We start from the raw sequence: 72089 nt of genomic DNA, 5'->3' as shown, positions 1-72089 counted from the left end.
GACTGGCGACCAGTCCAGGTTGTACCCTGCCTCTTGTCCAAAGTTGGCTGGGATAGGCTCCAGCATACCCCCACGACCCTAATGAGGACAAGCGGCATAATAATCATGCTTGCGGACCGATCCCAGCGGCAGTTTGCGGCCGTAATTATTTCATTTATTATGGTTACGTGACAGCAAACGCGATGACGTCACTCACGATGAGCCACTGAAATAGTTTGTTTACTTGCCGAGTGAATGGGAAGCACGGCTTGCTCAAAAGTAAGAAAGAAAACCAAACATTTCAAAGTGAATGGACGGACCAATATATGTTAATTCTTCCAGAATCCAGTGCCAAACTGCTGTGCCTAATTTGCTCTGAAATGGTAGCGCTGGTCAAAACTACAAATGTGACGCGATAACTAACGCGATTACACAACGTAGATCATTCGAGGGGAAGTGTCCAAGTCGAAGTCTGATGTGAGAGCACTGAAAATAGCATAGCTCAGAGCTCAGTATGAATATCAACGAGAGTCATAACACATTCATTCATAGCACAAAAATGTGCAAATGAGTGTTCACTAAGGATTGTATGGCTATTGGAGCAAAACCACAAATACTTCAGTGACGGGAGCGTTGTGGAGTGTTTCAGCTGCAGAGACCCTACTCAAAGGTTAACAAAAAAAGGAACTGTGTGACAAATTCAGGCAAACAGCTACAATAGCAAGAAAATCTACAACTTTAAGATAATGTACTATTGCAGATTTTCTGTGAAAGACACATTTTTATTATTTAATATTATTTTTGAAATAGCAGGCTTATCTTAGGCATTTTTGTGTATAAGTTGAATATTTTGTACATGCCAATTGAGGTGCATGGTTAACTTCCAAATTATTTGAGTATCCATGTATGTTTTTAGGTTTGTGTGCATCAGTGGTGTTAGTAGAGCAGTGTGATCGCTTCATTGCCAAAGCAGTGTTTTTTCGTGCGTGTTCGTGTACTACCTCTCTTCGCCTCATCCTGTCAGTCACTGTGTTCGTTATGCAGTCTCGCTCCAGATCTTGGATGCCTTCTTTTTTAAGCGTCCAAGCATACATCCATCGGTTGATGGCAAGAGTAACAAATGTCACAACTCCAAGCAGAGTGTCTGTTGATGGAAATGGTGAGAAATGTCGTCACTCTGCAGTGGGACAGAGTTGAATCCCCATGCTTGACCCTGACCTGTGCGGTGCTGGAAGCCACTCTGATCCAGGCAATGTTTTGTGCATGCGGACCTTGCAGCAATGTGTTGACCAAGTGTGTTTCCCAGAGATGTTTTTCAACCTGGCCAGAGCTAGTGGCTGTGTTTGACTGGGTGGGTGGAACGCTGGCAGTGGACGCTGTCACCGCTGGTTGCGCTGGTGTCGTCATGAGTTCCACGACAGGACCATACACCTGTCCTTTAAGCACATGCCCAGACCCGGAACTGTTTCCCATCCTTATGACAGAAACAGCGCACACGCGTACACCCGCTATACGGCTAAAACGTAGTCGTCACTACGAGTCTTGAATTCGGGCAGAATCAAAGTTAAACGCAGCCGCTACGCCGTGGGCTTTTTTCTCACGCGGTCAATACTTAATGACCCATGCGGTCTCTACCCCCCTGCTGGTTCCTTGGTTCTTTTTCTTTTTTTCTTTTTCACCGCTCAGTGGCCTACGGTACTCATGCAACGATCAAGACTCTCATTCTGTTTATTTTTCTCTCGCTGCGGCCCACTCTACATTGCTCAAGATGTGGCGGCTGTATTTTGCTCAAATGGGATGATCAAGATTTTTCATTCTGTTATTGTCTCTCATCACAACTTACACAATCAAGCCTGTCCTCTATCTTGTATTGCATGGAAAAACAAAACTTGTGACAATTTTCCTAATCAAACTTTTACTTTTACAATGTTAATGTACTCTTAAGAAATTAATATTTATTGCTTCTGATACAGTGTACTCACATTATTATGCCATATATTATCATTGCATGGTCTCAAAATAATGTTGACAATAATATCGTTTATCTGCAATAATTTGTAGGACTTTGTGAATTATCATCCAGCAAAATTTGTTATCGTGACAGGCCTAATATTTAATGTCACTTTTACCTTCATTCAAGACTTGATTGTTGACAAAGACGGCAACGATGAGCAGCGAGAGAGGAGGAGAAGAGAGATCTACATGAACCCCGCTTTTGTGTTTTGCCATGACTTATTTCTGGAATTCAATAGTGTTTTCTCACCTTCTTTATCAAAATTCTGGCACTTGCAACTTTCTTTGGCCCCATTGTGGGTTTTTCTGCAGCAGAAACCTGTGGCGTAAATTTGTTAGTTAGCAAAGAACTACAGACGGGCAATGGAGCGGACATCCAGGTCCGGTTTTCTGTTTGTTAGCAAGCTAACATGGTGCTAACAGGGATGTTTTGTGATAAAAAATACTAGGGCTGTCAAAAATAGCACGTTAATGGCGATAACTAATCTATGTAATTAATTATGTTAAAATATTTGGCGTAATGAACACACTTCTCGATTTGGACAGCAGATGGAAGCGTAGACAGTCTGTCACTTTTTTTAAAACTTTCTTCTGACCTGAGCACATCAACAGCAGTGCAATTCCAACACTATATATCTATCGGCAATTCACAAACATACTGTATCTCTTGTCCTCCTCAGAACGACACTTCCTCATTGACATGAGACACCGCGAGATACATTCAAGAACACTCCGAAAATCGGAATAATATCATTATTATTGCATGTATGCGTGGTCTAAATAAACAGAAAGACAAAGAAAAACAATACAAATACGTGCACATTCTTATCACTCACTAACGGAACTCTTCCTGCGGAAGTACAATTTGATGCATTTAAGTATGCTCAGAAATCCCAGAAAATACATCTACACTCAAAATATGTGATTCAACTTAAATTACTTGGTGTCTTTCAAAACAACTCTTCATGGCTTGTAATAGCATGGTTAAAGTGTGTATCAAATGTTGCGCTACCATTAGAGACTAGTGTTAGGCAAATAGATTTACAGAGATTTTCATGTGTGTTATCTTTTAGCATGAGTAAAATTTTCACTTCATTTGGAGCTGTTAATACATACATATATATATATATATATATATGTATATATATATATCAGAAAAGCTGAAAATGTACGGAAACCGAGGCAAAATTTTGGCATACATTTTTTACATTAACCAAAAAATACTTGAACTGAAGCGTACACTAACCGAGGTTTCACTGTGTCCAATATACTATTATATTTATATTATATATTATAATAATTATTTCTGTATTTGATTCGTATTATTATTATTATCATTTTAAGCAAGTAATGGTAATAGTTTAGTTTATTTTGAGCGTGCTTAATAAAGTTACAATGTAGACACTAGCACCATTCACTTCCTGTGTACAAAAGTAGAAACAGCTATTGTACAAGACTTTGGTAACAAAAACATGGGGTTAAAAGTGAACACATTTTCTTACTAAAGTAAGACAACTAATGTATTTAGCAAGGGTGATGAATACATTGCACAACTGGGCTTTTGTGGACCTGTTTCCTAAAGACATAATGGGTCATAGAATGTTGTGTTGGTTTGTTTGGTGAGGAAATCATTGAACTCAGCACTGAAGCAATCATAATGCACGATATACATAATATGCTTATTGCCACAGTTAAGGTCATTAAGCGTTTTATGGCCTCGTCTGCCGCTTGTGCTTAATTGTTAATCAATGCATTGACTGATTGAATTTATATCTTGTCATTACAATTTCTAGACCACTGCCGTTTTTATTCGCTCTGCGCCCTGCGACCAATTGAATTTTACAGCCGAAATAAAAATCCGCTGTGATCTGTTGAGAACTACGTCACAACAGGAGTCAACGTGTTATATGTTTTAACGCTTGGCTCTACTCATGAGGCCAATTAAGGCAGCCTTGTGCATGTGTTGTACTTTACCGTGCATCTGTACAATAATAGCACCCTTGGGGGGGAAGTGAGGTGTGTGAGGGTCTTAATGACGCAACGAATGCAATCTTCATTGGAGACGATAGCTGAATTACAATAGCTTTGAAGGTGCATTCATGTAAACAAATCAATGTGATGGAGGTTTCAAGGAGCAAACGTAATTAACGCCAAAATGACAGCGATAAGATTCTCAGGTGTAATTACAAGCACTGGAACTGTAAATCCGATACTTGCTTACCGTACAATCCCTCTTATCATACAGTACCTCAAACATAGACAGCTTTTCCATATCTGAAACACCTTAGAACCATTGGGTATTGTTGGCATTAAGCAACTCAGGATGCTACATTCAATAAAGCGTTAATAGATGTACACTTCTAACGGACTGAAGATTCGGCAAAGATACATTCAACTCTGTGTGTATGCAGTAAATAACGATAGTTCATAGGGATGCAACATTGTGGTTCTAATTTTGTGGCTCCAATATACCAACCACAGTTTTCCAAAAATATATTAGTAAATCTCGTTTTTTCATGGTTGGATACAAACTATTAATAAAAATATATATGCATATTTAAGCAAATTTACAATAAACGCTCAGATCTTCATCCACTGCGCAAGCGTCGCAGCCGTCTTGTTTAGGTACGTATTCCAGAGCGGATGAAGATGCGAGCGTCGTGGCCATCTTATCACATGCACAAGAATGGACCGGCAATGGCACGCAGTGAAACGACGAAAGGAGAAAAGTAACGCCGAGCAATTTGTGAGGTCTGATTATTTCTGAAGAGGCATTTTTGTGATGCAAATGTATTACTCTTTTGAACACATATTGTTTTGAGAAGCCAAGGCCTTTACTTAAGTGGCGCCAGCAACTAACCGGAACTATGTTCCTTATCACCAAGATCCGACCAGAACTGGGCTCACGGGACCAAATGGGGGTAAGTCACTGTCAATGTACTACACTGCTGATGGGGATGTCCTACAGCTTCATGTCAAAAAATCGAAACTACCCCGTTAATGTTTGGTGAAACATACATGCGTCAGACTTGATTGCTGGAACAACAGGCTTTTATTGCAGGTTTGAATTATCTCACAACAGGCACACTAATAATAACATAATAATCATAATCATAATAATGATTTGAACCCCTGATGTCTCTTCCTGTTCTCCACACATTCGGAATACATTTATGGCAACACATACGAGCACAAGTTGTATTTATCTTGAATGGCTTATTTTTTCTAATTATTGTTAGTTTGGTTTATTTCAAACATGCATACAAGGTTACATCGGAGTATATCTTATATTTACAGTTCCACAATTCAACATGTCTGAAAAGAAGTTGGAAGAAGCAGAGCTATCACTAAGGACTTTGTTCACTTCCTGTATTCAATATACATGATTCACAAATAGCCAGGGACATCAGGCCCTCAGGTGAAACCTCAGGATTAAGCCAAAGCGCACCATGACCTCCGCAGGCAAACCTGGCCACACCTCCCCAACCCTCGAATGCACACGTTCAACCCCCAACGCCCCAACACCACCCGTACAACCTGACGTCCTCCAACAAGGAGCCGAGCAGCAAAACCCACAACGATGTGCGATGCATGCACGGACTGACAAGTCAGATGGTTCAGTTAGAATTGGTATTTACACAGTCGTCTCCATCATGCCACACACTTCTCAACATCATGAGGCCAGGATGACATCCACCAGTGCATCAAACATCACTATGCCCATCTCCACATTGCAAGGTGCCAACATATTGCTCCCAGAGGGAAACAGCCACAAGCCCAGAGCGGTACAGAACGCCACCAGCCCTTCGCCAGAGAACAGCATGTGCCCATCCAGAACCCAGAGAAAGACAAATCAAGCCCGAACCCAAATTATATCTACTGTATTGGGTAATATGAGTGTAAAGGTGACTATATAGGTGTTATTTCATGTCTGAAGGGCTCTAATAATGTTAAAACCCGAATTTAGAAGGTTTTAAACAGGTTTTCTATGCTCTAAGGAAGAAAATATTCCATTTATAAAGAAGGAATCCGACTTCGCAAAAATTCGCTCATCACGGTCGAGTCTGAAACCAATTAACCACGATAAACAAGGGTTCACCGTATTCACGATTCAGTAAGTACCTTGGTTTTAAGGTCATGGTTCAGTTCATTTGTACAGTGAGGGCTTTAATGAATTTTAAAATGAAACATTAAAAGCAAACTGCTGGCAAATTCTTAAATAAAAAAAACAAACTTCCTTATTTCTTAAGTGTAGCATTCCAGCTTGTAGTCCTTTTCCCAATCTCTACCGAACAGTGCCGGCACACTGCTTTTGTCTTGTGGACTTGGCTTTGGCCGTATTTTAATGACAATGTTTTTTGACTCAGTGCAAGCTATAGACTGATGCTTTATTTGCGTTTTCAGACCACACTCCGGGCGACTACAGGAAACATGGCAGTTAACTGAATCGAGGCATTCATTGTAGCTTTTACATGGTTCATACAGTCATAGAATAAATTATTAGACCACCTTGAACTTTAGACCGCTTCAGATTCTTGTTCATTTTAATGCTAAACTAAAAGTACATTTGTTTGGACAAATATAATGACAACAAAAGTATCTCATAAGAGTTACATATATGAGCTGATATCTAGCCATTTCCATGGTTTTCCTGATAATAACGACAATCACTTAAGCACTTATGTGAATAGATATGGGATTGTACTGCCAATGGAACATTGATGAGACATTTCTTTACATTACAGTATCTTAGCTTGCAGCCATAGATCCTTGCAGTCTGACATAACGTAGTGAAACAAAGTTGTCCTACCATTCCGTGTGTAAGTGGTACGCTTTTAGCTTCTTACTTTGTCTTTCTTCCCCATCAGTTTCAAACCTATTCTTAAGTTTACAATAAATACATTGGCGGTTAACCAGTTAGCTCGGTAGATTCCTATTGTTAAAGCGGCGGCTGTTTTTTGTGTAATTCCCGTAGCCTGCGCAATGTGGTGTAAACAAAGCTAACAGCATGGTCGGAGGGTTTTGCCATGCGAGCGACTCCCATGACGTTCAAGATACTACAACAAGGAAGTTTCCCAACGCTAACGGTGAATTATTATGTCTTACTATTGCTTGCCGTGTCTACTATATTAGGTAATACCAGTATAAAAGTGACTATAGGGTGTTATTTAATGCCTACAGGGTTCTAATAATGTTAAAACATGTTTTTAGGTCATAAACAGGTTTTCTATGCTCGATTGAATCCTACTTCACGGAAATTCAACTATCGCCGCCAGGGCATGAACCAATTAACCGCGATAAACAAGGGGCAAAACTTAAACTAAGAACAAATTGTTCTTAGCTCACATGGCCAGTCCCTGTGTACCGCAGTACGGCAGCCTTTTAGGATCAAAATTTGCACCTGCAATAACTTTGTAACTTATCAGTTAGGTAAAGAGTTAATATTTGGGGTATAACAATTTGTTTTAATTATGATTCAATTCGTATCACGATATGATTCAAAGACGATATTGGTTCATTTTAAACGATACGATCCAAATTGATTCAGTAACGTTTTAGCCTAAAATTCAACCAGTCTACCTGTGAAATAAATACCTGGATACTGGACAGTGCAGGTGAAGTTTCGTAGATTCCAGTTGTTTTTTGTTAGGGAATCAGGTATAAATTAATTACAAATAAACAAACAAGTAAATAACTATTAATGGAAAATGCTTTCACATTTTATTTGAATAAAGTGCAACCAACACTTCAGGTTGAATTAACAATGAACAGATTAAATTAGATCAAGTCTGTGATTAATTCTATCTGATAAAACATGACTTAAAGTTTAATTTGATACCTCATTCACTTCTCTACCCCAAGTATTCAAGAAGTTAGAGCAAATTTCATACCGGGTAATAGTGCCTTTGTTTCCCGTTGCTCTAATATTGAGTCAAAATCTGTGATCGACCCACAGACCTTGGCAAGTACAACCGTACTACAAAATATATGCTGCTCAAAAAAATAGAGGGAACACTTAATCAATCAGAATGTCAGTCACACTTTGTGAAATCAAACTTTAGGTACCAACACAGACTGACAATTAATTTCACATGCTGTTGTGCAAATGGAATAGACAACAGGTGGACAGCAAGACACCACCAACAATAACAATAACAATAATAATAATAAATATTATTTCCTTTGATAATTTCTGCAGTCAGAACATTCAACTATGTAAAGAACAAAACATTTCATTCATTCAGATCTACAGTAGGATGTGTTATTTTAGTGTTTTTTTGAGTAGTTTATAATAACTTCTAAAGTAACTAAAATAACTAACTAAAGTCAACAGAGTAGCCATTTACATGTTTTTGATAATCAAAAAGTCCAGGGAAGAAAATCAAGTGTCAAGTGTCACACGCCACACTACAAATTGCATGTACACAGTAATTCCGGGGCAAAATTAACATATTTCGTACCATCAGATTTGAATGAAATTTCATCTGCGGATAGATAAATTTATACCCTACATACCTTTTATCTTGTCCTGAAGCTCCGATCCATGAGTTTGAAAGGCTTAAAGTTGGAAGCGCTGGTTTGCTACTGGTATGGTACTGGTATTTTTCTTTCACCTCATGTTTGGTGTCAAATGCTGATACTATGTGGGAATGCATAAAGGTACGTTTTGATGACTTATTGAGTGCTAATGTGCACATTTGTCTCAAGTTATTTCATGCTAGCGCACTGCCTTTTACCACACACGTTAAACAGCGATGTCATAATCTTTCTGGATGGGGCTTACATTGGTGCATTATTTTAAGCTTGAAATTGACATGGATTGATCAGAAGTGTATATTTATTGTTTATTATTCAGCCACGTGTCTATGTGTGTAAATGATCTATAAGACTTTATTATTTAATATTATTATTATTTTTTTTAGTTGGTGATTCATGCAAACATCCACTGATGCAAACACGGAAATAATTTGTCAGCGTTGTTCACTGTATATAAAGTATAAATCCAGTATAAAGTGTGCCGGTGACATCACAGGCAGACTGAATTGAAATGTAGCGTCCGAGGTGTAGGGCATCTAGAGTCACTCTTTAAAAGACAAAAACTCGGCTCCATTTATTCAACTGCACATGTGCCAACCACACTGTAGCCCTTGGTAACTACAACAGCTGCCTTTACATGATGTCGTCTGTGTGTCCCACTCAACAGGCATGGCTAATCAACTTATGCCAAATCAAACAAGTAACGTTGATAAAAGTGCTAAAAAAACACACATTCATATAAAGCCTGCTGTGCTTAAATCCAATGCTTTATTTCATAGTATTGATTCAATCGACTGATTACCTGTAAACCAATGTTAGATCGATATACTGTATGTCATCCGGAATGGCAAGTTGCTGAACACAGATCGATGTAGTTGGATCATAGGAATAGAAATCGATACACCGATGTAGTGGATGAATCCTTACACCCCTAGTGGATCAACTCAGATATGAACAAGTGTGAAAGCACGGTTAGTTTTCATGTTGTTCCAAGTTTCATGTCCGTTTTAAACTTTTAACCAATTCATCCTCATTGCTAATCCGTAAACGGAGTCTCCATGCTTGTTTGTCGGTGACGGTTTTCTAGTTAGTCTTTGACATTTGCAGCATCGATTGGGTTCCCAGGGACCGACGTTGTCTTAGGTGACAGGCGCCCAGGTGCCAAAGAAGCTTACACACAAGCAAAGAAATATTCCGCTGTCTTGTTTTTTGTCCCCTCAAGCAGACGTCAGGTTACCTGAGGGGCTTTTATCAGCTTCTAATAGGCATGTCATTTTAAGGTAATAAATCTGACAGCTACTTCAGGCAGAGTATGCGGCACTTCAGTAAAGCCATTGGTCTGTTTTCTTCATAACAAACGACTTAGAAGCTACAGGGCGGATTTTTCGCTCTTTTGTCGTTTTTTTTCCTGCTGACTTCACATGCCAAATCTGTGTTGTGGATTGAGAAGGATTGTGCATCAGTGTCTTAGGAAAGCAAGGGTTCATACTTCTTTTGCAAATCCGAGAGATATACTCCTTCGTTCTCCCGTATGCTGCTCAGGTCACCCGTGATGGCTTTCTGGCGCTGTGCAGATGGGAGAAATTCACTGTGGTTTACGTGACAAAATGTGCCACAAGTTTCCTTACTGTACCCAAAATGAACCGAACTGTGACCTCAAAACCAAGGTATGTACCAAACCAATTATGGCGTACCCCACACACACCCCAAGCCAGTGGGGCTGAAAAAAAAAATGCAAGGAAGCATGTTCTAAATTCTTAAAAAGATGTCTTATCCCACTTGCTCTTTGCAGGCTTATCTCCAATGAAAGCGAGGGGATTTAGGTGTACTTGCATAAACACATATACATATACCTTTATGCATTTATTCTCTCACAGCGAGGAATAAAAGTGCTGTGAACTTGAACATCCACTTCAAACCATCAATGTATTTCAAACATAAAAAGCCACAGTCAAATTCTTAATTATTTAGCATTGTTGGGCATTTTTCATGAATTTTCCACCACTAGGACTCAATTAAAAAGGGAACTTGAGGGTTTCATTCAAACGGTTCCCTTGAAATATCATATTAACCTTTGTAGAAATCAGTTTTACAAAGTAAGCAAGTTCTACACTGGACTATTGATTTGCTGCTTGAAGTTTGGAAACAACGGGCACATCTAAAAACGTGTTCACTTATTCAGAGCCATTGCTAGTTTGATACTCCATTTGCTAGATTTTCTCTTTCTTGTTTTAGTTTGATCCACAGAAAAATCGTATTCCTCTTGTATTCCAATTGTATTAACAAGAGGAGCCAGTTGAGGTGGCCAGGCATCTCGTCCGGATGGCACCTGGACTTCCCCCTGATGAGGTGTTCCGGGCAAGCCCGGCCGGGAGGAAGCCATGGGGAAGACCTAGGACACGCTGGAGGGATTATGTCTCACAGCTGGAACTGGAAGAGGTGGCCGGAGACTGAGAAGTCTGGACTTTCCTACTTGATTATTGCCCACGTGACCCGGACCCGAATAAGGGGAAGAAAATGGATGAATTACACTCTACTTTTTAAATCTAAAAACTACTACTAACTTCCGGTGTATAAGCTGCTACTTTTTTTCTTCAACTGAACCATGCGGCTTATACAGCGGTGCGGCTAATTTATGGCTAAATTCTAATCTCTTGGCATCTCCTTTACTTCAGAATTGCTACTAATTGTTTAAATACTGTGCTGCTTGCGAGTCAGTGAGGAAAGGTAGCTCTTTTTTTGGCAGGAGCCAATCACGAGCTATCAGTGCACTCACTACAAGCTTGTCAACCCATTGGAAGTCATAGGAGGTCATTATATAAAACAGTACAACAACATAATAGTCTGACAAAGGGCGTGATCTTAGGAAGAACACTTTACTAACAACACTAAATTCATCACACAGCGACTTAACACTCAAAAGGTGTACCTGACAAATATACAAACGTGCCAATATGAGTTTGAAATTAAAAAAAAAAAACTCTTAAAGTTTTCCCATAATCCATTGCATCTGAACAACGCATTCATTGGGGCGCTGCAATTACATCATTCTGCCTCTGGGTCCTCTGGTTCCCTCTGGTGTACGAATGCAGCATTGCAGCGCCATGCACCATTTTCTATGCTGCTTGTCCTCCAATGAACTGCTCTTCTAGCAGTAAGTAAGTAAGTAAGTACGGGTAGATGTTAAAATAGCTGCTGTTTGTTATTTTAAACTCATATTGGTACTTGTAATGCAATGTATGTAGGTACCTTTTGAGTGTTAAGTTGCTGTGTGATGAGTTTAATGTTTGTAAGATGACAAAACAATTCAGCGTTATAACAGATGACAAAATGAGTTGGAAATTCAACATTACGAATATACCACATAAAGTGGCAAGAGATACTTCAATACTGAATAAAGCAAAATTTGTTCTGGAAGAAAAATCTCTCCATACTCTCCGTTGTTGGTTGTCTGGTTTTCCCATATCTAACTTATTGTGTGGAGCAATGGGGAAATAGCTATAAAAGTTTACTTCACTCACTAACTGTGCTACAAAAAGGTCAGTTAGGATAATCCATAATGCCGCTTATACAGAACATACCAACCCTTTACTGTAAAAATCACAAATATTAAAATTTGCTGATCTTGTAAACCTTCAAACAGCTAAAATAATGCATGAAGCAAACAATAACCTGTTACCCAAAAACATTATATTGAGTAAAGAATTCAAACTATGCACTAAAATGAGCAATCTCAAGGAACAGTACAAGCAGTTGATTACAAAATACAAGGAATAGGAGTCCTGAACTACTGTGTATATAGAATGCTAACCACTCACACTTACCACTAACTCTTCATTCAAGTATTACATTGTTTGTACTAGGGATGAGCGGGTACACCACTATCTGTATTTGTATCTGTATCTGTTCAACCATCTAAATTATCTGTATTCTTATCTGTGCTTGGAGTGGGTAAAGCATAAAATCGGAAGTGGGTTTGGTTTAATCGGAAATGGGCGGGGCTTATATCATAAACAGGGAAATAATCTGTCAGCCTTGTTCACTGCACTTTTCTCAAAAACACCGCGTTCAGTACTACAAGCAAAGTTTTCCAACTGACTTTATATCACCAGGCAAATTAGAAGCAAGCAGACAAAAAAAAAAAAAAAACACCTGCAGTGACCGACACAACACGGTTTACAGCTCTGTCTTGTGAAATGCCCCACGTACTCCTCTCTCTGACTGTAGGGAGTCTGTCTAGGGAGGGGCAGTCGCTGTGTGTGACTGGCCAATCACAGCATGAAGAGTGAATATATAAGTAGTTACCCAATGTGGATTTTCCTTCATCACGATTACGGATGATGACGAGCTGTACTCGTTTCATGCTCGTACTCAGCAAAAATGCATTATCCGTAATGGATTCTCGTCTAAAACGAGTATCCGGCTCATCCCTAGTCTGTACTCACTCAACAATAAACTCTGTTTATGTTAATGATTAACTTTTAATTATAATTATATATTTATTATTATTTATTATCAATATTACATAAGGTATCAATATATCACAACCCTGAACCCCAATTGTAACGCATTGTGATACTGCCTAATCAATTTTCCTATGGTATTTCAATTTGGTTTCTAATTCAAAATTGGTAAATGGAACATGTTGAATACAGGAAGTGCACAAACAAATGTATTAGCAATTGATGTGAAACAGAAAGGGGGTAGGATTAAATAAGCTTTGCTTCTTCCTACTCCTTTTTGGACATGTAGAACATGTGAATTGTACTACGTGATGTATTCCAGTGCAACCTGTATGCATGTTAACTAACTAACCAGTTTAAGAATCTTAAAAAAGAGCATTTTGCTTAATTCTTACTGTGTAATAAGAACATTTTACTTAACTCTAGCTATGTGATTAAGAACAACTTGCTTTTTTATAATTATTTCATTTTATTTCATTTTTTTTGCTTGAAATAACAACATTTGTCAATTTTTTTACATAATTTTGACATGTTTAAAATATGGCTGTTTTTCAGTTTGTTGAGGATTTTGTCGCGATGTGTGCAGAGCCTCACATCTCATTAGACAAGCTAGCCAAGCTACATTTGTTTCTGTTTCTGTTTCTGTCTCTTTTAGTCACTGACACAAAAAGCACACGCTCTATGGTGGTAAAATAAGTGTGAAAAGGACCCCATATGCATGGAGGTTCTTCGCTGAGGCTGAATCAGTGGACAACATTGCTCCCCTTCCGTCAGGCGATGGCTGGTAGGTACCGTGATGCTGTTAGCCTGGAAAGTAAGCTTGATTTGGAGCAAATTAGCTGAGCTAACCTTTTGCACCACCGTTGTTTTAGTTTTAGTAGCAGTACAATAGTAGTAGAAGTGGTAGAAGTAGTAGCAGCAGTAGTGATGCTGGCAGCGCACAACATTGACAAGTTTCATGCTCTGAGGAGCAAAAGCAACACATTTTCACTTTTTAATGCAAAATGCAAATCATTCAATAACTTGTACTTTAATAAGCAGACACTGCATGGATGCTTAACAGTTACAAAACGATGCATTGCACTTTTCCTTCATTCTTCATTTAGTCCAGGAGTGTCCAAAGTGCGGTTGGAGGGCTATTGGCACTCTTTGGCTGCTTTTTTATTGGTGCTCAACAGATGGTACAAATATAATTAACCAAAAAAAACAAACAGCAAAAATTGAGAAAATAGAGCTAGATAGAGCTAAATAGAGCTTTGTACAAAGAAAAAGCTTGAATGTTGACAATGTTAACAAATTAGACAAAGTTCCATCTTACATACTGTACATTTTGTATGTTGAACCTTTTTACAATATATATATATATATAAAAAAAACAAACATACAAATATGAAAGTGGTCCTCACATCGTTTATCTTTTCAGTATGCGGCCCTCTGCGGAAGAAAACCCCAAGTAATCCCTCGTTTATCATGGTTAATTGTTTCCAGACCTGCCCAGGATAAAAGCAGGATTTCTTATTTATAAATCAAATATTTTTGTTGTTAGAGCACAGAAAACCTATTTATGATCTTCTAAATATGTTTTTTTACATTAGAGCCCTCTAGACATGAACTAACGCCCCTATAGTTATCTTTACACTCGTATTACCTAATATAGTAAGCAGACAAGAAGTGACGTCGGGTATTCAGAGTTGAGTTGGATTGAGTGTGGATTATTAGGGATCATTCTTACTGTTGTGAGGTAATTCAAAGCTGCAATAAAAAGCCTGTTGTTGTTCCTGTGTGTATCTCACCGAACATCAAAGTAACATTACTGTCACCTAGTGACCAGTGTAGAATTATTTGAATGCATCTTCTGAAGTCTTATATTTGTATTGTAGTTCATTCAACCATTTTTATGCTTGAAAATGTGCTTCAATATGCTTCAATATGCATATGTTTTGATAAACTGTGGTGACAGAATAGCTGCAAAATTGGAACCGCGACGTGACGAGGGACGACTGTACACTGTAACTCTGCACTTGTCCAATGTAATATATGGCATATATTGCATATAACAACGTAACATTAAGGAGTGGGACAGGAGGACACAAACGTTAGCCACACTAGCATAGCTATGTGAGATAAGTCACATTGTTAACAGCAGCATGCAAGGTTAGCCTATTCGCTGAATGATCAAAATCCTACGTCTAGCTGACTGGACAGTTGGCAAAGCCCCAGGCCTGTTTTTAAAATTTTCATCAACATTGTGCTTTGTGAAATGGTGGACGCATACACAACTCGCTAGAGGCGTGTCAGAGGTGGTTTCATGTCAATGAAGAAGGAACATTTTCCTTCATGATGCCATGAAAAGCTGCAAAATCAAAAGTGATCATTTGAGTGCCTCTTCTCTCAAAAGTGGACCAAACAAGTGAGTGGGATGATGTAATTTTCTCTCGTTTGGTGCTCATAAACAGGCTTTTGGGACACATTACTGTTAGCTGTTAGAACATCATTAAAAAGTCACTTTTGCATAATAATACATATAATATCGTAGCAAGAAAACCAGCAGTGACAGCATCATTACACACTCTTTGCCGAATACGAGCATGCGAGCATAACGAGTACAACTCATCATTATCCATAATCGTGATGAAAGAAAATCCTCATTATATATTCACTCTTCACGCTTTGTGATTGGCCAGTCACACACCTCGACCGCCCCTCCCGAGACAGACTGTGCAGGCTGGAGCCACAGAGGAGTTGATCGGTGCCTCATTCACGTACACAATGCAATTGGTCATTTGAACGAGGTGTGTTGCGTTTAGGTTTTCTCAGCTCCCCTCTAATTCGGTTTGTATCTAAAATTACTTGGTAAACTTGTTTCGTAAAGTACGCGGTGCATTTGACAAGACAGCGCTGTACAGGCTTGTGTTGCGTCAGTCACTTATGCAACTCAATCGGGGTAGCATGACCGCTTTTTTCCTTGAAATGTATTTTTGTCTTATTCCATGAAGTCATCATAAGACGTGCTACCTACAATATAAGAATTTTGTTAATTTTCAGTTGGCAGTACACGCACAGTGGTAACAGTGACATGCATTGACTGGCCACAACATTAGGTACACCCGTTCTCCGATGGTTTTGGTCCTATTTATCTGGAAGGTCATTTTCTGTCACTATGGGCCACTTTCATTCAAAAGTGGCTAGTCCTGATTGTGGTGTGCCTCAAGGCTCCATTTTGGGCCCAGCCTTGTTTGCCTTTGGGGTCAATTATTTCAAAATACAATGTTACATTCCATTGTTTTGCAGATGATCTGCAAATCTATCTGCCTTTGAAATCAGGTACAGACTCCTTTTCTGCTCTATTGAACTGTCTTAAGGATATTAAGCAGTGGATGTCTTTCAACTTCCTTAAGCTTATTGAGAAAAAAACAACAAATTCTTATTTTTGGCAATCGAGCTCTTGCTGATGTTGACAGTGCACTTAACCCATTATCTTCATATTGTCAGCCATATGTAAGAAACCTTGGTGTGGTTAGCATGTTGTTCATTTATTTATTACTTGCCGCTTGTACTACTGTAATTCCTTGTTTTGTGGTTTGGATCAGTCATCCATGCATCGTCTCCAGCTCGTTGAAAACGCAGCTGCCCGCCTGTTAACTGGCACCAAGAGACGGGAACACATAACCCCAATCCTGGCCTCTTTACACGAGCTACCTGTTTTTTGCAGGATACAGTTCAAAATTCTTCTCTTGGTTTTTAAATCGCTGAATGGTCGGGCTCCCTCATACTTATCTGACTTACTGACCGTTTATGTTCCCGCTAGAACTATGAGGTCTAGCTCCCAGCTCCTTTTAACCACTCCCAGATCTCATCTTAAACCTCGGGGTGATAGAGCCTTCTCTGTCGCTGGTCCGAGACTTTGGAATGGCTTGCCCCTAAACATTAGATCTGCACAGTCCCTGGAGCATTTTAAATCTTTATTTAAGTCTTACTTTTATGGACTGGCTTTTAAACACATGTTAACCTGGGCATTGTTTTTACTGTTTTTTATTGTTTTTTTTTATTGTTTTTACTATTTTATTTGTGTCATTAATTTGGTCCATTGTTTTTACCTTTCGGTTGTACAATCGATTATTAGCTGTGTTGTGTAGTTTTGTGTTTTATTGGCTGCTGTAAGGCACTTCGGACAGTTAACTGTTGGAAATGTGCTGTATAAATACATTTGACCGTGACCTTGACCTGCACAGTACAAGAGCTGCATCAAACATTCTGCCTGGATGGCTGTCATACTGCATTATGTACACGAGCGTGCTAAAATATTACACCCCTCTCAATACGTTGCAGTATGTACGTCGCAATCTTAAACTTGTTTTTCGTAACGTATGCGGTGCATTTCACAAGTCAGCTGTGTGTCAGTCACTTGCTTATAATTTTGCTGGTGATATAAAGTGGGAATATTGCTTGTAGAACTGAGCGCGGTGCTTTTGAGAATAATACAATGAACAAGGCTGACAGATTATTTCCCGCTGTCAATAGATGTTTGCATGAATGAACAACTTCACACAGATCATTAAAAAATAATTAAATAATAAAGTCATACAGATCACTTACACACATACACAGTACATATATGGCTGAATAATAAACAATAAATATAGCAACTTCTGATCAATCCATGTCAATTTCAGACTTAAAATAATGTACCGATTTAAGCCCCACCCATTTCCAACTAAACCTCGCCAACTTCCGGTTTATGCCACACCCACTCCAAGTACACACACAGATACAGATACAGGTATTGGTGTACTCTCTCATCCCTACTAATGAACCTCTACATGCACACGTGACAGATCTACTGTGACTTTCCCTCCTCATTCTGGTGCAAATTCATCTTCATCATGTCCCATCTTGTCTTCTGGAATTTGACAGTTTTTCTGTTGTAATATTTCAGTTGTTGAGTATTTTCCTTCACCACAGAAAAGAATTCTGCACTCCTCCCATGCTTGTCAAAAACTATACCTCACTGTAGCAGCAATCTAAATTATGACACACAACAAAACAAAATCAATACTTTACTGTGTGTTGTGTGTGTGTGTGTGTGTGTGTGTGTGTGTGTGTGTGTGTGTGTGTGTGTGTGTATGGTGGCAGCACAGAAAATAAATTACTATTCTGTACAAGATACAATTTATAGCCTCCAGTGCTGGATGTGGTTTGTAGTAATATTACCTTCTTATTGTGGGACATTTGTGTTGTTGCTCACAGGACATTAGATGCTGCAGGAATTGAAATGACTAAGAGTCGATGAGGGGGCCACACACTCACGGTGTCTTCACTATTAATTTGGGCTGTCCACTATGGTGCATTGTCCTCAAGAAACCCCAAGTTGTCCTTGAGCAACTTAGTGGAAAACATTTGTATTGCATGCAATAGGTGCTCTGCACACGGTGCTATGGTGTTGTGGAGCAGTGGTCCACAACCTTTTTAAGCCCATGGACGGCCGAGTGGAGGGCAGTGACGTGCAGTCAGGGGAGGCAGAGCCCCAACAGTCATGATGAAAATTCCAAAAAATTTATACATTTTGATACGTCCATTGAAGTAGCCGCATGGTGGTTAACATGTTGGCCACACAGTCAGGAGATCGACAGGATCGGGGTTCAAATCTGTGTGGAGTTTGCATGTCCTCCCTGTGCGTGCATGGGTTTTCTTCGGGTACTCTAGTTTCCTCCCGCATTCCAAAAACATGCTTTTAGGTTAGGTTAGTTGTTAGGTTAGTTATGAATGTGCGTGTGAATAGTTGTTTGTGTATATGTCCCCTACGATTGACTGGCGACCAGTCCAGGGTGTACCCCACCTCTCGCCCAAAGTTAGCTGGGATATAGGCTCCAGCATACTCGGACGCTATTGAGGATAAGCGACATACAAGATTGATGGATGGATGGTGCATTGAATTGTATTATAAATGTATTTTGTCTTTGATTCCAACATTTTCTTTAAAAAAATCACAAATTTGCACATTTCCTATCAAATAAGATGAGGCTGTCGTGAGCATCTCTTCCCGGCTTAGTGCACAAGCCCAGCCTACTGTCTGAGTGCACTCGATGAGTTGGATCATGGTGCCTGCCAGGTTCTGGTTGTCAGGATGTCCCCAATAATATAAAACGTTTATTATCCACCATGACTTTCTACAGCCTCTGTAACGTTACTTTAATGTAAGTGTGACATCATTATTCGTGCTAATTGGACAATAAAATTTGCTTCATCTTGAAGGGATGGGGATGTGCGTGAGCTGGAAGGTGCTTGTCACTGCCGTCCTTCCATAGAGAGGAAAAGCCAGTGTGTGTGTGTGTGTGTTGGGGTGGGGTGTGGTGGGCGGGGGTGTGTGGTGCTGACCAGCACTGGTGAGCAGCAAGATGTTTTTATGCTCTGCTAAATGAATGAAGGAATTTGATTTCCAGGATGGATTATATACCCAAGCTCACCAGGAGGTGATCGCACTTTTACAGCAAAGTATCAGAGCTTTTGCTGGAGAAGGATAGGGTGCATGTACTGTACTTCACATACAGAACACAAATGTTCTGCAGTTAATAACAAATAAATAAATAAATAAATGGGACCTGTTTGAAAACATTTTAACTAAAGTGAAATATAGTCCTCTTTTTCTTGTTATCCTCTTTATGAGCAACCTGTATTAAAACTTTTTTTTTTTAAAAGGAGTCAGTGTCTTACCAGCCATGAGCCACACCGTACATCACTGGTGGGGGGGTTGTGTACCAGATAACCCCCATTCTATAAAAACGATAAAACCAAGACAAAGCAAAGCATCAGATTAAAACACAGAACACCGAATGAATAATGAGTCACCGCCGGTGCGAGTCTGTAGTCTTCAATGCCACTGTGGAAAGTAGTCGATAGTTCCTTCTAATAAGAATCCAAAATGACAGAACAATGAACTTCTGCTCTTTTTGGACATGTATTGTGCAAGTGACATGTGGTTTACTTCACTGTAACGTTGTTAAGCATGTTCAAAATAAACTAAACCACTACAATGACAGTCCCTTAAAACTAGAGGTGCTCTGATAGATTGGCCACCAATCAGTATCGGCCGATTTCCGTGAAAAAACACGGTATCGGCATATGCCGATACTTGCTTCTAAACGCCAATCCCCTTCGTCGATCAGCCCTGCCCCCATTGCTGCAGCCAGCCTTTAGTGACCATCTGCTGCCCACTTTCCCTTCACAAAGCCAAAGCAAGCATGTCTGCCGTGTGGGACTTCCTGTCATTGTGTGAGTGATTTCAATTTTGCACCCTCCTTAAAATGCTTTCGTTTGGTGCGGCATTTGGGGGGTGTGGTGAGTTTTCACAGTTCGCGATGTGATTGTCGGTCGGGCGGCGGCTAATTAGCCAAAACACGGGACACGTGCCCGTGATAGCCCGAACAGTGGTTGGATTTGTCGGACTGGATGGCCGGACGTCGGCAGCGGTGGAGGAAACCGGGTTTGGCGACTGCCTGAGGCCATGCTGAATGCTCTTGCATCCAAAGTCTCTTTAAAGAAGGAAATTTCACCAGTGATTTTGCAAGTCAAACATGTCTAAATTTTATGATTCTCCTTTCATATCATAAAGCACCAGAGAGCCCTCCACGAGCACAAGGTGCCTGCAAACCTGCTTTCATTCAGGTTTTCAGTTAATAATGTGAGAATACGAGAAAGAAATGCGCTCTAAAATACAAAATGTGAGTTGTGGATACGAGCATTTTGTTCATGTTCTGGTAAAACAAGCATATTCGCTTTGTTTAAGTTGAAGTAAGCTAGGAAATTAAATGTTTTTTATGTGTTTTATTAAAAAATGTACACTTAACCTATGTGATTGGTATCGGTATCAGCTGATTTCACTCATGGATGATCGGTACCGGTATTGGCAGCATAAAAACCTGATCGGAGCATCCCGATTTAAAACCCTAACCCAAACATGAAAACCTTAACGCTACCTAAAAACCCAAACCCTACTTTAAAAACGAATCCTAACCCTAACGTAAAACCCCAAACCTACCTTAAAACCCTAACTTCAAACCCTAACTAACTGATGGTGAACTATAAACCAAGTGTAGACCTTCGTCGACTGTGAAAGCGTGACGTCAACTTGAGAAGTACTTCAAGGTAATGACGAGAAGGATTCAATGACACTTGCCGGTCTTCAGCATGAAAGCGGCAGATTAACATGACGTTTATCCCGGCACGACAGCCACGCGATCAAGGAACATGGGCGACCGCCAAAAGTCCCTCTCATCTCCATCCCTGCCTGGAAACAACGTCTCCCCCCACACCCTCGCCCCTTCCATCCTGGGGCCCACCTGTCAGTGCAGCATTGGACAGAGAGTCGCACTGCAGAGGATCACAAACGCAGCACAGACCACACTGCCGAGAGGAGGAAGAGCCCTCTGACCAAAACGCAGTGCTCATGATTCATTCATTACATCGTTACCACTTTGCAGAGTGTCAACAGCTTGTCTTTGAAGTGATAATCATAACACTGAGGGTGTCCTTGAATTTCCTCTCCCCATTAAAATGCTTAATGGAAGATGATTTCTATAATTCAGCAAGGAGGAGTTCTCTCAGTCTCCTGTTAGCCAAAGCATGTCTAATAAATCTTTGGGGAAAAGAGGCAGAAATAATATGAGAAGCTGACGATACTGTAGCTAGGGGACGTATGTTTTCACAGCTATGATAGCAAATAATTAGCAGAGGGTAGATAGGCCGAGTTCTTTTTTACAATGGAGAGAGATGGAAAACTATATTTATTTCTTTTCAAACTGTGTGAGAAATGGGATCATAAACTTTGCTGGGAAGACAAGAATTTAATAGATAGACGGATACATAACCTTTCATTGTGTCCAGCCTAAGGCACACCTATGCAATAATCGTGCTGTGTAATCATCGTCATGATCTGCCACAGTTGTGAGGTGGATTGATTATCTCAGCAAAGGAGAAATGCTCACTAACGCAGATATACTGTAGACAGATTTGTGAACAACATTTGAGAGAAAAAGGCCTTTTCTGTACATTCAGATCATGCAAAATGAGAGCAAAAACAAAAGTGCTATATTTGTATTCAGTGTAGATAGATTGATGTAACTACTGCCATCATTTGTGATGAGTTTTGTTTTCTTGTCTTCCATTTATCCTCATTTCAGCAACTTGAAACCCGAACCCTACCTTAAAACTCGGATGTTACTTTAAATCCCTAACCCTAATTTCAACCCTTTCCATTACCTTAAAGCCCAAACCCTACTTTAATACACTAACTTGAAAGTGTAACCCTGACTTGAAAACCAAACCCTACCATAGAACCCAAAACCTAGCTTCAAAAAACCAGAACAAACCCTAACTTAAAACTCTAACACTACCTTAAAACTCTAACCCAACCCTAAATCTTTACTCTACCTTAAAATCCAAGCCCTCCCTTAAACACTTGAAAACTTGAAACCATAACCCAGAAAAACATCACTGTTACAAACAATATAGTTTGCGAATTCAATGTGTTTTATGCACTCAATTGATGTTTAAAAATTGCCTTTGAAATACATGCAACAAACCTATCAGTGAGGTTGCTTACTTATTGTCCGAATCAATATTCAATACCGTGCGCAGTTATAATGGAAGCAAACAAAATGCATGAGAGCTTTGAGGGGGTAATATTGTTTTTACATTGAGGTGTGTGGGTGAATATTCGCTCAAAGTTGATTGTTGGGTTTTCATACTCGTTTATTTGGGGCCTACGGATCAGCTCAGGCTTTTTGAGAAACAGTTGTGTGCTATTTATTAGATGAAATGCATTGCCAAGGCCATAAAAGAGTGCTCTTAAGAGGGGGAGGGGGCTAAGCACTCCAAATGTTCAGTGTAATGATAATCAAACAAAGGCTAAATGAAAAGAGAGTCATGTAACCAAATGTTGTTCAGTGCAGATAAAAACCTTTTTAAAGCAGCAGAGCTGAATAGTGTGCATAATAATAATAATAATAGTAATAATAATAATAATAGGATGATCAACTCTGGTTTAAAACCCATCATCACATCAAGGGAAGCTTTTAATAAGCCCTTTGCTTTAAGTTCAACTCTGATGCAATGGACTGTGTTGTTCATTATATGATTAAAAGCACACTGGTATACAGTCCAGAGCTGTGATAGCATTCCCCACTGTAAACATAATCCTAATGTTGTAAGACCGGCATATGGTGATGGCTTTATAGCATACTTAGCAGTCTCAGCAGGGGGGTAGTCAATGCATGGGATGATCTTACTATGCTTTGTTTTCATTTTTCACTTCTTGTCTAAAATGTGTACATCCTTGTTTTTTTTTATTATTTGCCCCAAAGGACATATTTTGTTTAGAGGAAAAGGCTTCTTGAGACGTCATCTGTACTTCTGTGAAGAAGGTGTCGGACGTTTCGCTCCTCATCCGAAGAGCTTCGTCAGCGAACTAATAAGTGCTGGTAGCTTAGGCCTTAAATACAGTAAGAGTGGGCGGAATTGGTGTGCCAACACCCTCCTCCTATTGGTTCGTTACACTAAGCCTGGGCGGAGTAGTGGTATAATCCTATCCTGTTATTAACACCTCCGATAAAAGGGAAGTGTCGCTCCCTGAATAGGGTATGAACGACTCTGATACTGGCTTGTTAGCATCTATTGTTCTGGCTCGGACCTGCCTTCACCTCATTTGCAAGACTAAGAGCTGTGGGTTTTGGTCTCAGTAACCTGCTGAACACAGGGTCCAAATTAAACCTCAAACCACCATTCCGATTCAATGATGGGTTCTGTTGTTTGACAAAAATAGCTTCCTTTACTCCTCTTTCAAACCATCTGTTTTCTTTGGCCAAAATCTTTACCTCGCTGTCCTGAAAAGAGTGATTGGTAGCTTTCAGGTGTAGATGTACTGCTGATTGAGGACCACTAGCATTGTCCCTGCGATGTTGATAAAGCCTTTTTTGGAGCATTTGCTTAGTTTCCCCAATGTAGTGCTCTTTGCATTCCTCATCTTTACAGTGGATGGAATAGACCACATTGCTCTGTTTCTGGTTTGGAGCCTTGTCTTTAGGATGCACTAATTTTTGTCTCAGGGTATTTACTGGTTTGAAATAGGTAGGAATTTTGTGTTGCCATAAGATCCTCTGGAGTTTTTCGGAGACCCCCGCTACATAAGGGACTACCACTCCTCTCCTTTTTGCTTCTGTGGGCTTTTGGGTTTTGGGTTTTGGGTTTCTTTCCCAAAGAAGAGAGTAGGGAAAGAAACAACAAGCCAGTATCAGAGTCGTTCATACCCTATTCAGGGAGCGACACTTCCCTTTTATCGGAGGTGTTAATAACAGGATAGGATTATACCACTACTCCGCCCAGGCTTAGTGTAACGAACCAATAGGAGGAGGGTGTTGGCACACCAATTCCGCCCACTCTTACTGTATTTAAGGCCTAAGCTACCAGCACTTATTAGTTCGCTGACGAAGCTCTTCGGATGAGGAGCGAAACGTCCGACACCTTCTTCACAGAAGTACAGATGACGTCTCAAGAAGCCTTTTCCTCGATGGACAACTCCTGTACGACTGAGAGCCTACACAGACATATTTTGTTTAGTTTAGCTTGATTAAAGATTCCCTAGCTAACTCGCCATACGTATACATATTTAGCCGTATACATATTTAGCCGCTCTGCCATAGGCAAACATATCTTATTGTAACCCTCCACCAGTTAAACCAGCAGCCTAATGCCATCATCGATGAAATCATTCATTCCAAAAGACCCCATTCATGTTTATGTTGAGATTTTATTTTTTTTTTGCAATTGCCGTTATAGTTTTTCAAAATTATTATTACAATTTTCGCAGGCGTGGTGCAAGTAAATGAAAAACATAATTAGGAAGGTTTTTTATTTAAACATTTGGAGTATTTTGTAATTGTAATGCAAATATATTTGTGTGATTTTTGTGAATCTTTTCAAAAGTAGTGAAGTATAGTTGTGTTGTATTTTCCAGGTGTGGCTAAATTTGTCTTTATTGCAAATAAGTACATTAAATAGATCAAAAGAAAGCATTTTTTTAACCAAAAACCGAAATGTTTCCATTTGTGAATGATGAAGTCCCTTTTTTTTAGTCCTAGTGATTAGTGTGTGTATTTTAGTATGTGTATCCCGCATTATTAGAAAACAATGTATTATTTTTTTTGTTAATGTTTTGTATTTACTGTGCATTAGATTAGATTAGATTTTGTTTCTTAATGTGGCTAAAATGAGCTATTTTTCATTAAAGGTATTATATTTGATAGCTAAACAATAAATAAATATTATTATTCATTTTTTTCATATTTATTTTTTGTAAAAAAGAAAAAAAAAGTTTCAGAAATAATTTAGATAAATTTTTTCCCCCCACATTCCCCATTTGGTTCTAGTTGAGTTGAGTGGCGGGCAGTGTATTTGGTACCTGTATCCACAGTGGCCATTTAACTGACTGAATCCACCTCTTAATACCACGACTATCCATCCATCCATCCATTTTCTATACCGCTTCTCCTCATTAGGGTCGCAGGGGCATGCTGGAGCCTATCCCAGCTGACTTCGGGCGACAGGCAGGGTACACCCTGGACTGGTCGCCAGCCAATCGCAGGGCACATATAGACAAACAACCATTCACACTCCCATTCATACCTATGGACAATTTAGAGCCACGACTATTACATCACAATTATATAAACTATCAATAACATACAAAAAACGCAATATAACATGGCTTGCCGCAACCACACCAAAATAACATCAGCAAAACCTAGCTGTTCTCTCAACAAGCATCTGTCCTCTTCAACCCGCACCTACACACACACACACACACACACACACACACACACACACACACACACACACACAGGACTCAGCCTGTCACGTTCATATTTGGAAATCACAAACACTAATTCGATACATAACTTCCAGGCCACTACAATAGCATTATTACTAAAGCAAGACACCCAGTTAACCCTTTATCTTCTAACACATAATCACCAATACGCCTGACTTACATTTCTGCTCGTAACTTCGAGCATGATGTAACTTCCACCTATGATCGGCCGTGCCTGTAAATTTGGCGCTTGGCCAAATGTAACAAGTGTAAAAGTACTTGTTAGTACAAACTGGTGATAAAGAGTTCAGACAACTCCAAACCTCTCCACTACAACATCATCTGGAGCAATTCAGGATCAGCATTTATCTAACATGCCAAAAACATAAAACTTTTAAAGAAAATACTCTACTCTACTCACCAGAGAAGTGTATTTCTCCTCCTACATCAGCCATTGTGGGCGTAACTTGGCTTGTCAGCTTGCGTGCTCTGCTCATCCAATCAGATGACAGTATTACTGTGGGACAGCACTCCTGACTCTGAAGACCCTGGCAGATTAGATGCTGAAATCATCGAATATACACTTCTGGAAGCAGTGCAGCTAAGATACACACCAACAAATGAAAATAATAGACTGTTGGGAATAAATACATAGTCTTTGAAAGAATACTAGAATTTAAACTGTAAATGTAGGCCAGGGCTCTCGCCCAATACAGCTGGGATAGGGTCCAGCATACCCGCAACCCTAGTGAGGACATCTGATATAAAAAATGGATGTAGGATGGATGGATGTAGGTCAGTGCTTCTGCGAGTGTTAAGGCCAGCAGAGTAGACCTTGCTGGCCCCTTGTCACCAACAACGGCAACATATCCATGACACATTTGGGATCTCTGATGTTTCACATTTTATCCACTGGCAAATCGCCATGTTTCAAACATGACGTGCATGTACGGTACATGTTCGTTTGCTAAGACTTGATCGATGATTCTGCCTCACATCCAACATTTGGAAGTCAAATCCCCTGTTAAGTCGTCACACGTTTAAAAGGTATTTGCGCGCTCATATGAGACACTGCACGTGGCAAAGTGTGCATCCTCAGCCAGACACACCAGCGCGTATGGTCGCTCCCAACAGCTGTTTCCAGCAGCCTGGGGAGGGTGCATGTCAAGTAGGATGCCTTCTGCTGTCACAAGCTCCGCAAGGTGTTTATTAAAAAATGTTAATGCCATCAACGCTGTGCGTTCACGTCCAGGCTCGGCCGCCGTGACGAACGTTTGGCAGGAGCCAACTGTTTCCACTTGCCCGGGAGAGTGGAGGTGCGTGCTGTGTTTTCACGCCCTGCAGGAGCTGTTAGTGGGCAAAACACCACTGCTCATCGGGCCACGAAGGGCTTATTTCACTGCATCTTAAGCTCTGGGAAATATCCACTTGGCATTGTAAATGAATCTGAATGAATCTACGGGTGAGTTCATGCTTGTCATTTTTGGTTCGATTAAAACATACTAGAGTCTGTTTGCTCTGTTAGTATGTTTTTTTTTTTGTGAACACAGTCCAGCACCAAAAAGGGGGGCCGAAACCACCTGAGACATGGGTCAATCAAGTGTGATCGCCGACAACGGGTGTGATGTCACCAAAGCGTAACCAGGCAATGCATAGGAACACCCAACAGGAAGCTGAATGAAAATCATCAAAAAATAAGAGTTAAATATAACACCCAAAAGCATAAACATAGTAGTTAAACACACCTGGCACTGTCCCTGATACTGTCTCTTTGCATCACATCTCTGGGCACCTTTTTGACGTCTTAATAACATAATAACATAACGTAAACCTCGTTTTACATAAATTCCACTGAACGTAAAGAATTTATGTAAAGTTTTTGCTTCGTATTACAGAAGAAATTCCATATAACATAAAGCGTCAAGTCAGTGCAAGTCTCTTTTTTTTCAATCAACTTTATTTATGCCTCAAGTCGGTGCAAGTTCAGACTAACACTTGGTGACGCCTTCTGACGCTTCACGCTCTCATTGGCTGATTTTCGGGGTCACCGCCTCCGCTCTCATCTCATTGGCTGATTATCGGGGCACCGCCTACACTCTCATGTCATTGGCTGTGTTATACAGCACATACGTGAGTTTGTGTGAGAGACAGGCTTGTCCCTTCAACCTCCTTCCTCTTCGTAGTCGCCCTTAAACTAACTTAAACAATTAAGTTAAGTTACAAATTAAAATTTTGCACACAGCATTATCGTGTAGTGCGTGTGCGTTTGTCTGTGAGACCAGCTGACTCTTAGACTCTTTGAGTCGCGTTTTGACACAGGCTAGTCCTCCTCCTCCTTCCTGCCTCCACTTGTGCTCCTGATCAAGACATCTCGTGAACAGTAGGATTGTTTTTGTTTTTCAGTTTTATTCATTTACAGTAATCTTATTTATTACCTTATTTTATATTGGAATGTTACTGTACTATGTTTATGCTAACGTTTTCTTATATTTTCCCACCATATTTGGTGGACTTTGAATATTTTGAAGTGCCAAAGGGGTGAGTTTGGGAAGATCTTGGAACGGATTAGGCTATTTACATGTATTTTACGCTTCGTATAACATAAAATCCCTATAACATAAAGGTTCTCGGAACGGATTATTTACGTTGTAGGGACGTCTACTGGATGTCCTTTTCGTTCCATCTACCGTCAAAATCTACACTCTTACAAATTAATGTAACTCGGAAGAGGTGGTGGTGTTTTGGGCGTGTGAGATCGTCAGGCAATGTACACATCACATATGCCGTCCAATTGCAGCGACACATTATCCCGGTACAGTCTACAATCAATTTTAAAGTCCTTTTATTTGTGTTCCAGCATACCTGGATGAGCTTTTAACTGTCCGTCAACGCCCCAGGGCCCTGCGCTGTTCTCAACACACAACATTAGAAGTCCCGAGGATCAAATACAAAAAATGAGGGGATTGCGCTTGTGCTGTGTTTGCCCACACACTTTGGAACTCCCTTCCACCAGCGCTACGATCTATTAAAGAGTTATCACTTTTTAAATATCTTTTAAAAACTTGTTTTTTCAGACTGGCTTATGACACATGATGATTCTATGTATTTTAGTTGTGATTCTGTGCCTGTATTTTTATTTTGTTTTAGTGGTTGTCTTATTCGATCTTACCCTGTTCTTATTTGCTATAACCTGTTTTTACTCTTGTGAAGCACCTTGGGCACCATTGGGATGTTGTAAGGTGCTATACAAATAAACTTTGATTGGATTTGATTATGCATATGATTAACTGATACCATTGTTTTGTCCACTGACAAAAATGTTACACTCAGGTGACCACCAAGTATCTTCTTTTAAGATATGGCCCGGAGCAGAGTACCGGACTGCAAGTGTGAACGCATTCAAAATTAATCTGTTTCCTTCCCCTATAAATGTTTCAATGTTTTAGTTATCTAAAATAGTTTTGTAAAATTCATGCTGCCTTTAGGGGAATATTTTTTCCTGAATGTACTGACAAACACAGATGGAGCCCTGTCAAGCAGAAGGCCAAGATGAAGAGAATTTAAGTAATGCGTGAGTATTATTGACCTTTTTTGCCATCCATGGAATTGCATTACAGTCTATAGTTCTCCATCTGAGTTAAGGGTGTGTGAAGAAGTGCATAAAAGTTACATTTCCATTCAAAAGGCCAGCACATCCATCCATCATACTATCATGCAATTTTAAACATAAAGGAACCCTTGAAAGGCATCTTGGTTAAGTATTATTTTGGCCTTCAAACAGAATCACATCTCTAAATACAGTTGTAGCAACTATTCAAAGATGGCTTTATTGGATATTTACATCTTTCAACTTTCTGTTTATCTTTTTGAATCTTTCATATTAAGTGTGTACAAGTGTGTGAAGCAGAAAATGTTCCCTGGTAATTACTTACGCCAAGCAAGAAGACAGTATTGCAATAGGTATTGTTTTTTCCTGCGGTTAGCTAGCAAAATTACGCAAAAACGACACCGCTGATTTCCATTCAATTTTATGGCTAGGCGGCACATGTGCATAGCAAGAAGCTATACAATGTTGGTGCACATTGGAATAAAAATGTGCAGAGAGGAATCTATTTTCTCTAATGGCTTTTTATACGGGCATGTGGCGTATACAATGCTGTATTATTAATGCAGTCATTCCTCCAGCCAGTCTTTCATGATCACCACCACCTTGGACAACAGAAAGAACCCGAATGCCTCAAACTAAGCCACAAAGTCCTGTTTGCTCATGCACACACACACTAGTACGTATAAAACTTAAATATGTGATCCTTCCTCTCCCCAGTTATTAATGAATGATAACAGCCACCTTGCACAGTAGTTATAATTAATAAACGATTTGAAATAAGCCACAAATCGTGAACGTTGCAGTATTTTATCATGCTGTGTTGTGTCATAGAGTGACGGCACATGCAAATAGGCTGCTAATGAGTCCACTTTTAGACATGTAGCACTCTGCTTTAGGTGTTCAGTGGGCCTGGGCATGGTACAATTGGCCTTGTGTGAGTACAGCCTTCGTGGTCTATAACATGGTGGTGATTGCTCTTGCACTGTGTTTTAGTAGAGTTAGTTTTTGCCACAAAACATGTTTTTGTATTTGAGTCAAATCAATATGAACGAACAAGTCACCTCTCAATGAAAGGATTATGTCTTCTGTCCTGACGTCAAGGTACAGACAGTTAACTTTAATGGCTCTGCCAATGACAATTGCTTGTATGTTATTATTATTATTGTGCAGACACAGCTGTACCGTAATGTCTCATCACAGGTGCCGTGACACGGTTATAAAAGGAGCAGATGCTATGTCGCAGGTAACATGACTGCTTCTTTGCTGGTTGTCTGTCAGCTTGAGAGCTGCATTTATCAGCTTGCCGTTAATTCATGCCTACATGATTGAGCGAGGGAGTGATAATGTGCAGGTACATCGCCGGCTGCACTTCCAAGATGATAGCGTTTGAATTCATTATTTTCATCTGCTATGGAAATTAAAAATCGGGCAGGCTGTATTTAGTTGAAGGACAAAACATGAGTCATAATTAGAAGGATAGGAGAGATGCACTACATGGGTGTCATTTATACACCACATCCCTCCCGCCTCTCAGTGGATAGAAGACATCCAAACATGATGTCCTGTGACGTGAGGCTCGTTTATGGCGGCTATTTGGACCAGGCTTTCTGGAACAAGCTTTGAGGTTTCAGGTTAAATGGGATTTCTCCCTTTGAATCGTTTGTGATGACCCACCGCAGCTGAATCTGCAGGTTTTGCTGCCTGCTTTAAAGCGTATTATGGGACTCGAAATTGAGCAGGGGTCTAGGCTTAGCCTGCACACTCATGTGCACGCACCCACTCGCCCATACCACAAGTGCGACTGGAGGGTGACAATTTGAGTTGTCTGGGGGAATGAGGTGGCTATGAAGCAAGGAGGTTGGTGGTAGGTTTGTGTTAAGGGTGAGAATTAGGGTTAGGATGAATTAGGGTTACACACTCCTGATCAAACTTTTAAGACCAGTTGAAAAATGGCAAGAATTTACATTTTACACTGTTGGATCTTAAAGAGCTTCTAAGTTGAGGGTTTGTGGTTGGGTAAGGGTTTGGTTTTCGAGTTTGGGCAAGGGTTTGGGTAAGGTTAGTCAATTAAATTGTTAGCGGACACATTTTGAGACAGCTAAGGGCCGGAGCGCTGTTTTTCTGCTGCTATTCTGCAAAAACGCTAGTTAAGGAATCCTCCATATGAAAATACTGCTCGAATACTGTTTTTAATCCAACATCCATTTATCCCTTCATCATACATCTTCTTTTGCTCCAATCTATCAATCCATCAAAGGCGTCGATACATCTCTTCCATCATCCTTCCATCTATCGATCCCAGCAATTCGTTCTATTTCTCCTATTCATTCAAGTCCTCCTTCATCCATCCAGCCATTTCCTTCAGTGCCAGCCCAGCAGTTGCTCACACCAGCGCCACGTCTGATTTATTTTGCCATTTAGCTCCACGTGTGCTCTGTCTGTCCACAAAGGTTTTTCAGCTTTCAGCATGTGACCCATTGGTTATTGCTGTGTTAAAAGCTTTGTGCGTGTCAAGACCTCGTGCTGTTCCATAGCCAAACATGCATCTTGTGTTCCAGGCTGTGGGCGATTAACATCATCATCAAGCCTGGTTTGATTCTTCTTGTGTCACTTTGCATTTGACTCCTTTGACTTTAGTCCTGCATCTTGCGTATGGCTGAGGTGAACGCTCATTCGACGTACATTTGGGTGTTTATGTTGTATAATAGGTTGCTTTGGCCCTGACATTTGACAATTTCTTTAGAATGTGTTGGCATAATGTGCTTTGGACTTCCAGTGCTTTTATTTTGGTCTGTTTCGAGCCGTGCCTTTGTGTGAACAACTTCCCACACAATCTTTTAAAATGTTTACTTTTAGCTTTTACTCTCTCCTAGCCGGCGCTGACCTTTTCTTGATACTCAGAAACTCATCTGCCTACCTTCACTTGTGGATTCCAAAACACGCACACACACACGTTGATGTACACTGACACATTCTTCCATACACATTGGCATATAGGCGAGGAGACCTGCAGCACCTTTATTTTCTCCCAGTTTCATCTCCCCACGGGTCGTCCATCAGCCTATTTTTGCCCTGGCCGCCTTCAAGCCGAGGGACCTCAGAAAGGTGGTAATGGAGGGCTGACGGAGGCCTGTCACTTTCTGCTCTTTCACCCCCAGAGACTGTGAGTGGGAAAGTAATGGCCGAGCCTGCTGAATGTAGCAGTCACTTTTAATCAAGTATACGCCTGTCACTCCCCCTATATTGATCCCGGAAAAATCCCCAGGCGATGTGCAATCAGACCAGTTTCTACCTCACAACAACTTTCCCCTTGTCTTTCAAACAACTCCCCCTGCTTTTGCATCCCGGCCCATGTAATCATAACCCAACCCACCCCTCCCCAGACGACCAAACAAACAAAAACAAAAAAAACGCTCGTCAGAGATTCTAAAATCTTACTTCAGAAACACAAATCAAAGATCTTAGACGAGAGACCTTGCACCTTTCACCCACACACATCAAACCACATCAAACAGCCTCCAAGCTCGTACCGATGGTGAGTCAGTATTGATTTGGTTGTTTTAATTTGACGTTGTGCTTGTCTTTGTCTTATACATCCCAAAACAGCAAACGTATTGGATTACTTAAGGCAGTGGGTCTCAATTTTTTTCTGTCATGAGACAATACCGGAATACCTGCCAACCTTAAAGAAATTAAAGTATAGAAGCCTAGTATAGTACGTATTACATTGTATCATTGTAAAATTCACCTTGACCACCCCCAACACCTCACGTCCCCAGCTTCTAGTCAAAGATCCTCCATGATAGGAGTATACTCTGCTTTTTATTTAGGGACCTACTACTTCGGCCCAGGTAATCATAATCAAACACTGCCACCGACAACAAGATGGGGTCGCAGTGACGAGGGTAGACTGCGTGTCGCTCACATTCACTCTCCTTGTGATTTTATGGGAGTCGGATATTTGCATAACGCTTAATGAGTCTGTGCATCTTTGTGTCGGACACGTCCATGCGTGACTTCATGCCTCTTAGTTGTACAAGCTCTGAGAGGATGCAGCCATCTTTTTTCCTGTTTGGACAGAGCGTCCTTGCAAAGAAAACAAGAACAACACGGGAGGTCGATAAAAGTCAAGACTCTGAAATATTCCATATTAGTGTCAACTTCATGGTCACATTTGGTTTAATCATTTACACACGCGCCACTCAAATAGGGAGGAGTTTATGAATGGCTTCCAGAATGACAGAATGAATGTGTTAAATCTACTGCATAAAAATAAAATGAAATTATTAAAACATCCGTTCACGTTAAAGCGCATTCACAGATTGTCAAGGGCATGCAAGGGTAACAGGTGGGCCTATAAGGCCTAACCTATATAAGGGCCAATATATACAGCAGGATGAAATTTGCATATCCCTTCAGGCATGGAAATTAGTATAATAAACACAAACTGCTACCTGTTGCTAACCTGTGCCCCAGCATATGAGACCAACTTGGTGGCTTTTGGTCTCGGACTATTCAAATATCTTAACCTGGGCAATATGATAACAAAACAGAAATGCTAACAATGTTGATAGATAGCATGGTAGCAGCTAGAATGCTAGCAAGCTATGAGAACAGAAATGCTGCTAATAAATCGGATAACAGCTGGAATGCTTGGACATGGGAGCATAGACTGTTGCTTAAGTGCTAAATGTGAATGTGATCTGTAAAATGCAAAATGCAAAAGGCTAAAGTAGGGTGTCCAAACTTTTTCCACCAAGGGCCACGTCCTGAAAATCCAAAAATATGTGGGGCCACTTTGATATTTACAATATATGTATTTTTAAATTTTATAAAAAGGCTAAAAACATTTATTATGTTAAAATTTATATTATGTTAATATAATTAGTACTAATCCGTATTATTAATTTATTGGTAATATATAATTAATATGAAAATAATTTCAAATTTCTTTCTATCCATCCATCTTCTACCGCTTATCTGAGGTCGGGTCGCGGGGTAGCAGCCTAAGCAGGGAAGCCCAGGTTCGCTCTCCCCAGCCACGTCGTCCAGCTCCTCCCAGCAGATGCTGAGGCGTACCCAGCCCAGCTTTTTGTTAAGGTTAGTTATTTTTATCCACATTGCAATTTCTTCTCGTTACATTTTGCCTTTTTGCTCTATTTTTCCCATTTTTGCAGTTTTGTGCGTTTAATTTTATTTTTTACAATGTACCACGGGCCAATAAAAAACAAGCTGCGGGCTGCAAGTAGCCGCCGGGTCGTACTTTGGACCCCTGGGCTAAAGCTAAAACCTTGCAACATAATATGTACAGTAGATCCCGCCTTGTCATTCGCTTCCAGGAATATTCTAAGATTTATTTCCTCTGCTTTAAATTGGAAAGAATTCTGGGGTTTTTTCAATAGTAACTTAAATAGAAAGCGGTTTGATGGCACTTCACTCAATTCATTCAAATCCATTCACTCACATTTTCTGACAGGTAGATGCTTTGACAAGACAGTAAAACTGCTTTTTGTTTGGACTCCCCCAAGGAAAATTCTATACATAAAATTAAACATTAATAGAGAAAAATGTTAAATATTAAAAGTCTGTGCAAGATAACACAGAAACAATAACTATTATTAAAATATATATTTAAGAGCTCAGCATTATCTCGACCTACACTGGAGTGGTTTTTATCCTGTTTAATTAAAATACACTAGAAGAAAAGGGAATAATATCAAAGTGGGCCCCACATCCTTTCATTTTTCATTATATGGCCCTTGGCAATAAAAGTTTGGACACCCCTGCTGTACATTGACTACTCTAATGTATAACCAGTTAATGTTAATGTTCATGCTTGAGCACCAACACCTATTGTTGACAGTCTGTCATTAAGGAACAAAGGTGTGTATGCAATGATAAGCCACTGTTGCCTTGTCATCACCTCATTCGCCAGGAGATCGGGTGAGGAGTGTGGCACCGTCGCCACTGTTTTCCAGTGATGTGTCTCTTGGCCTCAGCCTTTCTTGTTGATTTGCCGAGGCCGCAGGGGCTGACTATTACAGGGTCATAACGAGGCAACATGATGAGGGCGGAATTCTAATGTAGATCTAGCTCGGATAGGGGCAGCAGCTTGAGAGATGGAACGCTCGTTGGGGAATAAAGCCGGAGCAGGTTTATTAAAGACAGAAAAAACAGAAGCTGTATGGCTGTCACTTGTTGCAATAAAAGAGACGCCCAGCTTGGTATTTGTGTCTCGTTCACTGGCATTGCTCTTTTACAACATTACCCCGACTGGCTCACAGGTATCACACTTCTTTTTCAACGGCATTCTAAGTGAAAGCTGCCACTCACGGGGGAGAAGCGGCAATAACTGAAACTCATTTTGTGCGTGTCGGAGTTGCCGCTGGCCGCAGGTGAGAAAGAAGAGAGTGTTGCTTGACACCGTGATGTAAGCGACACTGACCAAGGCATAAAGCAAGAGCCAGAGGAAAGGTGTCAGCCAATGATATGTGACATTGTAGGCAGACATCTCTTCTGCTAGTACTGCGTATGTACTACACAACATGGGTCCCCAAGCAGCGGGCTGTGGCCCTGTAGTGGTCCGCTGGCGGGGATGAACTGAGCCGCAAAAAACAGTCAGACTCAAGAAAAAAATCACACACCTTTTTAATTTTTTTGTAAATGACTATGTTGAAGTAAATGTATGTCAGTTTGGTGGATAATGTGATTTCTTTTATTTAATAATACACAATCAATTGAAAATGGTAACATGAGCACGTTAAACAAGGGGGGTGAACACACTAAAGTAATTGCTGAGACTTAAGCCCTGTCCACATAGGAACGCTTCTGGGTTGTGTTTTTTGGGGGGGGCGGGTTGAAAAAAAAATTGCATCCACACAGTGTCACAAGATCTCGTGTCACAAGATCTCACAGGATTAAAACGTGATTTCTCGTTCAGAAAACAAAAGTCTCGTTGGCACTTGGAACTGGTAATAACTGATAATAAATAATGAATTAATCCCACAATCAATGAAAATGAACTGGATCATTTATATCAATATCATGTCATGTGCATGCATGTCGGTTTTCCTCATCTCAGCACCTTGTTCCATAGAACAACTGCATGAACGGAGTGAGCCCTTTTGTCAGTTATCACGGTCCCATTAGCATACACACAGAGTGCAGAAGAGTGTAACTTAGTAGAAATTAAATTAGTAGTTTGCAATATATTGTCATTTATTTTTTCATTGTACTTTTCTTAAAAGTAATGTTAAAGTCTCATCTCGTTCTCGTAGACACAATGTCGTGTGTCGTCTCGTCTCATTAACTCGTGACACCCCTGGTAAATAGTCACGTCCACATGGGAACGGATCACTGCGTGAATAAATGATGTAATACATAGGGCACACCTCCGTGTGGCAGTGGAAACAGACAGAACCACGTGACACACCGAAATTATAGAAGAAGAAATAACACATGTGCTAAGGTTCGTTGAACGATGTTACCATGTGGATGAAAGAAACGATAAAATAATTTAACATTTCAACCTGAAAAAGTTCCCGTGTCCTTCTACTTCTCAGACATGCTGAATTGTGCCTCTGTAAACATGTTCTTCATTGTTAACTCTGTTAAAGGAGACCTATTATACTAATTTTCGGGCCTTTGTATTGAATTCTGGACTCCAATAGAGCAGCTACACACGATAACCCGCACAGAAAGCTTTCTAGATCTTCCAGACGCTGCACCTCTTCCTGCAGTGTTTCCTGTCTCCCGCCCAAACGGTCTGTGTAATTTCCTCCACCCTCGACCCTCCTCCAGGTACGCCTCCCGCCGAGCCGACTCCACTGTGATTGGTCACACTCCCATGCGCTCCCGAGGACTTCCGGACATTTGCCGAACCCCTTTTGTCTGATTACTTACACGACATAAACACAGTTAGGACACTGATAAATTGTTACTTACAGCTTGCTCTTCTGATTCTTCAACTCCACCAAGTAACGTCGGAAAGGCATCAGACATCAGCAACAGTTTGGCGGATAGTCCAGCTTCTTATTGGCTCACGTTCACAAAACAGTCCCGTGTGAGGTGCCCTTGACAGATGAGCATATTTTTCTCTTGCTGGCTGGAAATCAGCAACTCCAACCACTTCTGCTTGATGCTTGCCTCTTGAGGCACACCCGAACAAACATTTAATGGGAGACATTGCTCGACGTGCTAACACTGTCAACAGAGCGATGAGAGTGGGGGTGCTGGGCATGCATAACGTAAGGAAGTCCTGGTTGCTATGACGTCTATGCCGCTTCTCCTCATTAGGGTCACGAGGTATGCTGGAGCCTATCCCAGCTGACTTTTGCGCAGGAGGCAGGATATACCCTGAATTGGTCAACGGCCAATCGCAGGAGGTATGTAAATGAAGAGACACATTACGTTAACTAGCTGGACTGGATTAAGGTTAGTGCTTTAAATTAAGGTTAGTGTTTCAATATAAGGTTTTTTAAGTTAGAGTTAGGGTTTTGAGATAGGCACCACAAATCAATATAAAGTGCTTTGTCTTTTATTTTTTATTACAGTTATTGCATTTAGTGTTTTGTTACTGTATTATTTATTTTGTGTGTTGTGTGTACAGTGTGAGTTAATTTAGGTGTAATAAAGGTATAACATCTGACATACACCACAACCTGGCTTACATTACTGTCTAGGAACAGAACTGGTACTTAAGAAGAGTGTAACGTAGTAGAAATTAAATTAGTTGATCACAATATATTGCTATATGTTTTTCGTATTTTTTCATTGTTCTTTTCTTGAAAGTCTTGTCACATCTCATAGACCCAATCTCGTGTATCGTCCCGTATTGTGAACTGAGTGTCTTGAGACACACTTAGTAATGACACAAAATATTGATGATACCTTCACACCGCATGGCAGCCATGGCACGCCTGACATGGGAGAGTGAAAAAACGTTATCCTCCTATTCCATGTGGAAGTGGTAAGTTTTTGGTTTCTTACAATGCCCTTCTTCCCCACTCCGTGTGAAACCCTTAAGTTTAGAGTAATGGTGATGAATTAATGAATGAAGGCTCCAGCATACCCACGACCCTAGTGAGGATAAGCGGCATAGAAGATGGCTGGTTAGCTCGCTATGCAGCCGTGGCCGTCACTTGTGTCCCTACTTTGATCCCATAGCCGGCGCATGAGCGATGTGGTGTACACAAAAAATAGTAGGAGTGTAAGGTAGGGATGTTATTTCATGTCTACAGTGCTGTAATAATTGTTTAAAAAAATCGTATTTAGAAAGTCCTAAACAGGTTTTCTATGCTCTAACTATGAAAATATTCCATTTGTTAATATTGACTCATACTTCGCGGAAATTCAGTCATGGCGGTTGGGTCTGGAACCAGTTAACCGCAATAAATGAGGGAAGTCTGTACAATATATTTCTCATCTAAGATTCTCTGTATGAGACAATGAAAGATGATATATTTACATAACTTTTCTTAGTATCTTGATATAATTAGATATCTCTTGGACATATACCACATATTCATCTCACAGTCAATCTGTCAAACATTAAGGCCACCTTAATGTGCGCTTTTAGGAATATTCTATCCAGCGTGACCTCAGGCAGCTCCTCAGCTTTCCATTTCCTAGATTCGCAGTTCATCATCAAGCCGGTTGATCATGGCCAGTGCTTAATGATTCATGAACACAGAAACTAATGGAGTATTTTACATGTTGTAATCGAATGAGGCCATTACTTCCAAACTAGCTGCTCGCCTCAACTTTGAATAATAGAGGAATATGACCGTGTTACACGAGGTGCCCAAATTAGCGTTCGACAGAAGCTGTGCTGGAGAACATATACATAAACTGCTGAGATGTTTTTCAAAAAGAGACCCTGATTAAAACCAATAAAAATAAATATTATGTAGCTCAGGTGTGCCCTGAAAAGCCATTTGTGTTTTGTCAGGTTGTTCAGGTATGGAACCAATTTCCCACACGGCACATATTGAGTGAAGGACAGGAAGTCTAACTTACATAATCATGCATCTACTCTGTTAACAAATACATTGCAGCCTTTGGCTAGCGGGAGTCATGGCTAGCGATAGTACCAATAAGCTGTCGGTTGAAGAGATGAGATGAGATGAGAAACGGGGCTACAAGCCAGAGCTGTTAATGCTGCAATTTGGGCAATAAGGAACTTGTCAGGAACTGTGTGAACTGGTTCTGGATCCCAAATTGCAGAGAGACACAATCCGTATAACAAAAGATATTTATTAAAAAAAGTGTCCCACAGACAAGGTAAAAGTACAAACAAATACAATAAGCTATACTAGAGTCCAAACAGAAATAGGACAAAACCACTCAAAAAATACAGAACACAAAACCACTACCAGAAAAAGGCTAGTAGGGAAAAAAAACAGGCACAAGGCAGAAGAACAAAAGACGCTGTTGGAAACGCCACGCAGGAAATAATTAGCCGTAGCAAAAAATCAGAACATCGCTGAATAAGTCAAGCGGGAACAGGTATTTACAACACGATACAGATAAAAGACAGCGGGCAGGTACAGGGAAAGCCGAGCACGTAGCTGAGCTGAGCGGAGGACGTGAGCAGCATGAGGGACAATCTGGCAACGAGTGAGTCCAGCTGCCATGCTTAAGAAGGCCAGGTGAGTCATTAGTCGCAGGTGTATACAGGAAACTCCGCCCTCTGCAAGGCAGCGGTGCAAAGACATGGCAGACAGGCAGACAACACAGAACATGACAGAACTTTCATTTCTTAATCTAATATTTAAAAAATAAAATGTAAAATAATAATTCAAGAAGACGTTTCTCACCAGTCAGACTAGATAGGACAGCTGTAGTCTGACAGCTTGGTGCAAGATCCAATCTATTTATCCTCTAAAGGAGGAGGCAGGTCCAGACAAGAATGGTTTGCTCTTCAGTGGTGTCAAATGACGATCGTTTGGATACAATGGAATGGGGCCTCTGCCCGCCAACGATGGTTGTTTGGGTGGTATCACAGATTAAATGATGGCCCCATCTGAAACCAAGGTGGCTATGCCTTGTTTATTCATTAGAGTCTAAATGACTGAGTCTTTTAAGAAGGGATGAAAGGACAGCATTGTATGCGGGAGAAACGTGGTGTTGTGGACACCCCCCCCCCCCCCCCCCCCCCCCCCCCATCTGTTCAAAGATGGCTTTTCAACCTTAACGTAGATGGCTTCCATCCTTGTTCTCTGTCCAGAATATGTACATTTTTGTCCTCAAGACTGCTCTTTCTCTTTGAGGTTCAGGTAGACCGCAGTCCTTCCGTAGACCTGAAGAATTAGCCCATCTGTGTTGTGTCGTAGGCCTGCTCAGTGCCTGCTGTGTTTCCCCAATGTAAAAATCGGTGCATTCCTCACTGCACTGGACTGGACTGGTCTTTGAGGGGTACCAACCTCTGTCTTGAAGTGTTAGCAGGTTTGACGTGTACTGGTACATGTACTGTATGTTGTGTTTGTTAAAAGTCCTTATGATGTAGGCCTGCTGAGACATACGGGATGACAACGTTATTGGGGTCAATGACACCACCTTTCTCCCACATACCATGCTGTCTTTTCATACCCTCCTAAAAGACTCAGTCTACAGCGACTCAGCTGTCCTATCTAGTCTGACTGGTGTGTGTCCCACCTAGTCTTTTGAGCATGAACTGATGAAGCCTACTTGAATGAGAGTTGAAAAGTCTTCTAAGACAACCTGAACAGTCCAGTTGCCATGGATTGAATGCCGTGAGAATACCTGGACGACTGACAATATTCACAGGCATACGACTGTTTGAACTGTTACTGTTGCACTACTGTCGCATCGTTGTACTTTCCTAAAAATAACCATTGTAAATTATTATTAGGTTTTTAATTTGAAATGTTTATTTATTGGAGAATCACCTGCTTTTTATCGTTCATTTTAAAAATCATGAAAGCTGTTTACGATGTTTTATGTTTTGAATTTTGTTTCCTTTCTGTAGCAACAATGAACCAAACCATGACGTTAAAACTGAGGTACGCACTGTACCGTGATTATAGGATACCATTACACCTCTACGATCTCCATAACAATAATATTTTATTTGTGATATATGAGGATAGCGGTCTAAGCACAGAGCCTTGAGGAACACCAAGTCACATATTAGGCTGAGAAATGCCATAATGAAGAAAAGAACCAAAGTAAAAAATGTGCCAATTAAGAATACAAATGAGTCCTGTCCCTTTTAGAAAAGTACTCCTAAGATTAACTTGTTATTTAGGTAAAAGATACCTGTCACAGAAACAGTCTTCCATTTAAAACACTCCACCACTATGGGCAAGACCAAAGAGTTGTTAAAAGACCAATACTGGAATCAGCACAGACCTTGATAAGAAAGAGACCATTATTTGCGCAAGAATTACAGTCAATTGCCCGCGATCTGGAGAACCATGCAAGATTTAACCTCGCGAGCTAAGGACAATTCTTAGAAAGGTGAGGGACCAGCACAGAGTTATAAGGGAGGAGTTATGGATTATGGATTGAGATCCTGCTGTGCACACAAGGTCCCTATGCTCAAGGAGGCACATGTACATGCCCCTCTGAAGTTTGGCAATGAACACCTCAATGACTCGGGCAAGGCTTAGGAGAATGTGACGTGGGTCAGATGAGACCAAATTTAGTTCTTTGGCATCAATTTAAGTTGACATGTTTGAAGACAGAGAAATGCTGAGTGTGACTCCAACACCACCATCCCTACTGTCAAATATGGAGGTGGAAAAATTCTTGTGTGTTGCTGTTTCTCTGCTTTGGTTCCATCCTGAGATGCGTGCACACGACAAGAAATGTCTAACCTCTGTGCTTGCCAACGGTTTTTCCACCAAGTACTAAACTTTGGTAATAATCATAATAATGGTAATGGTAATAGTAATGGTTTAATGTTATTTGAACATGCATACAAGTTACAGTGGAATACATCACATAGTTCAATTCGGAGTTCCACATGTTCAAAAGGAGTAGGAAGAAGCAAAGCTTATTTAATCCTACCCATCGTTCATTTCACATCAATTGCAATACATTCCTGTGTTTTGATGTAGTCTTTACCAGTTGATACACGGAAAAATGATACTGTGAAAAATGATAAGGTCATGTAACAATGTAATATCATTGTCGGGGTTTTTCTTCAATCATAATAAATAATAATCACATAATTAGTATAATAGTAAATCAGTTTAAATAGACAAAATTGCACTTAGTTGTAATAATAGGTGAGTACTGACAATGAGTTCACAACAGTGAAGAGTAATGAGTGTTGCAGCTTTGGGATCAAATACTTATTTCCTCAGTCAAATGCTCATTGTGTAAAAACATGGTTCATTGACATCATTTTCTTTTGCTTTGCAACCTTCTTGTTTATTGCCAAGTACACAAAATTGGCAAATGTCTTTGACAACTTTGTCACACTTTACTGACAGCTTTAATTCTCACACACATCACTTTCAAGGAATCACGTTTAATTTTCACACCTGTCCTTAGTTTGCTATTCTTTGTTTTCCTATTAATTTTTGTTTTGGAGCTCATCCCCCTTCCAGAGCACATTAGCTGTCTGTCCGAATCAATGTTTCTTGAATGAACACTCGCGCGGCCGTCCTCGCCTTTGTCTTAGTTATAATGTATTATGACAAAGGTAATTTAAAACACAATGTCACCTCTGAGACGTGAGACGTCGACACCTTTCTCGCACAACCACACGCCGCAATTGTCTCATTATTTCTCTTTTATGCTCCTCTTTTATATTAAATGAATCAGTCAGTTATCTTAGGCTTTCTTTTATTGGCTTGTGAGCCTCTTTCAGTGTCTATTTCGTCCTTATTTTCGGACATGATGTTGAGCGGAAACTTAAAACTAAGATTTATTTTTATTGAAAGTTATTATTGAACAGATATTATGTGTTTTTCACTCCAAAAGTGGAAAAATTTTGAATTCAACCACAGTTTTCTGAAAAAAATATGCTTCAGAAAGTTCACACCGTCATCATGTGTGATGAGACGCTCACCTTTTTTTTTCAGGTTCCACTGTAGTACATTTTTTTTATAGGTGTATGTTGCAGCCTCCTGAGTCAGGATGGACATTACGTCCCCCCTCCTTTCTGTCTTAGCCCAGTAAATTAAAATGCTGCTCCACTTCTTTTTTTTTTTTTTTTTTTAAGATTAGAGCGAGCACATGTCCTCGTCTGCCGTTTCATCCTCCCTGTTACATGTCGGATGAGAGCTTAACTTCCTCAGGGTTTCCATTTTAGCCAGGATCAATAGCCAAGTGGTCGCCGGCCAAAGTGTCGTCAGCCCACGTGAGACGAGACCAGACTTTTACAAGCCTCCCTCCTTCCGCCTCACCGCTGGCTACCTTAACTCTATTTCCAGACTGTTATGACAGGTCCATTTCATGGTTTAAGGTGACCTGAGGGAGCTGATCCAAATGGCCCAAACAGCCCCCGGTTCATTATCAAGAGGCCTAGAATTTGAGATTATAGGTGATTATGCTCTCCTAAAAAAAAAAAAAAAAAAAAAGATAAATCTGTTTAATCCTCCTCTCTGGTGAAGCTTCAGAGAGTGCCCAGGGACGGCTGGCAGGCCTAAAGTAAGCGGCAAGCATACGGAACGAGGAGGGGCCCTGGCCATGCTTCCAGTTGGCCGGGGAACAAGAGGTGCCGGGTCTGACCAGGGCTGTGAGGGGGGCGGGGGGTGTGCTTGGCCAAAGATCACAGCCATCATTCAGGACCTTGCTGGCCTGCTCGCCTGCATGGGGAGCTCTCATGGAAAAAAGAGGAGTTCAAGACTGCCCCTCCACTTCCTGTTGACAGATTGACCAATATAGCTTGTCTGTCACATGATCACATTTTATTTAGTGCTGCGATTTCTTTGCCAACAATCTGACTCCAGTGAATCCATCGTCTTGGCTCCAGTCAGTGACCTTGTTTTTTTTTCATATTTTTGCCTGTCAAGTACAAGAGGTGCTCATGCACAAGCTCTTTGGTCACATGACGCAGAACTTTGTGCCCGTTTCGAGACAGATGAGCTGAGATGGAGTCACGCGACGTAGGCGTCTGACACAAACGGTGACTGCTTTCAACCTAAGACCCAACACAACAACATAGTGGAGAAGTTGACAACAAAAGTTTAATCCTGCTTTAATACTGATGCTCCCCCAGAGGATTTTTATGTCAAAATATGACATGTTAAGTACCACCTGCTTCTGTCCTGGAAGTACGTCACCAACCAAAACAGAACTTTCCCCCAAATTTGCCGTGAATAGGTAGTCAAACTAGGGATGAGCGAGTACACCACTATCTGTATCTGTATCTTTTCACCCATCTAAATGATATGTATCCGTATCTGTACTCAAAGTAGGCGAGGCATAAACAGGACGTGGGCGTGGTATACCGGGAAATGTGCAGGGCTTAAATCGTACATTATCTTAGGTCTGAAATTGACATGGATTGATCAGAAGTTGATATGGTTATTGTTTATTATTCAGCTATATGTGTACTGTGTGTGTGTGTGTGTGTGTGTGTGTGTGTGTGTGTGTGTGTGTGTGTGTGTGTTAGTGATCTGTCAGACTTTAATCATTTTTTAATGACCTGTGTGAAATTGGTGATTCAGTGATTCAGTGAACATCCAGTGATGGCAAACAGGGAAATAATCTGTTAACCTTGTTCACTGTAGTTTTCTCAAAAGCACCGCATTCAGTACTACGAGCAAAGTTTTCCAACTGACTGTATATCACCAGCCAAATTAGAAGCAAGCAGACAAAAAAAAAAAGAAAACCACCGGCAGTGACTGACGCAACACGAGAATGTCAAATGCACCGCGCACGTAACAAAGTTTACCAACTAACTTTAAATATCATACAAACCGAAATGAAGCGACATAGAGAATGTGAGCTGGAGTCACCGTCTGTATTGTGTTTGTGTGTGAAAGAGTAAGAGGCATGGCTCCTCTCTCTGGCTTTAGCGAGTCTGCCTAGGGAGGGGCGGTCGCTGTGTGTGACTGTCCAATCACAGAGCGTGAAGAGTGAATACATAAGTAGTTACCCAATGAGGATTTACCTTCATCACGATTACAGATAATGACAAACTGTACTTGTTTCATGCTCGTACTCAGCAAAATTGCATTATCCATGAAGGATACTCATCCCAAAGTCAAACAACTTCAAAACCTTACTCTAACTTAAAACCCTCAACCCAAAAACCTAACCTTAAGTGGAAACCCCAACCTGAACTTAAAACCCTAACCCTAACTTGAAACCAAAACTAGAACTTGAAACTTTAACTCACTTAACTCCAACTTAAAACCCTACCTCAAAACCCTAACCCTTCCTTAAAACTGTAACCCTAAACCCTAAAATCCTAACCCTACCATAACACCCTAATTTGCAACACTAACCCCAACCCTCCTTCGAAACTCAAACACTAAATTGAAACCTGAACTGGAAACCCTAACTGAAAAACCTCACCCTTTCTTCCCGAACCATAACCCTAACCCCCGAAACTCTATTCCTAACTTAAAACCCTAACTCCTCCAAAGATGCACATAGAGCCCAATAAAACAAGAACATTTTTTAAAATGCTGCAAAAAAGTGGTCATAAAAGGAGCGCCAGAGAGTAGAGAGGGGAGTTGAAAATGGTGTCATCAAGCGGCGGCTGTTTTCCCCATCCTCAGTGGCGCTGGGTGGGATGAAATTGATGAGTTCATCTTTGTCTCATTATTGTCATGATGGATCAGATTGGCGACTTCCCTCTTCAAAGGCGACTTAATGAGTAACTGGCACGAATACGAACGACCAGCTTCACCGGTTGGCGTCCATTAGCAATGAGCGCTCTTACGCAAAATTAATAATTACCTTGAGCTTTCATTATCATAATAAATGGCATTATTAAATGGAATGATTCATGTTCAATATTGATGGTGCTGTTGTGAAGTTCACCGGTGATTTTTCATTCCTTTATTTGTCTGCAGCTGTGAGTGATAGCAAAGCGCGAGAAAGAATAAGACAAAATGACGTGACTGTGATGGAGTCGCATCCATATGTGCAATGCAAGCCATCATAACAAGGTGGCAATATTACCATAACCATCTTCTTCTTTCTGCCTCCATCCTCTTTGCTCTGCGTTGTTTCTTGCCATTGTTAATGCTCGGCCTCTAATGGCCATGGCGTCTTCCCTGACAAGACATAAAAAGGTTTGTCTGCCTCCTCCATCCCTGTACTTATTTAATAATGAACCCACACAAAGGCAGAGTGTCTATTCATAATGGGCCAATGCAGGAGACATGTTGCTTGCCATGCAAGTAAATGGTGGCAGACTGAAGCAATGTACCTGGATAGACAGAGTATAGACAGAATAGACAGACTCCCAATTGACTCAGCCTGTCAATATGTCCACCAAAAATCACGATCGCAGACAAGAACACACCTCAATGCCAAAATGACAAAGATCGTTCTGTTTTAATATCATAGCAAGATTTTCAATTTATTTTTGTCCATTTGAGAGAATTTGGTCACATCCAAAAGAAAACAACAAATTCTGACAGACCCACACTCAAGATCATAGTGCCCGTGGCTGCTTTTTTATTAGTATATATCTAATAATATCATACAGTCGTCCCTTGCAATATCGTAGTTTGATTATCGCTCCCTCACTATATAACGTTTTTTTCAGAAATTAATTAAAGGGATAGTTCGGATATTTTGACATGAAGTTGCACGACATGCCCAACAGCAGTGGACTATATCACCGGTGACTTACGCCGCCATTTGGTCCTGCGAGTCCAGTTTGGGTTGGATTACTGTGACGAGGAACGTAGTTCTGGTTAGTTGCTGGGTCATTTAAGTCAAGAGTTTGGCTTCTCAAAACAATATACGTTCAAAAAAGTAATACATCTGCATAATAAAAATCAAACCTCACAAATTGCTCTGTGTTATATTTGTCTCCCGCCGTGTCCCTGCGCACTGTCGCCTCTCCATTCGTGCGTATGTGATGAAGATGCTGGCATCTTCAACCGCAACGGAGCGCCGCGGCCATCTTGTTTACATGTGTTCCACAGCGGAAGAAGACACGAGCGTCTTCATCACATACACACGAATGGAGAGGCCGCAAGCTAGTGAGCTAACAACCTAGCAAGCTAGGGAGCTGACCAGATAGCCTGAAATGTATTTATTCTAAACTTAAGAAGCCAAGAGCTTACCATTTCCACACAGAATGAGAGGACAGCTTTTTTTTCACTCTATCATGTTGGACATACCATGGCTGTCTTCATGACTTCATGCAGCGTTAAGGTAAAGTAATGTAAGGTAATGTCCCAATGTTTTTTGTCATTACTGCTTCCTAGTGACCAGGATACTACATATCTACATGTCATTTCTCTTGGAAAGTAATAAAGCATCCATCTATCTCTATCACTTATATTTCAATATGTTATTTTCAAAGATTGAGTAGCTTCACTTTATTTAGTTAAACTACACAGTGGTTAGGTTGCTTTGAATGTTAAATTGATACTTAAAACATTGCCTGTACAATTTACCTCCTTATATAATTTTGATATACATATATCATTTTTTTAGGCCAAATGTTCTTTGGAAACATGAACGCTTATGTCAAGTTTTTCTAGAAATAGATCTAAAACCTTAAAAGTATCTGATAATGTGTTGAAAGAGCATTGCCTTTGCTTCATGTTTACACATACATATGACAATATAAAATTACTGGTACCTTCTGTGACGGTACCACAAAGAGCCGAAGAAAAATTAAATTATGTACCGGCAGATTTTTTTGTGTGTGAGCTGAAATATTTGATTGGTTTCCCAATTGTGTGATCTTCGGGACTGTAAGAGTTTGTGTTTCCAGTATAAATCTAATGTAAATATTTAACTGATCGAATATCAACTTTATCACCCATAGACAGCGCTCTGGTTTTCATGTTGTTTTCTCCTCTAAATGCAGTCTTCACATGCAATCCTTGGTCTTATAATCGGACACAACAATAATTCTATTAGGACTAATAGGGCACATTGGTAATAAGACACATCTGGGCAGCAAAACACACCTGTCCAGTATGTTCCAATACTTTTGCTCACATGAAAAATAGCTGGGTTGAAACAAAATGTTTTAAGTCAGTTCATAAAGGAATTTGCCTCACTGTTCCAATACTTCTAGAGGCCACTGTAAATACAATTGGGGGGCTTTGACAACGAGCTCAGTTATAACTACAACTATTTTTAGGGAATGTAAGCCATGTTGCAGCTCTGGGGAATGAAAGGCGGTGGGGGTGCCGGAACACACAAGCTGATGATCAATTACCATTCTATAATTGGACAGTGCCTTAACGAGGCTGATGGATGCAGCCTTGTGCACCATTATCAAGCGAAGTCACTGACACTAGTGGCCCTAGCATTAGCATATCGCCATACAAATAAAGCACACTGTCTAAAACAACCCAAAAAAAGTGTGTCAAAAACACTGCAACATGATATTTTATTCTAAAACATGAATTAATAAACTATTGCTGTATACTCATACATTAAACCTTTGTACTGTGTCAGATTAGGACTACAACAAGTGTTGACTCACTATTGGGCAAGTTCAAGCCACTGTCACTTTTTTATGGCTAATTATTCAGTTACATATCTGATTGGAAGTGTTTGTGGTAGAGCTAAATGTGGGCTCATTTCGTTGCTTGTCTTATCTAATGAAGAGTACAAGTTTATGCCGTAGTTACGATTGTTAAACTAATTAAAAATCAATGTCTTAATCATTTCTAAACCCTGATAAGGGTAACTTGTGTCCATATTTTCTGTTTTTTTCCTTGATTGTAGAAATGGTATAAGAAGCAGGAGCCACGTGTCAAATAAGTAGAAGGATTTCTGCACGATTTCTATCTTGAACAGCAGAAATTGTCAGCCTCATTATTCTTGAGGCATATTGTAAAAAAAATAAATATTGGGGATGAGCAAGTACACCACTATCTGTATCTGTTCACCCATCTAAATGATCTGTATCCGTAGCTGTACTTGAGGGGGCGGGGCATAAACCGAAAGTGGGCGTAATTAAACTGGAAACGGGTGGGGCTTAAATCTGTACATTGTTTTAAGTTTTAAATTGACATGGATTGATCAGAAGTTGTTATATTTATTGTTTATCATTCAGCTATATGTGTACTGTGTATGTGTGTTAGTGATCTGTACGACTGTATTATTGAATTATTGTTTAATGATCTGTGTGAAGCTGCTGATTCATGCAAACATCCACTGATGGCAAACAGGGAAATAATCTGTCAGCCTTGTTCACTGTATTTTTCTCAAAAGCACCGCGTTCAGTACTACAAGCCTAGTTTTCCAACTGACTTTATATCACCAGCCAAATTAGAAGCAAGCAGACGAAACAAAAAAAAAACAAAAAACGACAGTGACTGACGCAGGAGCCTTATACAGCTGTCTTGTGAAATGCACCGCGTACGTTACGAAAAAGGTTTAAAATTGCAACGTGCATACTGCCACACATTGAGAGAGGTGTAATATTTTAGCACGCTTATGTAAATAATGTAGTATGATAGCCATACAGGCAGAATATTTGATGCAGCTCTGGACTGTGCAGGTGTACCTAATGTTGTGGCCAGTCAATGCATGTTACTCTTACCACTGTGTGTGTACTGCAAACTGAAAATTAACAAAATTCTTATATTGTAGGTAGCACGTCTTTTTTTATGATGACTTCATGGAATAAGACAAAAATACATTTCAAGGAAAAAAGCGGTCACGCTACCCCAATTGAGTTGCATAAGTGACTGACGCAACACAAGCCTGCACAGCGCTGTCTTGTCAAATGCACCGTGCACGTTACAAAACAAGTTTACCATGTAACTTTAGATAAAAAAAAACTAAACAGAGGCGAGCTGAGAAAAACCTAATAAAGAGGAGGCAGTGGCCAACGCCACACGAGCCGTTTTCAACTTGCCAACTGCACCGTGTACGTGAATGAGGCACTGATCGACTCCTCTGTGGCTCCAGCCTGCGGAGTCTGTCTCGGGAGGGGCAGTCGCTGTGTGTGACTGGCCAATCACAGAGCGTGAAGACTGAATTTTTTTTCATCACGATTACGGATAATGACGAGATGTACTTGTTTCATGCTCGTATTCTGCAAAAATGTGTTATCCGTAACAGATACTTGTTTACAACGAGTATCCGACTCATCTCTAATTACTAGAATAATAGACGACAACCATTTAACAAAGTTTGTGTTAGAGCTTTCTTTAAGCTCACTATTTGGGAAATGTATAAATGTATATTCCTGTTTTTCCTCAATTATAGAAATGGTGTAAAATCGGGATCCAGCTGCCCACTTTAGCATACATTCTTTTAACTTTAACTTTAGTTTTTATGACCAGCATCACTCTGATGTTTCATAACTTAATAGCAATTTTCAACAATAAGTGTTGGCTCACACATTTTAAATTTAATCTGCTTTTCAGCTTTCATAGCAAATTATTCTGCTAAATCTCTGATCCTACAAGTCGCAATACACTGAAAACATTCTTATATGGATACATTTTAAACCCCATTCCCTGTTCTTCTTGATTCTAGAAAAGGTTTAAGAAGCGGGATTCATGTGCCAAATAACTACAAAGAACTCTACCTAAGATGTGTCAGTGCAGGGAGGATAACAAGCTATGACAGTGCATGGGTACGCTAATGCAATCCACACTCAGCATTTCACTCGTTTGAGCTGCAGGGTGTCTTTTTTGGCAGGAAATGTTAAAAAAAAAACAACTAATGGAGCATCTGCACCGTGTGAAGTAATCCGAATGAAAACAAGAGAACTTTTATTCAACATCAATGGCAGCAATACAGATGCTGCTCGCCTGGAATAAGTCTTATTGATTTTGAGGTGGCACATCATTGCTTTTCTTGTGTTGCGCTGACGAGCGAGCAGAAACAAATAAAAAGTCTAATACTTCTTTTAAGGAATCACAGTTGCTCGTTTTTTTTTTTTTAGTTTTTAAAAGATATTGTTGAACTCTTTCTCTTTTACCACAGCCGGCAGCGCGCTCATCAATCACACTCTCCGTGCAACAACACAAATTAGTTCTTTTTGCGTGTTGGTGATTTATTAGAGTGACAGCTGGAAAATGCAATATTACATTTATTTTCCTTCGCTTTCATATTTCATTCAGCGCAACCAGTTTCTGGAAGGTCAAGAAAGTTTCAAGGTAAAATATCTTTGAGAAATAAAGCAGTGATATTAATATACAGTATTATTCAATTGTATTTGATATATTATTTATCTATAAGAAAAATCAAATGTAATGTAATATAATATAATTTGGGTGCTTTAACTGGCTTAAACGCTATAATGAAATTTTCTCGAATTCTCGTTTTAATGCATGACATTATGCCTGGGTGCATCCTGGTGTGTAGAAACGTATAAACCAGCATTTTGATAGATAGATACGTTATTGCTCTCCAAGAGACTGCTTCATTTTTCTATTCACGCGCGCCACAACGCTACATGCTTGCTAGCTCAGTAAGTCTGTGGGGCTTTCCAGTGACCGCAAAGGAAGATGCACACTGTACCAAAGAGGAAACCAAAATAGGCACACAAAACAGGAAACAACATGAAAACTAAATAAGACCAAAACTGCTGAACATGGCATAAGCCTTGGTTATAAGTAAGGAGCGGGATGCTTCTTGCCACCCAGCACGGTAGGCACTGATGGAACTCTAGCCCATGTGGGGGTCTCTGAGGGCTGAAAAATTTAGAACTTCTAGAGCAGCGGCACTGGTTTGAGGGGGCCCCTGTGAATTTTTGCATAGGGCCCCAACAGATTATAGAATGGCCTCCGGTAAGGAGTCTTCCTTCAATACTTCTTACGGAATACCACACCTCACTCGGAGTTACAATAAGCGCTTTAGCACGTTTCCTATAACTTGTATTGCATATTGCAGCGTTTGTCTTATTTTGCACAAACAGTGTTTATTTGTGAACTGCGTCCAGTGGAATCATATAAATAAACTTATAAAATACCTTGCATCCGCATGGTACATGGTCATGTTTTTCCTCAAATGTACAAACGGTTTAAAAAGAAGGATCTGTGTCTCAAGTAAGAAAGAATTGCTGCATAAATTCTGCATTTCACTTCAATTTTTGATGTTAAACAGTTTAGAATTTAATAGTAATTTTCACCAATAAGTGGTACCAAAAACTGCATTCATCCAGTCTGCGAAGGGGTATTAAAATTCCAGTGCAGTGCTGATGTGAAAGTTTGAGAACAAGTCTTGAGTCATAATTATCATTAGACTGTATAATGACCCATAGTGAGATGCTCATTTTGATCTCCATCCTTTTGAGTTTATAGTTTATGGAGTCGGCATATTAAGACGGGCTCATCATCACTCTCTATTTCATTCCTAATTTGTAAGCCATTCATGGACATTCCTAATCTCCGAATAAAATAATGTGCTACATGTCTTCAGGCATATTTCTTATACCTCCATCACAGACCATGTTTATTTGGTACTTAAAGATGCAGGCGGCCGGGACCACACACTGGAGGTCAGCGGGCAGACGTCTGCAACGTCTGTCAGAGGTATGTAAACATATGAGACGTCACGCAGAGGGAGCGAGTGAGGCAAGCCATCCATTATGCGGATGACAGGTGGGATTGTCTCTAAGCTTTGCCGCCGTAGCACACATAAATTAGCCTGGGCCAAAATGGGATCAGTCAATGATGCTGCAGGTTGCCATTAGTGTTTGAAAACAAGCATTCTGGAGGAGGAGGAGAAGTGGGATTATCCTTGTCAGTCGAGATGAGACCACAACCTTCACCTCCTGGAGGTGACAAACTAGACTTTTTTTTTAAAAAGGTTGAACTTAAAACTGTTTGTGGTCCTGAGCGCAGGGAATCTTAAGGCTAAGCCCTTAATAAATGTATTTTCTCATGTTCAGTCAAATCTTTAATCGTATAATCTGGTAATGGGCCCAGGGAGCTAAAGCGATCAGAAAATGAACAGTAATGAAGATAATAACCTTTCATTGCTGTAAATCATCTCATTTTACTCCTCTAAAGCTTTATTGACCCACTGGACATGCTTGGATTTCGTTTTCAGATCTTCAACAGTCACAATCTTTGACTTTCTGGGAATTGTGTCCATGTCAAAACAAGAATGCTATTGATTTTTTAGAACAGAAGGCACACGATAATGCTGTACGATAAAAGTCGGAAAATTCAGTTGGAATAACATTTTCTGATCACTAAGAATAACTCCATAATCGTGTTTTCTTTGTTTTTCTTTGTGTTTGAAACTGTCTTTATTTTTTAAAATGATTATACACTCCTGATCAAAATTTTAAGACCAGTTGAAAAATTGTTGGATCTAAAGGAGGTTCTAGGTAGAGGTTCAAATGAAAAAGGAGAACTGGGAGTGAGACAAAGAAAAATCTTTCAGTAAGCAGTTTATTGCAAACAACCATTAAAATCAAATAGGCTGTTCACTAGCTGATCAAAAGTTTAAGACCGTAGCTCACAAATCCCCCGAAAACCCCCTTTAAAAAGAATTTAAATGTTCGAAAAGGACTCAGTAAAGAGTGGCTGGACCGTTCTTGGTAGTCACCTGAAAAATTGGTTTCGGCATGCTGGATGCCAGTGTTTCCAGGAGCCTAGTGCCAGAGGGAATGTTACTCCAAGTGGTGAAGATGGCTTCATGGAGGGCATCCATGTCTGGAACTGATGCCCATTGTTGTAACCTTCCCTTGCCACCCATCCTCAAAAGCTCCCGACTGGTTAGCTCAGGGGAACACCCAGGATGGTCCAAAAGAGTGAGATTATTCCTCTGGAAGAAGTCCTTTGTCAGGTGGGCATTATGAACCGCAGCGTTGTCATGTTGAAAAAGCCAGTCATTACCACACAGATGAGGGCCTTCAGTCATGAGGGATGCTGCCGGCAACATCTCCACTTAGCCAGCTGCTGTTTGACACCCCTGCACAACCTGAAGCTCCATTGTTCCATTGAAGGAAAAAGCACCCCAGACAATGAAGGTCCCCCTGCTACTGTGCCATGTGGAAAGCATGTCAGGTGGGATCTCATGTCATGTCAGTAATGTTGGAAGCCATCAGGATCGTCAAAGTTCCATTTTTTTTTTCTCATTAGAGAATAAAACTTTCTTCCAACTTTCAACGTTCCATATTTGGGACCCATCTCTCACACATGCTGTCTGATGGTTATTGGACTGCACTCGGCATAAGTAACAATCTAGTCTGTAAATTATTTTTCGGTTAACACTAAAGTCGAGTCATCTGCCTTAAAAGTCTTAAAATTCTGGAAAGTACTGTCAGACTCTAAATATTAACTCCATGAGTGTGTTTTACATTTTCTGTGGCTTTTATTATATTATATACAACATAAATGTTATTATTTTATTGTAAATCATCTCATCATAGTTTTATTGACCCAGTGGACACACTTGCTTTTTAATTTTTAGCTTTCTAACAGTCACAAGCTTTGACTTTCAGGGAGTTTTGTCTATGTCAGAGCAGGGACACTATATATTTTAATGGATATATGTAGATGTAATATTGATTGTTGGTTAATGCTTCAGTAGCAGTCCTTAAAAGATGAATGAATCAAAATGTTCTGATAAGGTTTCAGGTATAACCTGACAAGTGTGTTTTGCTTTTGTGTGACATCAGGCTTTTTTAATTACTTCTTGGTGGATCATCACGTTTGGGAGCTTGTCATTGGGGAAAACGATGGGCAAGTTTCTTTTATGCATCTTCTCTGTGTGTTTTTTTGTTGTTGACATTTTCTGAAAATGGGCAGTGTCATTTTTACTGCTCTTAAGTCTGAGCTTTTCTTTATAGTATTCAACTTGAGACTTCTTTGTTTCATTCAATGTCTGAACAATTGAGTATGAAACAGTCAGCTTCACCACAGCAGATGGTGCAATAATGTCTTCACTTTTATGTGCTTGTTCTTTACTTGATCCCCTGCTGCCGCTGCACTTCTCTTCCTGATTTGAGACTCATCTTTCTATGTCTTCTATATCTATTTCTTCGACGGTGACTGACGCAAGGTGCAGTAACCTACAGGAGGATTCTTAGCTGAGCTGTGCACTTTCTTTATCTCCATCACTAAGACCAACATTGTCCAGGGAAAACAGGAGCTTGGTGACTTTGCTGCTAACTCAGGGGATTAGTGTAATGACATAGAAAGGTGAGTCCCACCATTGCCATTTAAAGTGTGTTATAATGGTTTTGCAGATATATGCTAACCTGCAGGTACGTCCAACTCTGCAAGCGTGAATCACATTATTGGAATTCGTCGGTTTTGTCAAATAATAATAATTATTAGCAGTAGTAGTAAGATAAACGATAAGCCTAAGTAAAAAGAAGAAGCAAAATCAAGACGTCAAGTATTGCCCAGTTTGCTTGTTGTTAATGTACGATATTTACTCAAATAGTGGCTGTCCATTTGAATAAACACTGCACCTTGTTACATTGGAATACATTAAATACTACAATTCACAGTTCCACGTGTCCAAAAAGGAGTAGGAAGAAGCAAAGCTTATTTTACCCCATTTCAGATCAATTGCTCATACATTCGTTTGTGCATTGCCTGTATTCCACTCAAATAAAATAATAAGGCAGTATCACAATAGGAGTTAACTGCCGTAATGTATTGATAAATTATGTAACATTCGTAATAAATATATACAGTAACAATTAGTGCTGAAAAGTTAATAGTAAACAGATACATAGTTTGATGCTGAGTACAGGCAATATAATACTTTCAAGCAGTCCTAACAAATGAGAAATAAGTAATAAGCATTGTACGTACACATTGCTTTGGGACTCTTCTTTCCTTTGCTTTGTAAATATCAACTGTTTGTACTGTTTCTTAACATTTGCTCATTTTAGCGCACTGTTTCAGTTCTTTACCCAGTCCGTTCCATAATTTGATTCCACATACTGATATGCTGATATACAACTGATGCAACCATGTGTTGCAGTAAACACAGAGTTTAAAGAGAGCGTGATGCTGTAAACAAATAGCATTATTTATTTGGGTAAAATATATAAATGATATCGGTATACCATCCATACGTCCATCTTCTACCGCTTATCCGAGCAGCCTAAGCAGGGAGGCCCAGACTTCCCTCTCCGCGGCCACTTCGTGCAGCTCCTCCCGGCGGATCCCGAGGCGTTCCCAGGCCAGTTGGGAGACATAGTCTTGCCAACGTGTCTTGGGTCTTCCCTGAGGTCTTCTACCAGTTGGTCTCTCCCGGGTGACAGTGCTTCTCACCTTATCTCTAAGGGAGAGCCCAGCCACTCTATAGAGAAAACTCATTCCGGCCGCTTGCACCCGCAATCTTGTCCTTTCAGTCACTACCCAAAGCTCATGACCATAGGTGAGGGTAGGAACGTAGATCTACCGGTAAATTGAGAGCTTTGCCTTTCGGCTCAGCAATCGCTTCACCACAACGGACTGATGTAGAGTCCAAGTCACTGCAGACGCTGCACCAATTCGCCTGTCGATCTTGCGTTCCATTCTTCCCTCACTTGTGAACAAGACCCCGAGGTACCTACAGTAAGCTCCTCCACTTGGGGCCGGATCTCAGGGATCTCCCGGGACATGGCACGCCACCCATTTCCGGCTGAGAACCATAAACTCGGACTTGGAGGTGGTGATTCTCATCCCGGCCGCTTCACACACGAATCGATCCAGTGAAAGTTGAAGTTCACGACTTGATGAACTCAGCAGGACCAAATCACCTGCAAAAAGCAGAGACTCAACCCCTCAACGCCCTGGCTGCGCCTAGAAATTCTGTCCATAAAATAAACAAAGCATTGCTGTGTTATGTACAATACATGGATAACTGATCCGCATGCGCAGAACGCCGCTCTATCACCGCTCGCGTCACCGCTCGCGTCACCGCTAAACCAACATTCGCTACCGTTAAATCAAGGCTAAAGCAATGCCGGCTTCAGCGGTGCACCGCTAGGACAACGCCCATGTTTTCTATTTTTTTTCCCATTTTGTGACGAGCTTTGTCGAAATTCGGCCCCCTCTTCCTACCGTTCAAGGGACGCTACAGCAAAGTTTGGGCGGTGTGACCGAGGAGCTTCAGGTTGTGCAGGGGTGTCAAACAGTAGCTGGGTATGTAAAGATGTTGCAGGGGGCATCCCTAATGACTAAAGACCCTCGTCTGTAGTAGTGACTGGCTTTTTCAACAGGACAACGTAGCAGTTCACAGTGCCCTCCTGACAAAGGACTTCTTCCAGAGGAATAACATCACTACTTTGGACTATCCTGTGTATTCCCCTGATCTAAATCCAATGTGAAACCATCTTCACCACAAGATTCTTTGCAACATTCCCACTAGCCTCCTGGAAACACTGGCATCAAGCATGCACAACCAATTTTTGAGGCGATTGACATGAATGGTGCAGAAAAACAAAACAAAACAAAAAAAAACAGGAACTGAACAGCCATTCGTTACCGAGTCCTTTTTTTAAACATTTAATTTCTCTTTTAGGGGGGTTTCAGGTTTTTTGAGCTAGGGTCTTAATAAATGGTATTAATAAATTGCTTAGTCAAAATGTTTTTTTGTTGCACTGTTATTTTTGTTCCCACATAGTATCAGCAACTGGGACCAAATATGAGTCAAAAGAAAAACGGGGAAAATACACTATAGTAGTCTATCTGTGCAGCGTGGGAGATAATTAGATGGTGTGTTCAAGGACCATCGAACAAAGTGGAACAAGCCACTGCTCACAGTAAACATGCAAAAACTGGGAGATTTCTAACTGTATATTATTTTTTAAATAAGTTAAAGGCCCATATTTCCAAAATTGATATCCCTTTAGATACAATTTGATATAGTTATTTACAAATTATTTTATTTTTTTATTTTTTTATTTTTTTTCCATCGTTGCGGCCCGGTGGTTGGGGACCCCTGCCTTTCAGCATGCTTGGGGATATGATACCTTTTACACATTTGAAAATACTGTAAGAATGCATCTTTTATATAGTTGGCTTCTTTAGTTTATGATGTAAGATTAATGTCTACAACAACAAATGTAACCGTTGAATCGAATCGATTCTAATGGTATCGCTTCTACACTGTATCAAATTGTTCTGCTTTTTAAATATATCGTTTTTGAATCGTATCTTAACCCGTGTATCTAGATTCGTATCGAATCGTTTACCACAAAGAGATTTATATCCCTACTTATTATTATTATTATTGAAACTTAATTATGACTTATCTGTGGGCAAAATACAATTAATCGCGATTAAATATTTTAATCGATTGACAGCCCGAAATACCTCAGACTTTGGTATACATACTACTTAGTTTTCAGTTGTTTTGCAGTTGAGGACATTTTTTCGTAGACACCTGTCACAAGATCTTGCGAGATTAAAGCGTGAACTTGATCATTTTGCCAGACTTAATATATTGACTGCCATGTCAATGCGTGTCTGTTTTTCTCGTCTCTCGCCTCCAAACAGACATGATGAGGTTTCGCTCGCGTTTGTTCCACAGAACAACGGCATGAACAGAGTGAATCCTTTTGTTCGCCATATCGTCTCTTTGTCGCAGTGGGTGGAGGCGGGGCCGCTAGCATACATTCAGAGTGCAGAAGAGTGTAACATAGTAGACATTAAAAGAGTTGATTGCAATATATTGTCATATATTTTTCATATTTGTACTTTTCTTAAAAGTAATGCCTTAAATGACTTATTTCCTCCCATTTGCGGTATTATTATTATAAGTGTAAAGGTGACTATAGGGGTGTTATTTCATGTCTAAAGGGCTCTAATAATGTTAAACACCATATTGAGAAGGCCGTAAACTGGCTTTCTACGCTCTATATACGAAAATATTTGAGCTATAAATAAGGAATCCGACTTTGCAGAAATTCACCTATCACGGTCAGGTACCAATTAATCTCAATAAATGAGGGATTACTGTATTATGAATTCAGGATAAATGATAGTGACACTGTGGTTCAGCATTCTTCAACACCAAATACTTGTACTGTTTGTTAAACTGGCACATGGTGATAGATTGATTCACTCAGTCTGTTCCATAGTTAAACTCTACACACTGATGTGCTAAAAGATTTTATAGTGTTATGCATGCAAACAAATGTTACATTTTCCCCTTGGCCAAAGTCTAAATGCTTCTAGTTGAAGCAGTAAAGTGTCAGAATGCCAACACAACATGCCTCTGTCTGAAATAAAGTATCACGTACGAGTGCTCTCTGCCAAGTTAAAGTGTCTTCAGTGAGTCTGTAAAGCTTTGCCTTGATAGCACTGCATGCTGCTGCATCGCCTAGCAACAGGTGATAAATGTGTGATATACTTTTTGCATCACAATAAACACTCCCATCTCATGAAGCGTGCTGCACTCGTTCACCTGCGCGTGGCGTCATCCCGCATGGTTGTCTACGTTCAAGGCTGAAAAGTGAGAAGGCCTCTGAAGCCGACTGCATTATGCTGCATGGAGGAGCCTTTCAGCGTGTTTATGCGCATTCAGTCAGACAGATATGGACAACTCCGGCCCGTGTTTTCTTCATTCTGGCTCTAATTGGAGGGCATCCCTACCTGCTGTCACTCACTGCTGTCGTCCCGTTGTCACCGCACATGCATTTGAATTACATATCTGCTCTCGCTTTCCAGGAAGCTTGCTAATGATGCAACCGAGCGCTCTAACTGGAGATGGGGCTAAAAATGCTCCAGGCCTCAATACCACTAACGTATCCGCATTAGACTCCTCCTCTTTGGTTTCTTTTCAAAGTTTTGCAAGACCTACTTTCATGACGGCGCTTGTCTTACTTTACAGAAAGAAATGCAGATATTCTTTAGCCGCCGAGCAAAAGTCAGAAGACACCTAATGAGCCTTTGAGATTTCCCCCTGCTAAACCTACCATAAAATACCCTACATGGGAATATGGAGACATGGCTTCAATTTGTGTGGAACCGAGTTTCAAGTTTGGGCGTAATAGCACACAGCAGCCAGCGGAGAGTCTCATTTGTTCATTTTGGCTTTTTTTATTAATAAATAAAGGATTACCTCGTTCGCTCAATGGAAGATTGGCTCGGAAGAGTTGGGAGCGCCGCTCAAGTGGTCTACATTTCCACATGCTGTTACCAGTATACTGGTGCTTCCTCATTAGCGGCTGATGGATGCGAGGCTGGTGAATTGGAGAGGAGAACATAAAGTACAGCACATAGTGGATGGTGACTGTGACACTGTACCATACTTAACTTGCTTTTCATGCATTTGTACAAGAAGAAGCACTCCAAAAGAACATTTTCACATGTTTAGTGGTTCAGGTTACCTTATTTGGAAACAACACAACACAAGAAGTCGTTTCTGTTTTTGTTTTTTTGTCATAAATGCAAACAGAAGCAGCAGCACACTGTATTGATGTTTAAGAGACTGTTGTGAGGAAATACGTTCCAAGTTGTTGTCATTTTTTCTATTTTCCAATAGGAAACATTGTTATTTCAAGAAGTGATTTTCTTCCAAAGTCAAACTGTCAGCATCGTGAAAACTTCATTAACGCAAAATCCCCCTATAGAAATAAACTTTTCAAAAAAGGACTCAGTAATGAGTAACTGCGCCATTCTTGTTAATCACCACAAAAATGGGTTCGGGCATGCTTGATGCCAGTGTCTCCAGGAGGCTAGTGCAAATGTTGCTCCAGGTGGTGAAGATGGCTTCACGGAGGGCATCCACTGTCGAGAACTGATGCCCATTTTTGTAAACTTGCCTTGCCATCCATCCCCAAATGTTCTCAACTGGATTTGGATCAGGGCAACATGCAGGATGGTCCAAAAGAGTGACGTTATTCTTCTGGAAGAAGTCCTTTGGAGTCGAAGAAGGCATTCTTATGAAGAAGTTAGAAGTCGAAGGCGAGCATTGTGAACTGCAGCGTTGTCCTGTGGAAAAAGCCAGTCATTACCACACAGAAAAGGGCCTACAGTCATGAGGGATTCCCCCTGCAACATCTCCACATAGCCAGCTGTCTTTTGACACCCCTGCACAACCTGAAGCTCCATTGTGAAGGAAAAAGCACGCAAGATCATGATGGCGCCCCCTCCAGTGTGCCGTGTGGAAAACATTTCAGGTGGGATCTCCTTGTCATACCAATAACGTTGGAAGCCATCAGGACTGTTAAGGTTCCATTTTTTTTCATCAGAGAATAAATCTTTCTACCACCTTTCAATCTCCCATGTTTATGTCCAAATGGGCAGTTAGTGGCGTTGAAGGAGACGAGGCCTTTGAAGAGGTTTTTTCTTCTAAAACCCTTCTCTCGCAGATGCTGTCTGATGGTTATTGGACTGCACTCGGCACCAGTAACAACTTTAATTTCAGCCGAGGATCACCCTCTGTCTTGATGTACAGCAAATCAGATCCTCCAGCTCAGGGCTGGTGAATTTTTTGCGGCTCTAAAACTTGCCTTTTTGTTCCATAACCCTCAGCATCTTTTAAGAAGATGATAATGACTATCTGTCCAACCTTTGCAGCAATGACGCACTGCGAGAGGCAATAAGAGGAAACATACCTAACGTGTTCAAAGAGATAAAGCTTTTTTCCATTTGCCATCAAGAGACAGTGACAGTGAGAGCACCTGACAGAAAATGGCATTTAATCCAAATTTGTGCCAAGATTTTGGCTTTTAAAGGCTGCGGTCTTAAACTTTTGATCAGCTGATGAACAGGCTATTTGACTTTAATGCTTGTTTGCAATAAATTACAAATGTTTTTTCACATTTTTTCTTTTCGCATTTTGAAGCTCTACTTAGAACCTCGTTAAGATCCAACAGTGCAAAAGGTCAATTCTTGCAATTTTTCAACTGGTCGTAACATTTTGATCAGGAGTATATGCCATAATCAGGTCATCAGCTTGGGACCACCAGTTATGGATGTTTCACTCTTGTAACTGACAAGGATCTCACCCAGCCAGCTGCTGATGCCCAAGGTGTCCTTTTTGACACACTGTCTTCTTGACACCCTGCTCCTTTGCATCCGATGTTGCCAAATGAGTGGAAGGTTGAGGACCCAATAAAGCCTCTACATCCCACTTTGACGTTCTCATGTCACATTTAAACTTTAAGATTTTTTTGGGACTTAAAATTATGGTTGAACTCCAAATTGTACAACTTTGGAGGCTGCCCCGTATTTCCTAGAGCTGAGAAATAAAAAGCAACTCTCACTTTGATTTGTCATTGTTAAAAACCAATGGATATACACTATATTTGTTGTATGATGTTTGTCTGCGGAGCCTCTTTTTATTGTATATTCAGCTTTCCCCGGTAAGTAACAAGCAAACTGACTTAGCTTTGAGAAGATTTAAGTGAACACGCATATGCTGTTGCTGCTGCTGCCATATCCTGTCTGCTACTTAAAGCACAAATATGGAAATGACCATTTTTATGTTTGGAGCTCCATAAACAAGAATATTGTCCGCTCTGCTGTCTCTTGTACAGACAACAGTCTCGCTGCAAGTGATCTCACCATAATGAGGCGTCAGCTGCACAGACACAACACAGGATGTTCACTGTGATAGTACAAAAAAAAAGAAACAACTGAGGCGCCGTTTCAAGTTTCTACAGTATTGTTGTGTGCACGGGGCTGTGCAGGCCACAGTCGATGAGACACTGACGTGAGAGTCTACTCTTATGCGCCGCAAGTCAAGTGTCTACTTACAGTGACAACAAACGCCTCTTAATACGGAAAGTTAAGAGGCTTGTATTATGTCACACTTAGTGTTAGTTTGAATTAAAAATGAGTGCATTTAGGGCTTGTAGACACAACATGGTGAACAGTAGACTTACAGGAATGGACGATGGAGTCAAATTTTAAGCTGGGGATTTTTTATCCAGTCGTCTGCAGACTCTTCCCGCAAAGTTGGACACATGCAATTTTATAAAATATCTTGTTGAGATAAGTCATTAAGATTAAAGGGACTCGTCCAACCCCTGATTGATTAATGAATTGATTAAACAATTTGTCATGATAATTTTACAATGAATATGATGTAATTTTGATATGCAGCTAAAACAAGTACCATATTTTCATGTTTAAAATGTGATTTCTTACTATTATATTAATATGAATAAAAAATGTATACAAAATGTATCACATAGTATAATAATGATTAAAATGAATTACTCAGGAATCTTGTAATATATATTTTTTGTATTCACCTTATATTTGTATTACATTTCAAATATATACTGTATATAAATATTTTATTTTATTTAAGGTTTGGTGGTGTACCTCATTTGCATTGACAGCCCGAGATTTTGTATTTTCAAGCAATTTATAAGGCATTTAGGACATCAGGGGTTAGTATTATTTATGGAGAACTCCTTTGGCACATGGATCCTGCTTCTCATACCGCTTCCACAGTAGTGGAAAACCAGGAAATGTGGACATAAAATATCCTTATTTGATGTGATAAACTAGTGTGATTCATTAGATAAGACAAGTAATAGTGCTCTCCTGTTAGCCCGACGATTTATGCCTAAAATATGTGGTGCTCATTGCATTTTTGTGGGGTGGGGGTACACAGGGACTCCGCTTCTCATACCACTACTTCTACAGTAGTGGAAAACCAGGAAATATGGACGAAAGTTGTCTTTATTAGAAAATGATTAGATAAAACATGTAAAGGTGATCGCCTGCTTGTATTTATTTGGCACATGGATCCCACTTCTTATACCGCTTCTACAATTGAGGAAAAACGGGTAATGTGGACACATTCAGCTGACATATAATGCGATGATCCTGCAAACACAGATAAATACACTGAAAATGGGAGGCGAGGTGGACTGTACGGGGCCGCCACCAGAGATGTCAAATTGATATTAATGTCTACGAGAAGCCTTTTCCTTTTGAGTTATTGCTTTGGTGGTCAAACGGCCTCCAGGGGGAGTGAAGACACAGCCAAGAGCATGAATGTTTAAACAAGAAGCCGGCGTTAGCTCACCTCGATGCAAGCCTCCACATCGGGAGCTGAATTATTAAGCAATGCAAGCTCGCTGCAAATGACGACACAGGTGACATTCACAGGCATCCATCCACTCGCTCACTCTGCACCAAATTGTGTAATGACGCCCTGATACAAGACATCGGTGACTGATAATGTGTGATATGGGAGGCTAAAAATATTTCCTATTTATGAATCAAGTGTGTCTCACTGTTTAGCTATTGAGAACTTAGATAATATTTGACATTACTAATATTGTACTTATCCAGATCTGAGGTCAGGGGTGAAATTGGGGGGTAATCAAGGCTCCTTCCTTACTCATTGTGGTGGGTTAGCTCTATGGACAAGACCCTTGCCATTGCATGGACACCTGCAGCTTCACTAAAATCGCATAAAGAGTGGAATGTTGCACGTAATGAAGTAAATGTAAAGCATCTAGCACTTATCATTAGTACACATTAGACTGGAAGCTGCACTGATGAGCCGCTCTCGAATAGGCTGTAGATAGGATCCAAATAAGACTTATTTGGAAGGCAGCCATCTCTAGTTCTCTAGTGTGACACCCACCATCTTTGCTAGGCCTCTCCACATTGTTGACCTGGGAGTGGCGCCCTCACTTGGTAATTGTTCCATGTGTCTGCAAAAGCAACGGTAACAAACGTGAAGGCAACACTCTACCAGAGCGAGTGTCGTCTTGTGTGCGTGGGCGAGGCCGAGCGATGCCGGCGCAGTAAGCAATGAGATGTTGTCCATAAAGCACTATATACGCTGCTGGAAGCACCTTTTAGAGGACTTTGAAATACAGTCAATCTCCCCAGGCACTGGTCCGAGTGAGATAAGTCGCTGGTTAGCGTTTTCCATCAGACGCCAGCACACACACACACACTGTTTGTTTGTGCATCGTAAAGGCACTACAGCGCTTTAACGGCCTGCAGGGATTGCACTGCTGCAGACATGTGCGCTGCAAAATGTAACATTTTTGTGGCGAGGATGAGTAATAGTTATGATGGATGAACTGGGAATACAGTTGAACCTTTAAGGTCAAACACAATCTTTTTCCTGATTTTTTTCACATTTAGAAAAAATATTCCCTTAATGGAAATGGAAATAATAAACTATCACCATAACTCCACATTAATTGCCAATATATTGTAATAATAAGTTGCTGAAAGAATGCATTGTGAGGGGCCTTACTGCATGTGCATGGTAGGTGAGTCTCTTCACATGAAGACAAAATCCTCATTTCTCTAAAGCTGATCACACAGAAAATAATAGGAATATAAATGGGAATATAAATAGGCATTTACATATAAATCAGTTCCAGGGAACAACTTGTAAAGCCTTTGTTGACTGTAAAGTAAACAGTTTAATATTTTGAATTGCTTTTAAAGTGTAAAAATAAGTTAACCCTTGTTAATAGTAAAATGTATAGGAGAATGCAGTAGTACTGCGAGTATTTGGGAGGTGAGCCCCTTCACATAAAAACAAATTTCTCTATGCCAAGCATCACCGGCGTGGACAGTGCAGAGGTGCTGAAAAGAGGCCCTGATACCCAACATCACTCCCCATTAACGCGTGGCCATTTCACATCACGTCATGCCGCCAAGGAAAGAAGGTGCGAAGCTTAAGTCCACCGCCGGCCTCCGGCGTGGACAGCACAAAGGTGCTGCAACCCAAGAAGCCCCCCCGAAGAGCCAGCTCCTATTCCTGATGATGCTGCACCTTCCGGCCAGAGTTCGGGCAGCAATCAAATGGCGCTCGTACAGCGTTCGAAGTGCTCTCTAAATATTCTGACATTCCAGTTGAATGTGCAGGAATGATTCAAGACATGATTCGAGACGGGTTCGAAATGTAATCTAAGTATTCGAACATCATTCTTATGAATTTCAAATCCTCTCCTGAATGTGTCGTTAATTTTGAAACTTTTTAATTCCGGCTGGTTCTGCTTGATTCGTGCTGATTCGTGCTTAGTGTGACGGGGGCTTAAAGAACACATCAGGAGGGAGATTATGGCGTGAGCTTGGGAGGTAAGTATCTTCACATGAAAACACATTTCTCTGATGTCAATCACATAAAAAAATAACCGTTCCACCATTATACAATCTTTATTAACTGTACAGGCCACTCAAGTAATAGTGATGTGTCAGTCGCGAGCGAAGGTTCTTAGAGAAGGATCTTTGAAGTGAAAGACAGGAGTTGGTTCTTTGAAGTGATCGAGCTGGTTTTTATTTCTCATCTTTTTTTACGTTAAAGCTGCATGTGATTGGTCAAATTGTGTGGTGCCGTATGTGTCGACACCAAGGTGAGGAAAAATAGCAGGAAACAAAAGCTGAGGCACTGTGTTTCTCAATGCCTGTCTTCACTAAAGATTAGCAAAAACTGTTACCTGAATGTCTTTTAGCTTTGCACGTTGTAATTTATATTTGGTTGTGTAGTGTTTTGGTGGTGATGCAGTGTTTTACTGTAAATACTTGGAAATTTACATATAATTGATACAATCAGATTGGATCTTTTTGTCTAATTGACATGATTTTTGTTATTGTACTTCATAAGTAGTTTTTTGTTGCCATCTGTTGCATGTTGGGCATATCAACAAAGCCATATAAACAATAAACATTCAATATACTTATATTTTTACATATATATTTTTAGAGATTGATTTTACACCTATTTAGGTAATAACGCATTTTAAGCACCCAAAAAATATGAGGGGTCATTTGGGAGCCAAAAGATCCGTCTCTTTTTGGGGAGCCAAGCCAAAAGAGACTGTTCCATTAAAAGAGCCGAAATTCCCCTCCCTATTAAGTAACATTTTAACACCCATATCTGTCTTACATGTGTAAAAACAGATTAAACACTGTATCATGAAACTAAATAAAATGTAAATAAAGTACAACTACTCACCGTTCTATAATGACTGACTGACTGATGTACAGTAACAAGACACGGACTGATTGTGAGGTTCGTAATTCATTTTTAAGGGAGTAATGAGATCCGGTTATTAACGTTACGTGAGCACCTGCTTGTAAAAATCTTTGAAAAGCTGAAATGTACTTAATTTTATTGTTAAGATGGTACTGATCAACCAGATCCATTTCTTGTTATATGGTTATCATCGCACTTTTCCACTTCTCCTCCTCTAACTTCATCAGTAACCTCCACAAAAATGCAAAAAAAGGCAATTGCACTCATGTAGTCGAGGTCTCACAAGGTTGGCTGACGGTTTCAACTCATGAGTTTTGTTTGACCTTTCTGAAAAAGTTGTAGGATTTATTATTTAGGAAAAAACAGATTGCATGTAAATTGGTGGTCCAACTGTTCAGGGCTCTAATGTTTCTTGTAAAACATTTATGATACTTACGAATCTTGCGCTGCATGATCCCGTGATGGTTGCAGCGGGAACATTTTAAAAAATGAAAAGCATGGCCCTTATTGGTTTTGAAAGACACAGGGATGTGGGGTTTTTTTGGGTACCTTCTCCGAGGACTAATAAAGCCTATTTGCAGAACGCTCATGGCTCTGAGTTTAAATGAAAGCCAATTAAAATCCCAGCATGAAAACTAACATAAGCTTTAACGAGGTCGACTGTAAGGAAAACGCCTTGTTTGCATTAAGCGTTTTCTTTAAGACGGAACGGAAAGGTAGGCGGTGTTTCTGCACTTCACTCCTCAGACGTGTGTGTCAGGAGAAAATGAGAAGAGCAAGCCCTTCCTCATTCAAGTGAGTAAATGTAGTAGAGTAAATAATGCATGAAGAGACATCCACGTCTACTCAACCTTACCTCTTCTCTTGATCGGATATTTATTGATTCACTGTTAAATCTTCTTTCTCTGTGTGTGCAGTCCTATCTACAAATCATCAAACAGAGAGGTGAAGTTGAAATGTGATGTGCACATCATCTGCTACGGGTGCTGGCACCTGTGCCAGGAGTTTGTGGACCCCAGAGCAGAGACAAACGGCGTGGTGTCAAAAAGATATTTTAATAACAAGTAGAAAAGCACTCCGAGAGCGCAGACCTCCGCCAACCATACGTCCCCCCTTATTGTGATTTACACCATAAATATTAGTTCACACATTTATTCTATCTACATTTATTCTACATTTATTCTAATGTTAGCATGCTCGCAATGCTAACGCGCTAACATTAGCATGCTAACATCTAGCATGATAGTGCTATGTGCTTATATATGTGTCTATCCATGAAAATAGCTAAAAAATTATGGCGCAATGTACCGGAAAGGCTAAATTTTCCGAATTACTTGAGAATGGTGATTTTGGAACGGTTTGTATCGATTGAGAAATGTGGTAGTAATTAGAAGTCTTCAAAGTCTATCAAAGGCATTTTTCATTTCAAAAAGTGTGAATTCTTGGTATGTGGAAAATGGCATGAATGTCCCGAATTAGTTGAATGCTTTGATGTTGGAATGGTCTGAAACGGTTGAGAAATGTGTAAGTATTTCAAACTGTATAAAGCAGGGGTCACCAACGTTTTTCCTTGTGAGAGCTACTTTTACAAAATGAAAATGGCCAAGAGCTACTCATTTTTGTAACATTTATTTTCAGAGCTTATTTTAAACCCAAACAAAGCGAATATGCTTGTTTTACCAGAACATTAACAAAATGCTGGTGTCCACAACTCACATTTTCTATTTCGGAATGCATTTCTTTCTACTGTTCTTTCATTATTAACTGAAAACCTGAATGAAAAGCAGGCTTGCGGGCACTTCATGTGGTCGTGGGGGGCTACCTGGTGCCCGCAGGCACCACGTTGGTGACCCCTGCCTTTAGATCAAAGGCATTTTGTGTTCTGAAAGAAAAATGTGGGAATTTTTGTGCTGCGGCTAATAGCATGAATGTCCTGACTTTGTTGAATGAGTTTATGTTGGAATGAGGTAAATCGGTTTAGAAATGTGGAAATAATAGTAAGTAATTGCAGTTTTACGGAAAAGTGTACATTTTGGGAATATAAAAAAAAAATTCCCAGTATAGATATATGTAGCCTGAATGTCCTGAAATTGTTGAACAGTTTGATGTTGGAATGGCTTGAATCGGTTGAGAAATGTGGCAGTAGTAGCAGCAGGTAATTAGTTTTAGGGAAAAGGGTGAATTCTGGAACATTTTGAATTTTGGATCACACCCAAAATGTAATCAGTTTCCCGTTTCCGACAATTCCTGAAAATTGCATCTAAATCCGAACTGGTCAAGTTACACACACAAACACACACAAACAAACAGATAAAAGCCAGCAAAAACATAACCTCTGCGCTGCGCTTGCACTTTGCGCTGCGCTTGGCGGAGGTAACAAAGGGAGCTCACAAAGGAGAAAAACCAAAGTAAAACAAAAAACGCCGGTGACAAAAGATCACCATGAAGCTAATAAAATACAAACAAAAGGACAAAGTAGCAAATAAGGAAAAATACTAAAAATGCTCAACACCTAAAAGGTAAAAAAGTTGGCAGCAAGAAAAAAAAATGGCAAAAAGAGATTCCCTCAGCAAACGTGTCATGAAGGGGACAGAGTAGGTACGACGCTGGCAAAGGTTCACAACAATCTGGCAATGAAGTGGCTAGACAGGAAGGCTTAAGAAGGCCTTAATTACAGATTGGATGCAGCTGTGCCAGCCAGATGAGAAGGAGCGATTTCCACTGCAGAGCTGCAGCGAGTCAACAGAGGGCAGCAGACCAAGCAGAATGCAAATCATGACTGTAACCGTACAGGAAACTCTTGGATGTTGCAGATCCAGGAGCAGGAGATCCAGGAGTGGGAGACCCAGGAGCGTTCCTCTGCTCCATATCCCGTCCAGTCGACCAGATATTGTACATCCCTGCCCCTCCTTCCAAGAGAGCCTTCACCGTGAATACCTCCTGACCATCGATCACCCGTGGAGGTGGAAGAGGCACAACCGGAGGGCTCAGCTGGGAGGTGGCGACTGGCTTGAGGCTGGATACACTTTTTCACACCACTGTACATATACGTGTACAGTAGACGCCCCTACAACGTAAATAATACGTTCCGAGAACATTTATGTTATAGGGTTTTTACGTTATACGAAGTGTAAAATACAGTACATGTGAATAGCCTAATCCGTTCCAAGATCTTCCCAAAGTCACCCCTTTGGCCCTTCAAAATATTCAAAGTCCACCAAATATGGTGGGAAAATATAAGAAAATGTTATCATAAACATAGTAGAGTAACATTCCAATATAAAATAAGGTAATAAATAAGATTACTGTAAATGAATAAAACTGAAAAACAAAAACAATCAACTAGTTTAAGGGCAACTACGATGAGGTTGAAGGCCTGTCTCTCACACAAACTCACGTACGCGCTGTATAAATCAGCCAATGAGATGAGAGCGTAGGCGGTGCCCCAATAATCAGCCAATAAGATGAGAGCGTAGGCGGTGCCCCGATAATCATCCAATGAGAGCGTGTAGCGTCAGAAGGCGTCACCAAGTGTACTCTGTTAGCCATGGAAAATGTTTCCCTCTCTCTGTCGCGTGAGCTATTCAAATCGAATTTCTGATCTTGCACCAACTTGACGCTTTACGTTATATGGAATTTCTTACGTAACACGATGCAAATAACTTGACATAAATTCATATATATATCATATAAATATAAAATATAAAATAGTTTTAAAATTGGAACAACATGGAAGCCAATCATCGACCCTACCCGTGGAGGTTCCACTGTATGTTTTTCATTCTATACACTTAATTATACACTCCTGCAAGAATTTGCATTTTGCACTGTTGGAGCTTAAGGAGGTTAACATCAGATGGCATCTGCGAAAGAAGGGGTTTAAAAACAAAAAAAATATCTCAAAGGCCTGATCTCCTTCAACGCCACAATGTTTGGAATTTGCACGAGACAGAGCAAAGTGTAAATTCTTGCAATGGTTCAACTGGTCTTAAATTTTGATCAGGAGTGTATATACTACTGTCTTGCACTGTAAAGGTTTACAACCTTTTAAATAAAGTTGGTCTACAACCTTTTAAATAAAGTTCAAATTCCTATTAAATATAGGAGGATTGGTGATATAATAATAATCATTTTAAATCTTTAAACGAGTGCATTGCTAAGTTTTCTCCCAGACAGATGGTGCGCCAGTCTGTTTATCCCATACAACTACAGCACATCCAAATATATTTTTAATATGTAAAACCAGCCTCAGTTGTGTTGTTTATCTGTATGCAGATAAATAAACTCTGAGACAGACCATGATGCATTTTCATCAACAAGCATCATAAGTCTGACTTTTTTTTTTTTTACATTTCCTGTAAAGAGCACCAGTCTGCTTCATGTTGTGTGAGTTCTGAGTTCTGACCCGTCTTATAAAAGCCCTCTGAAAACAGAAAAGCCGAGAGTGTTGCTATTCGCCCCGCAGCCAACATCATCTTACATGTCAACAGGATGATGATTTAGGCCGTCAGCTACTCTCCAGATGTCCCGCGTTTCTGACTGCATCCATGTGACAGCCTCCAACAAGGAGGAAAAACATGGTTGATGAATCAGAGTAAGGAAGGCGGCAGTTTGGGAATCCAGGACAGCCTTAAATAATTCCACTTGTGCATAATCAAGGCTAAACAGC

This window comes from Dunckerocampus dactyliophorus, chromosome 11 (assembly GCF_027744805.1).
Source record: "Dunckerocampus dactyliophorus isolate RoL2022-P2 chromosome 11, RoL_Ddac_1.1, whole genome shotgun sequence".
Taxonomy (NCBI): domain Eukaryota; kingdom Metazoa; phylum Chordata; class Actinopteri; order Syngnathiformes; family Syngnathidae; genus Dunckerocampus; species Dunckerocampus dactyliophorus.
The sequence above is the reverse complement of the archived record's forward strand: the minus strand, read 5'-3'. Positions refer to the sequence as shown.